Source organism: Pimephales promelas, chromosome 25 (genome assembly GCF_988280905.1).
Source record: "Pimephales promelas chromosome 25, fPimPro1.hap1.1, whole genome shotgun sequence".
Classification (NCBI taxonomy): Eukaryota; Metazoa; Chordata; class Actinopteri; order Cypriniformes; family Leuciscidae; genus Pimephales; species Pimephales promelas.
Window position 1 is genome coordinate 2,064,204 of NC_142793.1, and position 72,089 is coordinate 2,136,292.

Genomic DNA, 72,089 nt, shown 5'->3' on the forward strand with positions numbered 1-72,089 from the left:
AGCCTAATAGGTAGGCTATAATAAGCTGCTATACAATGAGAAATAAAGCAAACAATTCAGTTAAACATAAGTCAGCTCTCTAATAGGCTACACAGTTAAATAGCCTACATGATAAAGTTATAAAACTTCACTTTGCCCTCAGCCAAAACGATTTGCCATGGCACAAACTATAAATTAATATAGTTTAGGGTTGTTTGGTCTCATAAGATAAATAAAAACATGCACTGAAAAGTTATGTATATGGTTAATTATTTGTCAAGATAAGTAATTGTTTTTCATAGATTAAAATAGCTTTTAAATTACGCAAACTGGCAGTAGATCGGTTTTAAACATCTCTTCTTAAACCGCTATTGGTCTCGACTATTTAAATAAAGTTACAGGAATATGACTTGGCCTGAAAAAAATTTCAGTCACAAGAATTTTTTTCACTTTAATCCGTGGCCTCGGGTTAAAGAGACGCTTGCAAGCTTTCTCTCTCCCGAGTCAGTGTCATCGTTTTTAACCCCAACGTTACCCACCAGCCATCATAAATAATGAATAAATTTTTATTAGGCAGCCCTGGTGGGTATGGAATGAGTGCGAGGAGCGACTCTCTGAGGAGGGTCGCAGCGCTGCCAGTTCGGTTGTTCCCGCTGGTGGCCACAGAATTATATGTACATACTGTATATGTTTTTCCGATATAAAGATAATGGGAAAATAATGCTATAAATATGTCTGTTCTTCTGGACGCTCCACTTTCAAGAAAACTATGAAATAATCCATTCAGCGGTGTTCCAGAGGTTTCTTCCTCACCAATGTTCCTGAGACTGCTGGACGAGAGCAGTCTCGGCCTATGAAGCTCCTCGCAGCACAAGGTGCAGAAAAGAACAGTCTAGCCAGTTAGAGATATGCAAGATCTGAGGACTGTTTTATCTCTAAAAAAGCTTGGACAAAGGAGAAGCCCTGACGCTGAGGCGGTCAGGCTTCTAAAGGTGGTCCCCTCTGGGGTAGGGACGGTTTTGAGAAATCGGTTCTCCTCAGTGCCCTTTGGGATGCGACTCTCTGAGGAGGGTCGCAGCACTGACGGTTCGGTTTCACTGCCGGTTCGCCGTTTCAGGGCACCAAGGTTTCAGTGTCCCCAAACGAGCCTTAAAAAAGAGAAGTCAGTTAGGTTTCCCTGCCGGTTCGCCGTTTCAGGGCGCCGAGGTGCCTGCTTTATCCAACGGTCCTCCGAGGAGGGTCGTAGGAACTAAGCTAGTTAAGAGATAGGCAAGATCTGAGGACTGTCATCATCTCTAATAAAGCTTAGACAAGAAGTCCTGTCGCAAAAAATGAGGCTATCAGGCTTCTGAGGGCTCCTCCGGGGCAGGGACAATTTTGAGAAATCGTTTCTCCTCGGCAACCTCTGGGGTGCGACTCTCTGAGGAGGGTCGCAGCGCTGCCAGTTCGGTTGTTTCCTGCCGGTTCGCCGTTTAGGACACCGAGGTGTCGGCGTCCCCATACGATCTTCCGAGGAGGGTCGTAGAGCGGTCAGTTAGGTTGCTCCCTGTCGGTTCGCCGCTTCAGGGCACCGAAATGACTGTTCAAGCAAATCCAGAGGCCAGGCTTGAGAGACTGGTTCCCCTAGTAGAATTTCTGGCAGCGTAAAAACTACTGCCACACATTTCTCAGTGGGTCCTGCACACTATAGAAAAGGGTTTCAGAATTCAGTTCGGTTCTTGTCCGCCCAGATTTCTAGGCGTCCTCCTCGTAGTGGTGGACCCGAGCAGGCTTTGGTTATGGAGCAGGAAGTATTGACACTTCTGTAAAAGGAGCTGTAGAAGGGATTCCTCCTCCCAGCAGACAGCCATTACTTCATTGTTTCTGAAAGAGGATGAGGTGTTGCGTCCTACTCTGGACCTGTGTCAATTAAACAGCAGGATTCAGAATCTTAAGTTCAATATGCTTAAATATGATTGTGTCACAGATTCAGTCCGAGGACTGGTTTCTCTCAATAAACTTAAGGGACGCTTACTTATCTTTCCATCCTCATCACAGGAGGTTCCTGAGGTTTGCTTTCGGGGGCGAAGCATACCAATATCGGGTTCTCCTATTCAGCCAAGGTTCTCACCCCACACCTTTGTTTTCAATTTGCGTGGATGCAGCTCTGGCTCCTCTGAACTCCAGGGCATTTGCGTATTATACTATCAATGATTGATTGATCCTAGCTCAATCTGAGCATGTGGCAGTTCGGCATTGAGATGTTGTTCTGTCTCATTTTAAGATGTTGGGGGTTGTTGCTCAACGCCAAGAAGAGTGTGCTCTGAGGACCACTTTTCTAGGTGTAGCCTTTTACAGCAGTAAATGGGGTATATATCATGGCAGCTGCGTCCAACGTAATTACTTTTGGCCTTCTGTACATGAGACCCATGCAGTGATGGCTCAGGACCAAGGGGTTTTCTCTGAGGAGAAAAACGTTTTTCGCATGATCATGGTCACGCGGCTTTGCCTTCGTGCTTCGGTCTTGACTTCGTGCTTCGGACTGGTACTTCTATCAGGAGAGATCCTCTAATTACTAGTTTTTCTCGGTGGTACATGAGGTTGAAACCTGCACTGCACTCAGAGCACCGGCTTGGGATTTGGCCATTGTACTTGAGGGTCTGGCTTTGGCTCCCTTTGAGCTCATTGAAGAGGTTTCAGAAAAATTCCTCACTTTGAAAACATTTCTCCTTGTTGTTTCATTAACCGGAGATTAGGAGATTTGCATGCCCTGTCGGTTGCTCCTTTATGCCTGGAATCTGCACCGGGTATGGTGAAAGCATTTCTATACCCTAGACCGGGTTATACTCCTTAGGTCCCAGTTTATTTTTGGGGGCCTTATAGTGCTGCAGGCCTTTTATCCTCCACCTTTTAATACCCCAGATCAGGAACGATTGAACCTGTTATATCCAGTTCGGGCATTAGATGCCTACGTTCACAGAGCTGCCCTGTGGCGTAAGTCTGAACAATTATTTGTCTGCTTTGGGTCACTCAAGAAAGAGTCCCCTGCATCTTAACAGGTTATGAGAAATGGATAGTCGAGGCTGTATCATTAGCTTATGAAGCGGCTGAACAGTATGGCTGTTCGGGCCCAAGAAGTATGGCGGCCCCTACGGCCTTTATTCCGAGTGTTTCCCTTCTTGATATTTGTAATGCGGCAGGATGTCCTCTCTGCATACATTTGTCAGATTTTATGACCTTGGCCTCTCCACTCCTGGGGCTAGGTTGCTTGCTTCTTAGTGTGCGCAAGGACTTCACACAGAACGGGCATTTCTCAGCATGGCGTAGTGGGTATGGGGTTCCCATCGCGTTTGACAACGCAGCTCGAAGTTCCCTTGAAAGGGAACGTCTCAGGTTACGTATGTAACCCTGGTTCGAGAGGGAACGAGAGCTGCGTTCGCCTGCCATACTTCCTGCATGCCCTGATCGACTTGCTTCAGGCCTTTCACAGAAGCTGTTGCGGTCTGATCTCAAGGGTGCTTTATAGTTTCCTGGTCGATGACGTCACCTGACGTCCTACTCTCTCATTGGACTGATTGTACAGACGCTTCACGACGCAATCACGCAGAGCGTTCCCATCGGGTTTGACAACGCAGCTCTCGTTCCCTCTCAGGGAACCAGGGTTACATACGTAACCTGAGACGTTCCTCATAGTTTTTTTTTTGTTTGTTTGTTTTTTTCTAATCAGTTATGTACATTAGGGTTTTATGTTACATTTAATGTTGTTCAATTAATGTTTATTGCATTTTTTTAATTTCATGTATGTTACCATGATGGTGTTTAATGTTTGTGTGAATCACACTGTGCAGCTTCTTTATATAAGTATTGCCTTTTAATGGAAGTCTACTTCTGATGAGCTGTGATTGCTCATGTAACTTTCATAACTGCTGTGATGATTGATGGTTGTCAGTGTATTACAAAACAGATATCAATTTTTCAAAAGGTTGGTATATCAAGATTTTATCAGAAAATGCAATACGGTTTATTACTGTAAATTTTAAGTTAAGTTTGTAAAACCATTAACGTTCCTACCGTATTTTTAACTGTAAAGTTCTGGCAACGCAGCTGTAAAAATTACGGTTTTATAATTTAATGGATTTTGTTTTAATGCATTAATTTTTTTAAGTGATTTTTTTTTTATTTTGATTAATTGTTATGAATGTTATGAAATAACTTATTAAACATGAAAGTACAGTGCAATCATAAATTTATCCTAACATTTTTCCTCATATAGAACTTTTAGGCAAAAGGCATTCTTTAAAACTGAGTCTAGAACTCTACGGTTCTACACAGAACCCAATGAAAACTTTTCTTCTGAGAGTGTAACAATTAAACAAAGATTTGCTGAAATTAGGCAAATATCAGTCACATCTTCTTTAAAAGAGGCAAACATAAATAAAAAAAAAATTTCCATTAGCCAGAATATTATAATATCATAATAAATCATAATGAGCTCAGTTACTCATCCCCTGGCTACTCCTCAATCACAAGTCAAAAAGTTACATTTTACGTAATTGAATTAAACACATCATCAAACAATACAAAACAAATTCACTGTATTTCATTGGCTGTCTGTGTTCAAGAACCAGCACACGAGAAAAGCCTCTTCTGGTGATCACGACGTTTGATTAAAAGCAAATCTTTAATTATATGCTAATGTATGTATAAGAGTGGGATTGATTTGGGAGTGGACGGGATGTGATGTAAATGGGAAAGGAGAGGGAAATGTGACCTATTGAAGAGACACTCGATCCTGTGTCACTTTAGGAGCAGAGCTCATCACTTAGTGCCGTGTGATAACCTCATACAACCATCTCTTTAATTTAGAGTCAGCGCTAGACGTGTCCTGAGCACACACACACACACACACGTCAGGACCGACAGGCTTTACAAACAGAAAACCCTTTTAGATGTGTCCATACTCATCTATACTTTATACTTTTAAATATCAACCCTTGAAGGTACCGTCTAACCTTACCAATCAAATAAACTGAATTGTTTTTTTAGCATGCAGCAAGAGATACATTCAATACATTCAAGATACAGGTACTACTGTACATGAAATATCAAACATGGACACAGAGTGATGAAGATGAGAAACACCGGATATCATAGTCATTTGAAGATTTTGAACATTTATTTTTGTATTGCCTTTTTCTATTTATATTTGGACTGACTTTAAAATAGACATGACAACAAAATTACACAGAATTATTTATTTAGAACTTCATGATATTTTACTTTGTTTTTTAAACCATATTTTTTTTCTGAAAAACAAAATTATTTTTTCTTTTTTTTTTCTCACCTTGCGGTTTAGGGCTTCCGTAATTAATCTTAATTATTTTGGCAAAGTTTTATATTCATAACACAAATAATAACTCAAAAGAAACCCTCTTATATAACATTTTATAACACTGATATCACAATCTGAAACTCTTTCAAACATCAGATCACAAAAAAACAGCAACTAAAAACTATTTTTCAAATTCAATTTCAAATATAGCACTTTTATATTTTATACATATTTTTTTATTTTATTATTAGTTTGAATTATTATTTCTACATGTTGATTTTAGTTGTTGTTGTTATTCTTTGTTTTATGCACTCTGTAATGTATTACAATGCCTTCTGTTTGTCTTGTATTTTTTGCATTGTATTTGTAATTGAATTAAATAAATAAAAAATAAAATTGACAGTTCAAAAAGGAAAACCAAAAACAGAAACATTTTAGTTAGTTACTAACTAACAACATTAACTAACGTCAGTTAGTTAGTTTGTTTGTTTGTTTGTTTGTTTGTTTGTTTGTGTTTAGTTAGTGAGTGAGTTAGTCATTAGTTGGTGAGTTTGTTCTTTAGTTAGTCATTAGTTAGTTAGTCATTAGTTAGTGAGTTTGTTCTTTAGTTAGTCATTAGTTAGTTAGTTAGTCATTAGTTAGTGAGTTTGTTCATTAGTTAGTCATTATTTAGTTAGTTAGTTAGTTAGTCATTAGTTAGTGAGTTTGTTCTTTAGTTAGTCATTAGTTAGTTAGTTCGTCATTAGTTAGTGAGTTTGTTCATTAGTTAGTCATTATTTAGTTAGTTAGTGAGTGAGTGTGGTAGATAGTCATTAGTTAGTGAGTGAGTGAGTGTGGTAGATAGACATTAGTTTGTGAGTTTGTTCATTATTTAGTCTTTAGTTAGCTACAGTAGTTTGTCTTTAGTTACTGAGTGAATTAGTGAGTGAGTTAGTCATTAGTTAGTGAGTTTGTTCGTTATTTAGTCAGTCATTATTTAGTTAGTTAGTTAGTCATTAGTTAGTGAGTTTTTTTCATTAGTTAGTCATTATTTAGTTAGTTAGTTAGTCGTTATTTAGTTAGTGAGTGAGTGTGGTAGATAGTCATTAGTTAGTGAGTGTTCGTTATTTAGTCATTATTTATTTAGTTAGTTAGTTAGTTAGTCATTAGTTAGTGAGTGTGTTAGTCATTAGTTAGTGAGTGAATTAGTGACCGAGTGAGTGAGTTAGTCATTAGTTTTTCATTAGTTAGTCATTAGTTAGTGAGTTTGTTAGTTAGTTAGTCAGTCATTATTTAGTTAGTTAGTTAGTCATTAGTTAGTGAGTTTTTTCTTTAGTTAGTCATTATTTAGTTAGTTAGTTAGTCGTTATTTAGTTAGTGAGTGAGTGTGGTAGATAGTCATTAGTTAGTGAGTGTTCGTTATTTAGTCATTATTTACAGTAGTTAGTTAGTTAGTTAGTCATTAGTTAGTGAGTGTGTTAGTCATTAGTTAGTGAGTGAATTAGTGAGCGAGTGAGTGAGTTAGTCATTAGTTTTTCATTAGTTAGTTATTAGTTAGTTAGTTTTTAGTTAGCGAGTGAGTGTGTTAGTTAGTCATAAGTGAGTGAGTGAGTGAGTGAGTGAGTGAGTGAGTGAGTGAGTGAGTGAGTTAGTTAGTTAGGTATCTAGCTCAAACATCAGATAACAGACATAGGCCTACCTAAATATAAAAGTTCCACAATTGATTGATTGATTTGTTTGTATTTCAGTGTCTAGCACAAACATCAGATGACAGATATACTTAAATTTAAAAGGACAAAAAGCTAATGAAGATATTCAGCACACTATCAGTCTCATGCCTGGATTCGTCTCATTCAGACGGGGCATGCAGAAATAAACTGTAAAATATTCAATCTGCTGGAAATGTCTTGCAGTAACTGATGATAAAGCCTGCATTCATCCTCTCTCATTACAGCACTCATGCAAGAGTGAAATGGAGTGAGTTATCTGAGGGTTTCTGCAACGTTAGCTTAACGCTAGTGTGTGCTGATGTGAACTGACAGCTCACACACCCCTCACACGAGTGTGATTTCACCAGCATTATTGGGAACGACGGACAGATTAAATGTGCAATTCCCTCGGAGGAATGGGGAATCCATCTGCTTCTCTGCTTAATTGATATGCTAATAGTTTGCACTAATTAATGGAATCCTTAAGTAACAAGATATCTTCATTCTTGATTGCCAGCTATGGATTAAGACAACATTTATGATAGGAGATTGATTGTTGTTGTGTTTACGGAGATATTATGGAGCTTGTCGGAAAACTGGAAGTTTGTTGTAGGCTATTTGTATATGCTAATGCAACCCTCTCTGTACGACATAGATCTCAATCCTTCTGAGTTTTTGGGACACCCAGACAGCATCATTACCTCTGTAGAGTGTGTTTCAGAGATGGTGGGAACACTAATTCTCTTTTGTGTTTACTTCCTCTTGTTCTCGAGGAGACTCTGAATTACACGCGGTCTTTGATCTGTGCTCTAATTAGTTCCTTTCCCCTAAAGTATTTCTTAATGTATTTTCATTAATAACAAAACAAAAAAAGAAGCATGTTTGCCTTATGCCTTTTGTCAGCATTTTTCCGAAAGTGAAGTTCTCAAAAATACATTGTAATACAGTCAAATGGTAACTTATGTAAAACCGACCGACCCCCTTTCATCTGTTTTACTAGAGCCAAACTAATTCCTAGTGCTCATATTCCCCAAAAAAAAGTCAATTTTTTATAATCATTTTGTCATTCTTTGCCTGCATTCTGATTATGTAGTAATTATGAAAATAAAGCATGTCAGTGATTTTTACCACAGTTTGGGGTTGAAGCCTCCTTAGCTGTGAAATAAAGCACAAGAGTGGCAACAACAGCAATATAACGAAAGACAGCGGTCACAGTTATGTTTGGACTTTAGTTAGTTTATCTTCAGTCACATGTCTCCTTTGCTCTAGTTTCAATCAATATGGTTACTGATTATGAGTGTTCAGCTGTGTGTCATTACCCTCGTTTGCCTTTCTATGGGTGCTTTCACACTGGTAGTTTATTTCGGAACGGAAAATATCTAATGTGAACGCTGTGATTCGGTTCCGGGTGTCTCGCAATACATGACAAAATAATAACAACATAATTGACCTATGGCTAAGCCACGCCCCCTCCACTCACTCGGACAAACAAATAGTTAACATTAGGGGACAGGTCACTGTAAGAGACATTTCACAGGAGGCAATTGGTGATTTTTGGAGACAGAAAGATTACATATCATCTAAAAGTCACCTAAAAGGCCTTATGCATTGGAGGGTTATATTAATAATTTTATTGTTGAGTAGGTCGATGGAAAGCTTCAGCTTCAACAGGTCACAGTGTAAACGTGATAAACCGCATATCGTTGCCAGCAGCGTTTACAGTATTTGCATGAATCATTACAGATATTATTTATTTACAGATATGAAGCTATATGACATGATGTACAACACAGCTAGAACGTTGTCTAATGTTATGCTAACGTTACGTTAGAGATGTTAAACATAACGTTCAAATACGTTGTTGACTTAACTTAGAAAAGATGTAGACACCCTTGTTTAATTTATCCATGGTAGACCACAACACCATCTCGGTTGAGATGTGGCTTGGGAAAGGGTAAGAAATACACACCATTTTCCAGACTCTCGGGATACCTAGAGTCGGAGTTGTATGTACCCCATGCACACCGCTTGACCATTATAAACTTAAAATGACATAAAAAACATATAAAAACTGACTATCTGCAATGCATTTCAATGGGCGTTGAAGCAGAGAATGTCCGAGTGTATTGGGTTAGCTATGCGCACTGTGACTGGCTCATCGCATTTGGGGGCGTGGATTAGCCATAGGTCAATTGTTTGGGTAAGCTGTGCAGCACTATGTGTACAAAAATAGATACCAGGTGTGTGTATTGTCTTTTGTAAAATGGCTTACAGGTGCACACTGTGTAATTTATAATCATCCTTTACGACTGTTGCTTGTCAGACTGTACGAACATGATCATCGCTGTACGCCATGTCACACTGAAAGATCTCAGTTGTCAATAATGTCAGACTGTACAACAATTTGACGGTGGCCGTAGCAGAAGTCACACTGCAGGACTGAGAGTCAAATCTTCTTACACTTCTAGAATTTCGTCTGAGGTAAAAATTTGATTGCAACGGGCATTAATCGGCAGTCGGTGAACATGTCAAACTAACGATCAAAGACTTCAGATTTTAAAGTTGGATCAGAGAAACCTTAGGATTCTTAAAATGTGTCCAAGACGGACAAATCAAGGCCAAAATCGCACAGTGTGCATCCGGCTTTAAACTTTGATGTGAAACTTGTCCGACGTCGTTCACGTTGTGAGCATAGATAAGCAATTTGAATCACAATTTTCAACAGGAGAACAACTACAGACAAACAATCAAAAATCCTATAGACTGCATTCATAGAGATGGCTTGCTCGGCTCTCGAGGCTTGGGGAGTGAGGTTTACTCCACAGCTCAAACCAGCTGGCCTCCGTTACACTCACTTCCGTCCGGGTCACGGCACCAATGCTCATCCGACTCCAAGCAGGGCTTCAGTTGGGTACAGCCAGCATGGGAGACAGCGCACTAACAAGGACACTAAAGATGTCAGCATCTCGCGTCAGTCACTAGTGTACCTCTCGAGACCAGAGGAGTGAGGTTTACCTGCACCGCTTGCACGAGCTTCCCGTCGTTACACAAGTCAGAGTTTCCGACCCTGTTCCTGGAGGCACGCCAACAGGACTCATTTTGGAGGTCTCCCTTATCTGACCCATTCATCTGAGGTCTTGGAGTCTGTTATATGGGACTCATGACTTGAATCAGGTGTGTTTAATTAGAACAAGTTTGAAAATGTGTAGTGTTGGTGTGCCTTCAGGAACAGGGTTGGGAAACACTGACATATGTAGTGCACCTCATTACTTCAAGCGTGAAACACTGAAGATTACATTATTCGATAAGAATCATGCTTCATGCTTGTCTAGTTAATAATGCACATGCATTTTGGAGCAAAACAAACTCTCTTTTAGCTGAAAGGTGTGACTAGATCCGCCTTATTCATTTCCTCCAACATGTCCTCTCTCTGGTCTCACTCACAAATGAAGAATATCTGAAATTTTGTTTACTTACTATCACTTCACTTTTCTTTTTTGATTTTAATGAGGCATGGATGTATTTAGCATAATTTGAATTAAAACGTTCTGTTTTCCATTCTTGGAGCATTTCTTTAAAGCAAAGTGTCACAGAAACAAGAGAAGGGAAGCTCTAAATGTAGACGGAGCCGAATATGAGAGAGCCTTCATTCTGACAGTGATGCTCGATGCGAAACCCTGTCATTAGAGCTCTTCAATTAGATCACTGTCTCTCTCCCATGCGAGTGTTCAGCGCTGCACTGGAGAGCACTGGAGGTTCAGGATCTGTGGTGAAGTGATGTGCTGGTGAGAGGTGGGATTGGGGGGGGGCATTTGCAGAACATGACAGCAGCGGTTCGAGATAAGCCCCGCTGTCAGCCGGTTCAGGCACCGAACCCCAGATTTCCAGCACCCCCCTACTGATAACAATTAGATGTAATTGGACAGTCCGGTGAAGCTGAGCAATTTGACTACAGGCGTGGGGTTGAGGCTCTTAAGGCCGCCGCAGAGAGCGATGACAGATGATTGGACGAAGATGACGATTAGTTAGACACCCTGGTGAAGGGTCCACTCTCACTTTCACATAGGAGATTTACCATCAAAGCCTGTCACTGATTTGAGTATCCTGGCACTGCAAAGCACACACCTGGCTCTCCCTCCTTATTTCACAACTACCAGCATTCTGACATTCAGGAGCTATAATGCTATTACTTTTTCTCTAACTTGAAACCATTCGTGACCCAAAGATGTCGTGAAGTCTGCTTAAATATGTAATCCTGTGCATTTGTCTTTGCTTTCAGTCAAATGTGGCCTCTGGTTGGTTTGTTTCAAGGCACTGTCATTGAAGAAGTTGTTGAGATGCTGAATGGGAAATACCCTTTCAGTCGCGCGGGAGCAGCCATGCTGATCTGATCCACTTTAGGGGGTTGTTTGGTTCTTTTGGCTCGTACAATTATTTTGGTGCGCTTAATATTCACACTTTGTATTTGTTAATACATATTTTGTGATGGACTTACCGAACATATGAAACAATGCTGTGTTTTGGGCTAAATGCGCTCATTGTTTACGTGTGTTATGTGTATGTATTAGGGGTGGGACAGTGTGTTCTGTGTATACATCACAGGGTACCTGAAGATACGATTCGATACATGAATGATAATATCACGATATATTGCTAGACATTCTTAATATATCTGTTTAAATTGGAAGATAAAATGCCTGTGAAAAGGTTGCAGGTTTTCTCTCTTTGTTAAAGTTTATTAAACTCTTACAAAACGTCTGTAAATAAAATTCATTTTATGCTTATATTTTTTAAAAGCTTTTCTTTGTACGTAAACGGACACATTTGCCCGCTAATCGACTTTTGTTTACCGGCTTCCTTAAAATAATCCTGGGAATAGTGTTGTCAAAGGTACTGACTTGGGTATTTTAAAAATGTGACGATACCAGCATTTCCCTTTAGCATTTTGAGCGCTGTTATGTGGATTCTTATGCTACGTTCACACCGGATGTGAATAGGGCGTCAAATTCGCGTCTAGTTTGACTCTTGACCACTTTGTGTTAATTCAGGCTTCACAAGAGTGAAACTGACGTGCGTAAAATCAAAAGTTTGAAGCGAAATTTACGCGCGACTCACGTGTCAGAATCGAAATCTGTTGGCGGCCATCTTTTTTTATGTTATTTTAGCATTCATCGAGAGAGTCACCGCTCTGTATTTACTCTGGAGAGCAGAACAGCGGTGTGAGGATCATTTGTGTCCACCGGATCCTTCGGAGGCGAATCGTTTGGCGAGTTTCACCATTTTCTCGCTCCAGGAGCTGCGCTGGATGTCACGCGCCCAAGTTTCATGACATGTTGTCCCGCATCGGAGCGAGGATCACCCTTGCCCTCATCCATCTCATCTAATTTATTTTTGTTTTGATAGATAGAGCCAGCCTTCAAAAGTTATTAACCTGTCACAATTCTGACTTTATATCTCACAATTCTGACTTTATATCTCCCAATTCTGACTTTATATCTCACAATTCTGACTTTATATCTCACAATTCTGACTTTATATCTCACAATTCTGACTTTATATCTCACAATTCTGACTTTATATCTCGCAATTCTGACTTTATATCTCACAATTCTGACTTTATATCTCACAATTCTGACTTTATATCTCGCAATTCTGACTTTATATCTCGCAATTCTGGCTATCACGCAATTCTGACTTTATATCTCGCAATTCTGACTTTATATCACACAATTCTGACTTTATATCTCAGAATTCTGACTTTATATCTCGCAATTCTGACTTTATATCACGCAATTCTGACTTTATATCTCACAATTCTGACTTTATATCTCGCAATTCTGACTTTATATCTCGCAATTCTGACTTTATATCTCGCAATTCTGACTTTATATCTCGCAATTCTGACTTTATATCTCGCAATTCTGACTTTATATCACGCAATTCTGACTTTATATCTCACAGTTCTGACTTTATATCTCACAATTCTGACTTTATATCACACAATTCTGACTTTATATCACACAATTCTGACTTTATATCTCACAATTCTGACTTTATATCTCGCAATTCTGACTTTATATCTCACAATTCTGACTTTATATCACACAATTCTGACTTTATATCTCACAATTCTGACTTTATATCTCGCAATTCTGACTTTATATCACGCAATTCTGACTTTATATCTCACAATTCTGACTTTATATCTCGCAATTCTGACTTTATATCTCGCAATTCTGACTTTATATCTCGCAATTCTGACTTTATATCACACAATTCTGACTTTATATCTCGCAATTCTGACTTTATATCACGCAATTCTGACTTTATATCTCACAGTTCTGACTTTATATCTCACAATTCTGACTTTATATCACACAATTCTGACTTTATATCTCGCAATTCTGACTTTATATCTCGCAATTCTGACTTTATATCACGCAATTCTGACTTTATATCTCACAGTTCTGACTTTATATCTCACAATTCTGACTTTATATCACACAATTCTGACTTTATATCTCGCAATTCTGACTTTATATCACGCAATTCTGACTTTATATCTCACAGTTCTGACTTTATATCTCGCAATAAAGTCATAATTCACGCAATTCTGACTTTATATCTCGCAATTCTGACTTTATATCTCGCAATTCTGACTTCATATCTCGCAATTCTGACTTTATATCTCGCAATTCTGACTTTATATCTCGCAATTCTGACTTAATATCTCGCAATTCTGACTTTATATCACACAATTCTGACTTTATATCTCGCAATTCTGACTTTATATCACGCAATTCTGACTTTATATCTCACAGTTCTGACTTTATATCTCACAATTCTGACTTTATATCTCGCAATTCTGACTTTATATCTCACAATTCTGACTTTATATCTCGCAATTCTGACTTTATATCACACAATTCTGACTTTATATCTCGCAATTCTGACTTTAGATCTCGCAATTCTGACTTTATATCTCACAATTCTGACTTTATATCTCGCAATTCTGACTTTATATCACACAATTCTGACTTTAGATCTCGCAATTCTGACTTTATATCTCGCAATAAAGTCATAATTCACGCAATTCTGACTTTATATCTCGCAATTCTGACTTTATATCTCGCAATTCTGACTTCATATCTCGCAATTCTGACTTTATATCTCGCAATTCTGACTTTATATCTCGCAATTCTGACTTAATATCTCGCAATTCTGACTTTATATCACACAATTCTGACTTTATATCTCGCAATTCTGACTTTATATCACGCAATTCTGACTTTATATCTCACAGTTCTGACTTTATATCTCACAATTCTGACTTTATATCACACAATTCTGACTTTATATCACGCAATTCTGACTTTATATCTCACAGTTCTGACTTTATATCTCACAATTCTGACTTTATATCTCGCAATTCTGACTTTATATCTCACAATTCTGACTTTATATCTCGCAATTCTGACTTTATATCACACAATTCTGACTTTATATCTCGCAATTCTGACTTTAGATCTCGCAATTCTGACTTTATATCTCACAATTCTGACTTTATATCTCGCAATTCTGACTTTATATCACACAATTCTGACTTTAGATCTCGCAATTCTGACTTTATATCTCGCAATAAAGTCATAATTCACGCAATTCTGACTTTATATCTCGCAATTCTGACTTTATATCTCGCAATTCTGACTTCATATCTCGCAATTCTGACTTTATATCTCGCAATTCTGACTTTATATCTCGCAATTCTGACTTAATATCTCGCAATTCTGACTTTATATCACACAATTCTGACTTTATATCTCGCAATTCTGACTTTATATCACGCAATTCTGACTTTATATCTCACAGTTCTGACTTTATATCTCACAATTCTGACTTTATATCTCGCAATTCTGACTTTATATCTCACAATTCTGACTTTATATCTCGCAATTCTGACTTTATATCACACAATTCTGACTTTATATCTCGCAATTCTGACTTTAGATCTCGCAATTCTGACTTTATATCTCACAATTCTGACTTTATATCTCGCAATTCTGACTTTATATCACACAATTCTGACTTTAGATCTCGCAATTCTGACTTTATATCTCGCAATAAAGTCATAATTCACGCAATTCTGACTTTATATCTCGCAATTCTGACTTTATATCTCGCAATTCTGACTTCATATCTCGCAATTCTGACTTTATATCTCGCAATTCTGACTTTATATCTCGCAATTCTGACTTAATATCTCGCAATTCTGACTTTATATCACACAATTCTGACTTTATATCTCGCAATTCTGACTTTATATCACGCAATTCTGACTTTATATCTCACAGTTCTGACTTTATATCTCACAATTCTGACTTTATATCTCGCAATTCTGACTTTATATCTCACAATTCTGACTTTATATCTCGCAATTCTGACTTTATATCACACAATTCTGACTTTATATCTCGCAATTCTGACTTTAGATCTCGCAATTCTGACTTTATATCTCACAATTCTGACTTTATATCTCGCAATTCTGACTTTATATCACACAATTCTGACTTTAGATCTCGCAATTCTGACTTTATATCTCGCAATAAAGTCATAATTCACGCAATTCTGACTTTATATCTCGCAATTCTGACTTTATATCTCGCAATTCTGACTTCATATCTCGCAATTCTGACTTTATATCTCGCAATTCTGACTTTATATCTCGCAATTCTGACTTAATATCTCGCAATTCTGACTTTATATCTCGCAATTCTGACTTTATATCTCGCAATTCTGACTTCATATCTCGCAATTCTGACTTTATATCTCGCAATTCTGACTTAATATCTCGCAATTCTGACTTCATATCTCGCAATTCTGACTTTATATCTCACAATTCTGACTTTATATCACACAATTCTGACTTTATATCTCGCAATTCTGACTTTATATCTCGCAATTCTGACTTTATATCACGCAATTCTGACTTCATATCTCGCAATTCTGACTTTATATCTCACAATTCTGACTTTATATCACACAATTCTGACTTTATATCTCGCAATTCTGACTTTATATCTCACAATTCTGACTTTATATCACACAATTCTGACTTTATATCACGCAATTCTGACTTTATATCACACAATTCTGACTTTATATCTCGCAATTCTGACTTCATATCTCGCAATTCTGACTTTATATCTCACAATTCTGACTTTATATCACACAATTCTGACTTTATATCTCGCAATTCTGACTTTATATCTCGCAATTCTGACTTTATATCTCGCAATTCTGACTTTATATCACACAATTCTGACTTTATATCACGCAATTCTGACTTTATATCTCACAATTCTGACTTTATATCACGCAATTCTGACTTTATATCACACAATTCTGACTTCATATCTCGCAATTCTGACTTAATATCTCGCAATTCTGACTTCATATCTCGCAATTCTGACTTTATATCTCACAATTCTGACTTTATATCACACAATTCTGACTTTATATCTCGCAATTCTGACTTTATATCACGCAATTCTGTCTTTACATCTCACATTCTGACTTTATATCTCGCAATTCTGACTTTATATCACACAATTCTGACTTTAGATCTCGCAATTCTGACTTTATATCTCGCAATAAAGTCATAATTCACGCAATTCTGACTTTATATCTCGCAATTCTGACTTTATATCTCGCAATTCTGACTTCATATCTCGCAATTCTGACTTTATATCTCGCAATTCTGACTTTATATCTCGCAATTCTGACTTAATATCTCGCAATTCTGACTTTATATCTCGCAATTCTGACTTTATATCTCGCAATTCTGACTTCATATCTCGCAATTCTGACTTTATATCTCGCAATTCTGACTTAATATCTCGCAATTCTGACTTCATATCTCGCAATTCTGACTTTATATCTCACAATTCTGACTTTATATCACACAATTCTGACTTTATATCTCGCAATTCTGACTTTATATCTCGCAATTCTGACTTTATATCTCACAATTCTGACTTTATATCACGCAATTCTGACTTTATATCACACAATTCTGACTTTATATCTCGCAATTCTGACTTCATATCTCGCAATTCTGACTTAATATCTCGCAATTCTGACTTCATATCTCGCAATTCTGACTTTATATCTCACAATTCTGACTTTATATCACACAATTCTGACTTTATATCTCGCAATTCTGACTTTATATCACGCAATTCTGTCTTTACATCTCACATTCTGACTTTATATCATGCAATTCTGACTTTATAGCTCACAATTGAGATAAAACGTCACAATTTACATATTTATTTATTTATTTTTTATTCAGTGGTGGAAACAAGCTTCCATACTAAATAAAACAACTTTTGTGTAAAAAAAAAACTCAAAGATTTGCTTTGGGGATTTGAAGCACCATCTCAGAAACATTTGTAAATATTTTAGATTTTTGCAAATTTGTATGAATTTGCATGGCCTCATTTGTTGCATTGAATTCCTTTACCCTTTCACACAACACTACCTATGACTTTGTAACTTCGTAATGTCTTTAACTACATATAATGTCTTAGAAAATATTGAGATGAAAACAGAAGGTCTGGAAAAGTGTAAATTGTGGTCCAAATGAGCGACACGGACTATAACCATGGGCTCTTCAACACGGTTTCCTATTGCTATTTGGAAAATACGAAGTTTGTGAAAAGCATAAACTATTGTAGAGAATTCAATCCAGGTATGTCTTTTTCTGACTTCATTCCATACAGTCTAAAACTAGACACAAGCGCTCGTCAGTCAAAGCGTTCAGCGGTGGAGGGTTAGAAGAGATATTCTTTAAGGCCGTGTGCGTCTCAGCCCTTCCCTCTCACACTCACAAATCCAAAACAGTCTGGACGTACACAGCGAGCTCTCTGCGTTACACACATCTGTAGCATTTTATGAATAAGAATTGCAGTCATTCTGTATACATGTTTGTGAATAAAATACCCTCATAAAGTTGCCATATTAAATGTGTAGTCGAGTCAGATTAGGTTAGTTGTCTATGTAGTGGGGGTGAAATGAATGGGTGGGGGGGTGTTTTATTTTTCAGTGTAACGACCCCTACACACACCTAAATCAGTGCTGTGGGAATAGGGCGATAATATTAGCCTAACTGCAGGGGATTAAATATAGTGATGTGACTCTGTGCTTGCCCGGGAAAAACGGATTTGTATTGTACTGATGACAGCTCATTAAAGCCAGTGAGAAACCTATTGAACAGTGCTCCATAACACTAAATTATATTTAATCTAATTACACTCGGCCATAGAGCTCTCTCCCTCTCCCCCTCTCTCTCTCTCGGCCATAATCACTGGATGTTTTATTCAATGAGAAACTCTACGCCCATTCCTTTGCTGCACATGTAATTAAAGATGCTAATTTTACATAAAGACTTTTTGTACAGCATTATTCATTAACGTAAAAAAATGAAAGAAAACTGTAAATAAATGAATACTTCTAATTGAAGACATTCAGTTAAATACACTTGCAAGTATTTGGACATTTAAAGTCCACTTGAAACAGCTTTGCAACACAATTAACTTCTGGAATGTGCCTTAAATAAAGTGTAACCGACTATTATTACGTTAATGTTAACCAACATTAAATCAGTATTGGTTGAAAAGGATGCATAAACTTAAAAAATAAAATAAAATAAAAACTAAATAATAGAAGACATTTCCAGATAATATTTTAATAATTTATTTAGGCTGTAGAGGAAAATAATGGCAATTGCAAGCCAATTTTGTAGTTTCAGAAACAACTTGTCGTTATGTTTTCATGCTTCATATTTTCATCAGGCTGCATTACATAATTATCTTTATATTTTAGAAAGGGTTTTTCTCACAAGGGGGTCATCTAATAAAAAAGCACGAACCCCCCTGAGGCACAATAACAATTTTGTAGAATATAAATATGGTCAATATTTGATACACTTGGGCCACATCTAAAATATCTGAATATCATCCCATTAGAAAACCAAACGGCAAAACAAAAACAAATCTGCACATTTTTTTTGATAGTTTAGAAGTGATAAAAAATATAGGAGATAAAAAAATAGGCTTTTTTAACATTTTGAAACTTTGTGTTTAAATTATGTCCTCCGTTAACATAATAACACCTGTTTACTCTTGTGAAAAATGATCAAAACTCGGGCTGATTAAAAACACTGAGCAGTTAGTTTTACAGATGAACCTTCCTTTGATATTTAACTGAAGCAATGACATTTAGACGTTTTATTGAGGATTAAGTGGGCTTTTTGAGGAGGGGTCACTGAATAAAAGAGCGGTTAGGTGCTTCGGGAATGAAAGCGAACTTATCTGATCTTCTCTGAACTACAGAAATGACGTGTTTCGCAATGACAGTAATGTGGTAATCGCTGCTTGTAAATCACTGACACACGGGCCTCTGGGCAAACGCGTGCCTGCGATACTGTACGCCACATGTTCAAGTTTACACACGTTTAATATTCACCTCATGGGAAAATCTCACCAAGAACAGTCCGGGTCATGTTTCACCCCAAAATCAAAAACAACAAACACATTTTGCATTAAGAAAACCAAGGATCATTAGGTATATTTACCCTCCAAAATCCCACTGTTAAAAAATTAGTAATCACAACATTTTTTTCTTTTGTCAAATCAACTTAAATATTTTTTTTTTAGTTCAGATAACATATAATTTTGAGTTTCTGATGGTTAAATCAATATCTTCATTGGATTAACTCACTTTTTCCAGTTCAATGTACTTAAAATTTGAAGGCAACCAGGTTACTTACTTTAAGTTAAACCAACAATATTTTTTACAGTGTATTTTTACCTTTAGAAAATCCCTTGAAAATACTTACAAAATAAACACTTTTTTTCTATCCCAAGCAAGTTCTCGACAGGTTGTGTGACATTCACGCTGTACGCCGAAGATGCAAACATGTTCGGCTGTGATACACACAACATTTAGCTGAAGCATTGTGTCTCACTTGTATATCGGCTAAATGTGCTTTCTTTTATTATTTATTTTAGCCGTAACTGAGGCCTGAGTGTGTTTGTCATTAGTCTCATGGCGTGAGCTAGTCTAGAGGCACAGATGGGACATGAATTCAAAATTTATGATCTGTGTGTAGTATCCTCCTTCAACGCGCTTATCTACAGGAAACGCTACAAGCACTTTTGTTGTTATTTCTGACAGAGTCAAACCGAGCAGTTGCCCGTGTCACCAGGGGGTTGAGCGCTACCAAAAAACAGGGCTCTAATGAAGCACCTTTCTGCATGGCTGTTCGTGTGTGTGTGTGTGTGCTGAAGAGCGTGTCTGAGAGAAATAAAGTGAAGTTTGCTTCCTCACACACACTCCCCAGGTGCATCTGCAGACGTCCCCCGGCCCCGTGTCATTTCCAGCGCGAGCGAGCGTGTGTGTGTGTGTGTGTGTGTGTTCAAGAGACACTCGCTACCAGACGCTCCTTGATGTTTCCTTCCAGTCAATAAATTAAACTCCGGCCCTTATTTTGCCGGGCGACAGCGAGTGTTCCCATCGCTGAAGACCTGTTACAACACCTCAGCCCTGCGTTTTTAACTTTAATAATCTCCAGCTGTCAGGGACAACCTTCCCTGCCACTTCTGGTTAAAACTTGTCTCCTAGGCATGAAATAATTAAAGGTGCCAGGTAGAAGCCGAAGCGCAGCAGCAGGTGGAGGAGAGCAGAGGCCGAGTCAGGGACTTTATTAGATAAATAGCCCTTGAAATGGAAAGTGTGAACAAAGATAGAAGTGCGATTTTCCAGGGCCCGCACCTTGTCCTTCTCACTGAGGGTCCCTAGGTAGTGCTAAAGGGGACAGATTGGAAGACCTTGTCTGTCAATTGCTCTGACAAGGGAAAAACATCCAGCACCCTGTTTCCTCAAATGCGGCCTACGCTGAGGTTGTGGATAAGGGTTTGGAGAGCCGCCGAAAAACTACTAGTGTATTGCACAATTTTGGTGTTTGGACAAAGAAACTTTGACGTGTTGAGGCGACTGGGTTGGTATTAAAACCAACAGGTAAAAGGGCGGATGGACGCTTTAAGCCAAGTTCACACTACATGATTTTAAGCCCGATTTATGCCCGATTTGCAAATCGTTGAGTCGCCGACAGGTCAGGGTGTTATCGCGTGCAAATCGCGGGAGATTAGCGGACGATGAACGCTTGCCAATCTGTTAGTATGAAAGAGCCAACAACACAGCGAAGACGCTCGCAGACGCCTCGCCGAGCCCAGAAAAATAGCCTGCTAGATATCCAGAGCAGTTGCGCGACTCAAACTCAGTGATGTCATGAGTACAGCCAATCATAGCAACGCATGGGTTGAGGACACCAAGTAAATCTTAGTTTTTCTCTCTTTTTTCGCATTTTTTCCCTCAGAGCAGATCGTCGAGCAAACAGTGTGCAGCACTAGTTTCTGTCTGACGTCCATATTCACGTGGTGTGTTCTTTTCTTCGCTGGGTATTGGCGCAATATTTATTTATTTATTGCGTGTTTTTTTCGTGACAAAACGTGGTTTGTTGACAAGATAGAATCGTTGGGTGACAGAGTTGTTGTCAACTTGTTATTTATTTGATTATTTTCAGGATTTAGACCGTAACATAGTACTGAAACAGCTCTTATTGAGTCACAAATGATTTGCTCTCATCATCCGATCGCGGTTGTATCTCTATGTAGTGCGTTGTCAACTCGTGTAGTGAGTCACCTCCTGTTGTGGATCAATCACGTTGTGTTGTGTGGTGTGAACAGCTAAACAACTTGAACACTCATGATTTCACTGAGAGCAAGTCATGTAGTGTGAACCGCACAGTTCAGCCCGACGTTTTAAAATCATGTAGTGTGAACAAGGCATTAGGGCAGGGGTTCTTATTTAACACACCTGAGGATCTGAATCAGGTGTGTTAAATAAGGGAGACATACACAATACGCAGAGCAGTGGGTCGTGAGGACTGGAGTTGAGAACCCCTGCTTTAGGGTGTTCAGATTGAGTTATTAGTCATTCACAGATGCTTGGATCCAATGTGAATTGCAATACCCTGGAGCGTAAGTGTCTTGGTCAAGGGTACAGGACTAGCAGGTTTGAACCGAGCATCGTGATGTTATGGTGGTCACCGGACACCGGATAGCAAGAAGATCCCTGGTTTGAGTAACGGCTGAGCCAGGAGGCCTTTCTCGATGGAGTTTGCAAATTCTCTCCTAGTTGGTTTGGGTTTCCTCCAGGTGTTCTGGGTTCTCAACATGCAAAAGAGGGGAACTGGAGACACTAACATTGACTACGTTTACGTGCAGCCTATAACCCATTCAAAACCAGGATATTAGCAATAACCCGGGGGAACGGCTATGTAAACACCGGCAAAAACCCGAATATGCTCATATCCCGGATTTTAAAAACCGGGATATTATGGGTACGTCATGTAAACGCGTATCGGCATATCCCCATAGTGATTTGTGTTCTGCGCATGTTATATTTGCAAGGAATCTTGGTCTTTTGAGTAGAGACACTTCTCGGTGCATACAAAAACCCGCGTGCAGTATACCGGAAGTAAACATGGCGAGACGCAGCACAGCATACTTTTGGAGCGAGGTCAGTAACGTTACCAGCATCAAAGCACAAACAAAGGCGTTCGCTATCTGCCAAACTATCCATAATGGTGACTTAGATTGATGTTTGTTTTTTGTTTTTTTTGGGGGGGGGGGGTTGTATGTTTTACTCATTTTAAATGTTTAACTTTTAAAGAATTCATTTGATTAATTATTACTCAATTCTGAATTAATAATATTGCATGTAATCTGTTGCCACAATTTTTTCTAGCGCATTCATTTTCACAGTGTAGGTTTAGGGGTGGAACTTCATGGTGTTTTCTATTGTACGTTTTCATACGATAGATTATATTCTCATGAGGTGGGACCGAAAAGGTATGGCAACGCTGTTTACCGTCGCCATCCGCCAAGTTCATTAGATGTGCATATGAATTCATTTCATAAATAGGCCACAACTCGTAATTGGAATAAACCCTCGTCTTCAACAACCCATTCACGATAGCACGGCAATCCGCCGCTAATTTACTCCGCGCCGTCAAGGTGGACAAGCCAACGATTGTTTTGACATTAGGGCTCCAGTACTCTTAAATAATGCTGTGACATTATTACTTAGGCTCCTCCATGAAAGCCCTCAACAAACAACACACCGACTTTCTCATTCAATTTCCTCAAGCATTCTTGATTTATTCGTTGACACTCTTTCTTTCTCTCTCTCTCTAAATATTTACCACCCCCTAACCAAATTTACTGTTTAATTTGCAGCGTGCACTTCTTTATTGATTGGCAGAGCGGCTGATTACCGGAGCAGCCCGGCCCTTTTCCCCGCACGCTTCATTCTTCAAGCAGCGGGGCCTTCTCGGAGAATAACAATCCTGTCAAATTAACCACGGGCACCTAAATTATTCAAATACTGTAAATCCTCTTTCTATACCGCGCTGCCTGCTCATAATTTGTCTTTTCATTGTTGCCAATTTACTGGCAATACCATCAATTAATGATGCCAACTCGCTCTAAATGGCGCAGAGGAAAAAGTGTCAACACGCGCTGGCTCGCAGGAGAGGAGTTGGCAGACTGTGGAATATCTCTGGCTGATTTAACGTTGGCTTTCATTCATTACTTTGACACACACACTCTCTCTCCTCCGTCTGCGCTGGAAAAGTCCCATAATTACATTAGCTTTGTGTTTTACTGCGCCTTTTGCGTGGCTCAGCGTGGAGCTTATGCTATGTGCTCAAAATTACCCATGAGCACCTCTGAGGTTCACTTTTATTTGGGAAAATTATACTGGTATTGGATTAAACGGGTTGACTTGTGACTTGGTATACGATTTAACACAGTTTTACATGCATTTCCAGGCTAAATCAATGACTGATAGTGCGATTATTCATGGTTATATATACTAAAAATATACTTTTTTTTTAATCAAATCTTCATTTAGATTTAAAATGTAGATCTTTACTCTCATTCACTGCTCTCCCTCACACACACACACGCTATATATTGTGTATATATACATATAGTATCATATTTAGCAATTATTATACATTATACAGTCTTCATCAAAAACCAAATCCACATTTCAGTTTCACGTGTTCTGTAATTTTTCTGTCAAGAAATGTTCTCTTACATTGAAGAAAGTGTATTAATTGTTCAAACATAGAAATCGTGTGTGTGGGCGTGTGTGTGTTCATGATGGAGGTTTGGTGAAGAAACTTTTACTTGTCAATAAAAATGTCAGTGCTATCTCGCACGAGGAATCCCATATGAAGAACTGGATTTACCGTTTATAATCCCTCATCAAACAGACAATATTGTTATATCCTAATCCCTCACAATCGTGAGATTAGCGGCTTCCACCTGCTGGAGCGGCCCGTGATTGGCTGATGGCTGATCTCTCCTCTACACGACCTCTAACACTCTATTAGCGCTACTATTCGGGACTATCAGGCGTTTATGCAGAATGTGCTTAACTTTAATGAATGTTATTGTCATATTTTCACAACAACGATAAGATTAAGAATTGAGATCCTGTGATGAAGGATTGTGCGTGGGGTGTTCATTAAGCATTCAAAATATCTGCATGCGCCTTGTTTTGTAGATTAGTTTTGATAATTTGGCTTTTCTTGTAACGTTGGGTTTTTCTATAGTTTTCTTCATCGCATGTTTCGTATTTCATCTCAAACATGGTCTTCACTTAAACTTCTTGCTAAACAAATACACTACGTTTTGACAAAACTTTATTAGGGACAAAATTGTTGTTTGTGAGGGACCTTAACAGTCAAAAGTTATGCAAAATTGGCAAATTTATGCAAATATACAGTGTAAAAAATATTGTTGGTTTAACTTAAATTAAGTAACCCGATTGCCTTAAAATTTTAAGTTCATTGAAATTGAAAAATTGAGTTAATACAATGAAGGAGAATGATTTAATCACCAGAAACTCAAAATATTATGTTCTCTCAACTTACATAAATTATTTAAGTTGATTTGACAAAAGAAACAAATGTTGTGATTACAAATCACGAAAACATATTTTTATTGTGCAATGACACCACAAGAGTAGTGAATGTTATTTAAATTAAATTAATTTAATTTAATGTACATATATTCACTTATCAATCTTTATTTTGTTTCAATTTCTGGAAGCTTCTTCTGTCACCAAGACAAATTCTTTAATAAATCTCATTCTGATTCTGATTCATACAATGATTTTAGCACAATAAATATTGAAATGGTTTGTTTATTTCATTGTTTGTCATTAGTGTGATTAGTTATATATTTTTTTGTGTTGGATTTTTACATTATAAGAATTTTACATCTGGGTATGTTTTACTTTATACTAAAACAATATAATTTACACATAAATGCATTAAAAAATGAAAAAAAAAATACCGTAATAAAAATCAATCACTGGGACATAAAAGTGTCTAAAGTTGAGAAACTCTATTATGGGCACAATCTCAAATGCATCAACTTTGAAAATTGATTATTTATTTAAGATTAAAAATACATAATTACAGTTGTGCCACGAAGATATACAGAGTTAAAATGCAAATGTTATTGTGGGATTTCTGTAATTATAGTTTTTGTCCTCAAAGGACAGAGAGCCTTAATGTGAAAGAAAAGAAACAATGGCAAAACCCTAGAGATACATATTCATAATTCAAAACATTTTAATACTCCTTTCATTGCATTCTTGATAAATAATCTTCTTAATAAAAGCGCAAGTATACGCACATGCACACAAACAACAGACATTTTGCACAAATAAAATTAAAAAGCTACACTGTAATCTGTAAAATTCCCTAAAATTGGCTTAATCTAAATTAACTTTAACATATTATTCAATCTGAATCATTATTCGTACAAACAAAGACATGTTTTAGTGTTAGATCAGGTAGAAATGGTTTCTCCACAGGTTCACTTGTACGACAAAAGAGGAGCAGGACAACACTGTGCTTCACCAAAATCATCTTTTATTTCATTTTGCCAATGACTCTGATGGCTCCGTCCTAATAGTTGATCTGTAAAGCTCTTCTTGCAGATAGCAATCGTAATCAGCTTTAAATGTGAGCATCTTTGAGCAGTGAATATGTTTGTCTTGGTGGAGAAGCTTAACTCCGTCTATCTGCTTGACTTTCTGAGTGTGTCTGTTCTGCAGAGACCTGATACTGAGACAGAAGGAGTCCAAAACTGCTGACATATTTCCTTTGCTAGCAGGGATATTTTTTTCTTAATAAATGCTGCACGCAAATAGATAAGAGCTCAGTGGGATGCAAAGGAACATGTTTGATAAATATAAAATAGAAACAGAGATGCATCTTTATGAGTGGTTTGGTTTTATTCATGAAATAATTTCACTTTAATACAAACCAAGATATTCCATCAGTCTAAATTAGGGCTGTCAGCGTTAATGCGTTTATGCATGCGATTAATTTAAAATAATTTAACGCAAATACGAGCTCTGTCACGTTGCTTCTGAAGAGCGAGAGCCCTCATGCATTAAACCTCAAAACGTCCCTACGTTTCTCAGCTGGAAAAGCTATAGCGTTTAGATAGTAAAACAAAAAAACATGGTTAATATTAAACCATGGTGACCACAAGTTAATCATGGTTTGTCGTTGCACTGTACAAACACTGTAGACTGATTTCTGAAAAGTTTTGTTCTGTTTATGGGTGCTTTGTGCATACATCTACATTATGAATTATATGGACTAAAGCTTTTGGTTATTTGGTGTCCGTTTGGAGTTTCCAAGAGTCCTTTTTTGTAAAGCCCAAAATTTACCTTTAATACAGTTGTGTGATAATCACCCTTCAGTCTGATTGTTTACTTTGCTGGATATAGCAAATGATGGCAAAATGATTGGGTTAAAGGCACACTATGCAAGATTTGTACCTTAAAGGGATAGTTCACTTTGAAATTAATTTTTGATATGTTTTATCAAGGGCATCCAAGATGTAGGTGTCTTTGTTTCCAAAGTATTTTCAATTTTGATATTTTTCGGTCAAACCGTTCTTGTCTGTCAGTCATATAATGCAGGTCTATGGTCACCACCTCAAAGAGCATGCACAGAGAAGTCCAGATTAAACATGACTTCATGACTCGTAAATGTAAGTACACATTGATGGCCTAAGACACGAAACGAGCGGTTTGTGTGAGAAAACTGATAGTATTTATATCGTTTTTACCTCTTGTAACCACAGCCATGTCCAACTGATCTGGCACGGGTGCTTCAGTCTCCGGCGCTTCGGTCAAGTGATTGCTTGCGCGTGTACGTCACTCATTGTTTACACAGAGATTTCGGAAGTTTTACCTTTCACTGTGAAGATCTAAACATATTTAGATATACAGGGAATCGCAATGGAAGACGATTACGATATATCTAAATATGTTTAGTATATTTAGATATATCGAATATCGAACCGAGGGAGGACCCCCTAAACCTCCATTTATATGCACTGAAAAAAGTGAACAAGGCATGTCATTACTCTAAAGAAATTTTTATACTTGATGCAACACAAAACAATTAATTTTCTATCTAGCCATCAGTTTAATGTAAAATGTTTCGTTGATTTAAATTAAAAGTAAGTATTGTTAGTGTAAAGTAAATGGATTTCTTTAAATTAAAGTAAAAATATTGGTTTCCGTTGTCACGTGACTTCTGACGTCATCCGTGCCGTGGTCGTGCGTGAGACGTTCAGCTTTCCGCCATCTTGTTAAACCGCATGGAAGAACTCAGCGTGGGAAAACGGGAAGCAAGAAAATTGGTAAGTAATTGTAAACATATGTTTGGGCGTGTTATAAACATAATATATCAGGGCTTGACATTAACACCCGCCATTCGCGTGTGGGTTTCAGCTGTGGTGTGTAACAAAGTAATGTTACTCCCTCTATCATTTTGGTGGGTTGAGTCTTCTCAAAAGGCATCTCTTATACGATAATCGCGTTGCGCATTAGAACAAACACACGCGATTCTTTTGAGTTTATGAATACAATTTCTAATAATCAAAAGTTGTTCAGATTAGTCATCGCGTAAGATTAGTTCAGAGCGCGCGCGCGCACGCGCGCGCTCTCTCACTGAAATCTGCACGCAAACCAGAGATGTACGTGCGATGTAATTAGCCTACATCATAGATTCATTAAGTTAATCATACAGTGATTGACAGGTTTTGTTCTATTTCAGCAGCGAATAGTTTCACAGAAATATCACATCAGAACCATTAGTGCATTGGATGGCCAGCTCTGTTTCAACAAGAGGAGGTAAAAGCATTTATTTGTAATGAAATTTTTTTAAATGTGACTAATCCTGAATTTACCATAGTTTTTATAATTGAATTTTGGTATGTAGTATTTTTGAAAATGTCTTGGATGCCCTAATTATAACTTTTGTTGTTTAATGCTTTGTGTGTCTATGTATTTTTACAACTAATTCTGAAAGTAAAATCACTTTTTTCTGTTTCTCTTTCTTGTAGATTAATGCCGAATTTTTTCTTATCACGACCTTACCTTTGCAATCAAGATTTATGGCCTCTTTGGACAGACAGAGCTCTCAGCTTCTCCAGGTGATCAGGAGCGAAGGTGGACTCCTTCGTGAAAAAACTAAGGATACTATAAAAGTTATGGATCAGATATTGGTTGCATGAGAACAAAATTGCTTGTGGCAATCAATTTAGTAGTGTTTTGGTCTAATAAAAACAATACATTTTGTAGAGTCCGGACATAGACGTCAGAAGAGAGTGCCTGCTGAAGTGCCTGATCATGTACCTTGGTGAAGATGCAAGCTGTCTGATCAAAGAATACCAGGTAATGTAGACAAATTGCTGAAATTTTGTCCAACCATGTTTGCCTTAAAGGGTTCGTTCACCCAAAAATGAAAATTAAGTCATTAATTACTCACCCCCATGCTGTACCAACCCCGTAAGACCTTCGCAACACAAATGAACATATTTTTGATCAAATTTGAGAGCTGTCTCACTACCACATTGGCTTCCTAAGGGACTGGCTCTTGACGGCCCAGAAAGTCAAAGAAGAAAATGTTTAAATATCCCAGGTGACTACGGTGGCTCAACTATAAGTTTATCAAGCGACGAGAATACTTTGTGTGCGAAAAAACAAACAAAAATAACGACTTTATTCGACTATTTCTTTTCTTCCTTGTTGGCCTGAAACGAGACTTCCTTAGATTTCCACGACGCATGCGCGAGAATTGCGATCTCCTTCAACTACTTCATTTCAGTTCTCGCGCAATTTAATTTAGTTTAATTTAATTTAGTAAGATTGGTAGTGACATATCGCTCAAAAGTAATTGTTATCATTTACACATCGGCCTGTGTGACTTTCTACCACAGAATACAAAAGAATGTATTTTGAAGAAGGAGTAGTTCACTTTAAAAAAAAGTTTTGCTGATAATTTCCTCACCCCCATGTCATCCAAGATGTCCGTGTCTTTCTTTCTTCAGTCGAAAAGAAATTAAGGTTTTTGATGAAAACATTCCAGGATTTTTCTCCATATAATGGACTTCAATAAACCCCAAATGGTTCAAGGTCCAAATGAGTTTCAATTTTCTGTTCTGTGATACGCGTTCGTGACGTCACGTAATACACAATTATGTTGAAACGAACGTGCATCACAGAACAGAGCAAGGCGAGCATTTGTGCTTATAAAACTTATTATTTTTTAAATGCCCGATTGTTTTGCTAGATAAGACCCTTATTCATCATCTGGTGTCGTTTAAAGCCCTTTGAACAGTTTGCACTGAAACTTAAACTTTGTTATTTATTTATTAAAAGAGCGATCGTTTCGCTTGATCGCATCGTCTGGAATCATTTAAAGCCCTTTGAACAGTTTGTAGTTTGCACTGAAACTGTCATTTGGACCTTGAACCGTTTGGTTCCCAATGAAGTCCATTATATGGAGAAAATCCTGTAATGTTTTCATCAAAAACCTTAATTTCTTTTCGACTGAAGAAAGAAAGACATGGACATCTTGGATGACATGGGGGTGAGTAAATTATCAGCAAAAGGTTTTTTTTAAGTGGACTAATCCTTTAAGAGCCCCCCATTCACTTGCATTGGTTTTGTGTCCATACAATAACAGTGAATGGGGGCTGTGCTGTTCTGTCACCAACGCTGTTCAAAATTCTGCAGAGTACAGTAATTCATACTGGTTTGAAATGACAAGAGAAATTTAAACGATGACAGAATTTTTATTTTGAATTACTTAGGGATGGGCAATGATTAATCGCGATTAATTGTTAGCAAAATAAAAGTTTGTGTTTACATAATATATGTGTATGTAGTGTGTATAATTAATTTGTATATATAAATACACACACACACACACACACACATGCATGTATATATTTAAGAAATATTTGCATGTATATACTTTATATATATTTATACATAATTAATATTATATATAAATATAAATATTTGACATGTTAATAACACATTTTTCTTAAATATATACATGCATGTGTGGGTATTTATATATACAAATTAATTATACACACTACACACACATATATTATGTAAACACAAACTTTTATTTTGCTAACGATTAATCGCGATAAATCGTTGCCCATCCCTTGAATTACTCCTTTAATAGGGGTTGGTTCACCCCAAAATGCATTTTGAACACTGTTGAGTGGATTGATAAATGCCTCTGATTGGCCATTGTGGTACTGCACTCAACAAATATGTCTGTGATTGTCTACAATGGTCAGCAACTGGGAGCCTTTGAAAGTGTTTAAAAGCATTTTCAAAGCTAAAGAGAGTGTAAAAGTACATCGTCACCCAAAAATGAAAATTGTCATCACTTACTCTACTCTTGTAATAAACTCTACAAATTTTATTGAAGATATTTTAATTAAAGTTAACAACAGATGTTTGGGCTCTACATTGACCTTAGTAGTACAGCTAACTAAATTTTGGGGCTGGGGGGTTTTTTCTTCTTCCACAGTCCCTCAATTGCTCTCTGTTTTTGTATGTTTTTAGGATGACCAGAGGGAGGAAGCGGAGAGAGAATTTGAAAAGACCACTATGGCATTTTTTGTGATCCGTGAAAGTGATGCTCTTAGTCGTGTGCTGGACATTTCCATTGCCATTGAAGTACTGAAGGAGTTGCCCACTGTTGCCTGTGCCTGTGCCATGATGTTTGGACTCGTTTATGCACTGAACCTAAAATATCCTGAAGGACTCAAATATACTTTTGAGGCCTTTCAGATAATAATCATGGACATAGAGAGTAAGCAGATGAGCCGAAGGGTGCAGAACCTCTCTTCAAAGCTGCAGGGGTAAATTTGTTTCCTTTGACCCAGCTACAATTTTCTGCTGAAGTTTGATGTTTACATTGTTAGACATTGTGTATGAGGATACTGTACACGTAAAAGAAAAAGTTATGACAAAATAAATTGTCAAAAGTTTGATGCTTGAAGTCATTTTTCTTAAATGATAAAATTACACATTCTGAAAGTAAATAAATTTCTTTATAATACATTAATATTTTAAATTGTATTTTTTTGGATATTTGGTTAGATATGTAAAGTACAATAATTAAGTCAATACAACTTAAGAAAACATTAAGACAAAGTATAATTTGATATTTCATTCAACTTAAAAACTTTATTTGATTCAAAGATTAATTTTTACTTTAGCTAAGTAATGGATGGTTAATTCTCTTCAAAGTAAAAATTTTAAGTTGATAGAAAGTAAATCAATTAGATGTAACCAGTTGACGCAATTTTTTTACTTTGATCTAATGAGACACTTTTTTCAGTGTGACTGACAGATAAGAACGGTTTGACCGAAAATTTTCAAAATTGAAAATACTGTGGAAACAAAGACACCTACATCTTGAGGTAAGCTAAAACATATCAAAAATTAATTTCAAAGTGAATTATCCCTTTAATATAACAGCTTCAAAGTTGTTTTGGTGGTAAACAAACTCATAGTAGGGCGAATCATCCTGCTAGTAAAGCTTGGGGGGGGGCGCTGCTGGAAAAACCAGCAGAGCAAGTTTGAGAGGAGGGAACTTGTTCTGTGGCAGGATTCACTCTCCATTTTTGTAGGCCCACTATGGCCAATGGGTGGAATGAAGCTGCTCTCAGTACAGCATTCTGTCAAGGTCTCAATCCCTCTCTTCAGCTGTAACTGGCCATCTATGGTGATGCCATGGGGCTATAAAATTTAATCCAAGCTCAAAAGTGATTTATTCCAATCACTCATCATTGCCTCCAGCACTGGAACCTATGCAAATTGATTCTTACCATCTGTTCCAATCTGAACGCCAATGACGCATCAATAACAATCTCTTTTTATACTGTGGAGCTGAAGGTCATCTAATCTCAAATTCTCCCATTTGTCCTGCTTGTCCCGCGGTGAGTACCATTCAACTACCACCAATAATTTACTCTCCTTCAAAAACTACAGTATAAGTGAATACCACTTGATGTTAGACTACAGCGCAGGGCCTCATTGACTCAGGCTCAGAAAGCAAATTTCATCCAGAGAGAACTCTTCCAATGTCTCCACATCAAGGAAATCCCCTGCCAAAAGGATTTGAATATCCACACAATCCAGGGAAAGCCTCTGGGACGAAGAGTGATAACCCAATACACACCCACTCTCACTCTAAAAGTTGACATATTACATCAAGAACAGATTTCATTTCTAGTGATGTAGGGCTCAACAGCTGACATTCATCATCCATGGATGCTGATCCACTCACCTCAAATCAACTGGTCGACAGGCGAGATCTTAACTTGGAGTCCACATCGCTTCAAGAACTGCCTCCAACTTTCTCAACCAACTGCAACTGCCAAAGCAGTTTTCTCCATGACCATCGAGAGTCCCACACGAGAATCCCAACCAGAGATTCCCATAGAATATAGGGAAATCTAGGCTGTGTTCAGTAAGCAAGCTGCAACCAAACTTCCTCAAACCACCTCATCAGTTATGGGACTGTGCCATCGAATTGCTTCCTGGGGCCAACTTAACTAAGGGTAAAATCTATCCTCTATTGTTCCCAGAGCAGCAGGCCATCGGGGAGTACTTTGGGGAAGCTATCCGTCAGGACTTCATCTGTCCCTCTCTCTCCCTTGCCACTTCTAGCTTCTTCGTGGTCAAAAAGGACAGAGTCTTGCGGCCCTGTATGGACAACTGTGCCCTCAAACCTCAGATTGTCAATTACTGCTATCCGCTTCCCCTGGACCCTTACCACTCCTGAATAGCTGGGGGCCCCATGCTTGTGTACCAAGTTGGACCTGTGTAGCATCTACAACTTCATCCGGATACAGAGGGATGAAGAATGGAAGACTCCTTTCATTACACCATCAGGCCACCAAGGTTATGCCGTACAGGCTGTCCAACTCCCCCTCCGTATTCTAGGGATTTATGAATGAGGTTTTACAGGAGTTTCTCCACCTCCTCATCATAATCTGCAATTCATACAAGAAAGAATTGACCTTGTAGGCTAATCATACATCATAGCTTTCCATCTCCTCTCACTAAATTGCCATAGTTGTGATACCAACTACATGTTCAACTACCAATTTCACCTGTTCGCACACATAAGTTTATGCATAATTTATATTTTTGTAGTCTTAGTTATTGCCTTGATAATAGAAAATATGAGCTAGGCATGTATGACAGTTGCCAAAGTGAGATATGAGCTACAAAATGACCTGCCATGAGCTATAGGAGACTCTTGTATGCACATATAGGGCTTATATGTGGATATAAAGAAGCAATACAGGAGACCTGTATGGCCTGTAAATGCACATATATGCAATTCAATTTGCCTATATGTGCCATTCCCACAATAACCACGGCTGGTTGGGCCATTTCGGTACCACTAACAGGACCAATTCACTCTTCTCACAGATTTTGCAAAGCAAGGCAGAAGTTTAACTAGAAAGCCATACTTGCACTTTCGAATAGATGTGTGCGAGTGCCTCAACCCACAGGGGATATTGTGTCAGTGAATAAAACAGCGAGCAGTGAGTGTTCTCTGTGTAAGTGAAGAGATCCTCCTCAACCCTACCGAATACACTCCAAATCATATTGACAGTCAAAGGGTGTAATCTACACTCTCCGTGGATCACCCCACTCCTCGATACCAAGTCTGCACCACAATTGAGATGTCCAGGAACATGTACTGCCCCAATGGTTTGGTGCCGATCTGCCGAAAGAAGAGGGTCTTTCGCTAGCCACAAGCTCACACCACCTTGGTGATTTATAAAGACTACCACTGTTGTGTTATCTGTCCTGATGAGAACGTGACAGTGGAGGGTGTCACGGAGCTCTATGCAGTTTATGTGCCACGATCCTGTCATGACGGGGCCTCTGACCCTTCAAGCCATGACAATGACTCGGCCACTGCTGTTTTAATCTCACAGCCAGTTCATGCTCTCGCCAGCAGCAGAAGATATGTGTGGTCTCGCCATATGATGTGCTAAAGAGGAGCAGGAGTGCGTAGGAGGGGGTGCTTTGTCAGGATTTGGCTGATAGCCTTTGATTGCTTTTCTGGAAGGAAGCCTGCAGCGGGGGTTGTGAGACACGTGGGCATTGAGCCGGGGCACCTTTCTCCTCGTCTCGAAACATGGAGATGGCCACATGGAGCCTGAGAGTCTGGAGGCACATATCTCCACAGTGGGGGCGTGACCCAGGCAGAATACACACGTCTCATGGCCATCAGAAGGTCCAATTGGCTCTGTGCAGGAGAGGAAATTGTGGGAGGTCTTTCTTATCCGAAGGGTCACCGGAAAACAGCAGGGGATTAGAAGGCGTTGTCCACTGCAGCGTGTAGATCATGATGAGTAAGTCTTGCTTGTGAATAGATATCATGCAGAAGGTTGGCTGAAGGAAAATATTCTGAATGAATTACGTTCAAGCGCTGCCTTATATGGTGGGGGAAGCCCCCTAATATTTTGCATGTTTGAACGCCATTGGCCAGTGTTAATGGCGTGATTCAAGGAAGGGATTTGCCCATAAGCATTATCAAATGCAATGTCAAAATGAACCGAATCGAAAGGGACAGACAACACATTCCAAAGGATAGCATGTTAAAGTGTGATCACTTATTTCCAACATGGCCCTTGGTGTTAGAACATTTAACACATAACAAAGACCTATTGCATGACAAAGACAAAAACTTTTATTTATTTTTTTGTTCAAAAGCATTCTAAAATCAAAGAATCATAAATCTCATAAAATAATCAGTCAACTCTAATTACAAAAAAAGATCTGCTTCTCTATTCCATAAAAATGCCTTAACCTGATGTCTCAAATCCCCTCTGGTATTTACAATTTTGAGGGAAAGCGGCAGATCATTCCAGACTGTTATACTTGAATAGAAAAAAGAACTTCTAGCTGCATTGTTGACTCTGGGCACTTTACAAGAAGACTAGGACACTGGCCCTAGTATTGTGATTATGCTGTTTATGACCCATTTTTATATGGGAGTGTAAATATTTGGGAGCAGAGCCATTTATGACTTTATACATATGATTCAACTTGAAGTGCTCCACTCTAACATGTACTGGCAGCAGTCCAACCTTTTTTAAGTTGAACTGATAATCCACAGTGCCAAGCAAAACATGCATAATTGAAATGACATTGAATCAGTGATACAACCAGTAATTTCTTGATAAAAAAAATCCAAATTCCTTGTTCTGCGATATAGGAATTTCAGTTTACCAGCAGACTTGGATAATATTTTGTCAGCAATAGATTTACAGGTTAATGACTACTCTAATGTTAACCCCACTTTTCTGAGACACTTTTTCAGTGCCATTACATGTGACCTTAAGTACATTTACTTCCGTTTTGTTCCAAATAAAATGGACTCAGTTTTTCCCAGATGTATTGAAAGCCTGTTGTCTATTTAATTAATTACCTAGAGTCTTCTCAATCTCAGTGATTTCACCCCAGAGATCAGTAATGCATCAGCATATAAAAGCAGCTTACATTTCACCGCAGCTGGCATGTCGTTGGTATAAACTAAAAATAAAAGGGGGCCACAGATTGAACCTTGGGGCACCCCACACGTACTATCCTGAGGATCTGATATGGGCCCCTCAACATCACAAACTTGAGTTCTTCCAAGAGGTGAACAATTTCACAGCAGTGTTTCTGGAGCCACTAATTTGTAACTTTGATAGTAGTATTGCATGGTTTACAGTATCAAAGGCAAAATTAAGAAGAATCATGTCCACACACTGTCCTTCATCAAAGCTTTGTCAAATATAATCAAATAAATGAATAAGACAGGTTTCAGTAGAAAAGTACATAGAGTAGATTTTGTCTGACAAGGTACTCTTCCACCTTCCACCTGGCAGTCAGAATTGATTCAGGCCTATAATTACTGATCTATAATTATCTGATCTGCTATTTTTCTTAAAAAGGGGAACTACCCAGGCCCTTTTCATGTCGCTTGAAAAGATACCCTGACAAATGTATTATGTGGGTGAGTACCCTAGAAATTACGTTGGCACTATCGCTCAGAAATCTGGCCAGAATAAAGTCCTGTCCAGTGGCTTTGTTAATTGGCAATGCAGATAGACACACTCTCACCCTCTCCTCTGAGACAGGGCCAATCTCAAAAGCATCAGGAGTGACACGTTTGTTTTTATAAAAGGAGTTCACAAACGGTGGGCCATATCTACCTGACGCACGCAACTTATCAACCAGGGGTGCGTTTCCCGTACAACGACGTAGTTCACTGTTTCACTACCATAGTACGATGCATCGTTGGAAAAATCAACTAGCTAGTCACGACTGTTTCCCGAAACAAACTGTCGCAAAATATCGTTCAAACACGTTGGTTTCGCACGTGGTGGAGTAATAACTACTTTTAATGACTGTATTAGATCCAATTAACGCTAGATTTGTTTTATATAAATTAGAGACATGTCATCTGAGGACTATTTCTAATTGTTCTCAGTTGTTTTGCTTTATTAGCAGACTCAATATTTGGCTCGTTCTTACATAGTAGAGCACGTTCGCACATGCGCACTCATCAAACACGTTACTTCAAATCTTTTGACAAAGACGTAAATGACATTTGTATGTATGCTGAATAAAAGACTCGGTTGTACTGAATGTCAGCTTGCTTATTTCGCTCAAGATAAGGATTTATTACCTCCAAATGGGATGCGATATAGAGACGATGCCTCTAACCACAGGTCGAGAGCTGTCGTTCAAACCACATAACTCTGCGATGCTGTTTGCAAATGTTCGTTGGAACGATGGTTTCGGGAAACACCGACTCTTTGAACTATGCTGATAACGACGGAACTTGCGACCATAGTTGGCTAACGATGCTTTCGGGAAACGCACCCCAGACTGGCAGCAACTGCTATTTGTCAACGATCATCTTATCCTCAATGACTAATACATTATTACCAGACTTTTATTTTGATTTTCCTTTACCGCCCATATCAGTCAGAACTTTCCATAGCTTTTTTAGGCTGATCGCTGTAATAGCATCAGCATAAAATTCAGACAGTTTTCTGCACCTTGTAACTAGCCTGATTCCGACAATATATGTATTTATCATAATCACAAGACAAAATTGACCTCTTAAACTTTCTGAACCATTTATCACGTTGTCTAATAAGATCCAGAATGTCAAAAGTCATCCAAATTACACTTCTATTCTTAATTCTGACACCTTGCAGTGAGTTGAAAGAGGTTCCGTTTCAAGGGAACTTCGAGCTGCGTTGTTAAACGCGATGGGAACGCTCTGCGTGATTGCGTCGTGAAGCGTCTGTACAATCAGTCCAATGAGAGAGTAGGACGTCAGGTGACGTCATCGACCAGGAAACTATAAAGCACCCTTGAGATCAGACCGCGACAGCTTCTGTAGTCTTTAGTATGCGATCTCTGTACTCTGTCCTTGTCTATTTATTGTTGTTTGTCAAAGCCAAGAAAAGAAATATATATCACTATCTATATTTATGGCAAGCAAGATTATAGACGGTGTGTGGTTCCCTGCCCTCGTTACATCACAGGTGGGGACACACATCAGCTATTTGTTTGGGAGTGGAGCATGCCAGCGGTCAGTTCTCGAGGGAGCTGACTGTGGGCATTGCGAGAAGCTGTCCGCGAGGACGCTCCGCTCCCGCCGGGCGTTCTCCGAGGAGGACGGTTCGGTTCGCGGTCCCCGCGCGGGTCTCTCTGTTGCCGAGGCACGGAGACGACTCGCATTTCGGGGTTCGCAAACGGATCTGACAGCGCGGGTTGGGACGAGCTCAGCTCTATCGTATGCCAGATCTGGACTGCGATTTCCAGTTCCGAGGAATTGGTATCGTTAGTGTTTTGTTTTAAAAAGAAACAGTACAAACAAATAAAAATGTTAAGAGAAAGGCATATGTTTGACTTTTAAATGAATGAATAAATAAGTCCGCTCATATCTGCTGAATAAAGAGGAGCTTTAAAAAGGAGGTTTTATTTATATGCTTTTGCCAGTTAAAATTTTACTGGCTAGCTGAACATTATGAGATTGAAAAATAAATAAGAGTTTTTAGATTAAATTTACCTTAAATTAAAAACTAGAAAACTCTGTTTCTCAGCCTCCTCGTCGGGGTTTATATTTTATGTGTTTAATCCCCATATTATAGCAATGTTTGGGTATTTCAGTGCCTCGGGTTAAGAGACGCTTGCAAGCTTTCTCTCTCCCGAGTCCATGTCATCGTTTTTAACCCCGACGTTACCCACCAGCCATCATAAATAATGAATACATTTTTATTAGGCAGCCCTGGTGGGTATGGAATGTGTGTGAGGAGCGACTCTCTGAGGAGGGTCGCAGCGCTGCCAGTTCGGTTGTTCCCGCTGGTGGCCACAGAATTATATGCATATATGTTTTTCCGATATAAAGATAATGGGAAAAAAAAAAATATGTCTGTTCTTCTGGACGCTCCGCTTTCAAGAAAACTATGAAATAATCCATTCAGCGGTGTTCCAGAGGTTTCTTCCTCACCAATGTTCCTGAGACTGCTGGACGAGAGCAGTCTCGGCCTATTAAGCTCCTCGCAGCACAAGGTGCAAACAGAACAGTCTATAGCCAGTTAGAGATATGCAAGATCTGAGGACTGTTTTATCTCTAAAAAAGCTTGGACAAAGGAGAATCCCTGACGCTGAGGCGGTCAGGCTTCTAAGGGTGGTCCCCTCTGGGGTAGGGACTGTTTTGAGAAATCGTTTCTCCTCAGTGCCCTTTGGGATGCGACTCTCTGAGGAGGGTCGCAGCACTGACGGTTCGGTTTCACTGCCGGTTCGCCGTTTCAGGGCACCAAGGTCTCAGTGTCCCCAAACGAGCCTTAAAAAAAGAGCAGTCAATTTGGTTTCCCTGGCGGTTCGCCGTTTCAGGGCGCCGAGGTGCCTGCTTTATCCAACGGTCCTCCGAGGAGGGTCGTAGGAACTAAGCTAGTTAAGAGATAGGCAGATCTGAGGACTGTCATCATCTCTAATAAAGCCTAGACAAGAAAATGAGGCTATCAGGCTTCTGAGGGCTCCTCCGGGGCAGGGACAATTTTGAGAAATCGTTTCTCCTCGGCAACCTCTGGGGTGCGACTCTCTGAGGAGGGTCGCAGCGCTGCCAGTTCGGTTGTTTCCTGCCGGTTCGCCGTTCAGGACACCGAGGTGTCAGCGTACCCATACGATCCTCCGAGGAGGGTCGTAGAGCGGTCAGTTCGGTTGTTCCCTGTCGGTTCGCCGCTTCAGGGCACCGAAATGATTGTTTAAGCAAATCCAGAGGCCTGTCTTGAGAGACTGGTTCCCCTAGTAGAATTTCTGGCAGCGTGAAAACTACTGCCACACATTTCTCAGTGGGTCCTGCACACTATAGAAAAGGGTTTCAGAATTCAGTTCGGTTCTTGTCCGCCCAGATTTCTAGGCGTCCTCCTCGTAGTGGTGGACCCGAGCAGGCTTTGGTTATGGAGCAGGAAGTATTGACACTTCTGTAAAAGGAGCTGTAGAAGGGATTCCTCCTCCCAGCAGACAGCCATTACTTCATTGTTTCTGAAAGAGGATGAGGTGTTGCGTCCTACTCTGGACCTGTGTCAATTAAACAGCAGGATTCAGAATCTTAAGTTCAATATGCTTAAATATGATTGTGTCACAGATTCAGTCCGAGGACTGGTTTCTCTCAATAAACTTAAGGGACGCTTACTTATCTTTCCATCCTCATCACAGGAGGTTCCTGAGGTTTTGCTTTCGGGGGCGAAGCATACCAATATCGGGTTGTCCTATTCAGCCAAGGTTCACACCCCACACTTTTGTTTTCAATATGCGTGGATGCAGCTCTGGCTCCTCTGGACTCCAGGGCATTTGTGTATTATACTATCAATGATTGATTGATCCTAGCTCAATCTGAGCATGTGGCAGTTCGGCATTGAGATGTCGTTCTGTCTCATTTTAAGATGTTGGGGGTTGTTGCTCAACGCCAAGAAGAGTGGCTCTGAGGACCACTTTTCTAGGTGTAGCCTTTTACAGCAGTAAATGGGGTATATATCATGGCAGCTGCGTCCAATGTAATTACTTTTGGCCTTCTGTACATGAGACCCATGCAGTGATGGCTCAGGACCAAGGGGTTTTCTCTGAGGAGAAAAACGTTTTTCGCATGATCAAGGTCACGTGCTTATGCGTGCTTCGGTCTTGAGGAAGAACCTTGGTTCCTCGCCCAGGCCCATTGTTGGGGGCTTCTTGTCGACGCATAATGTTATCGACGGATGCTTCCCTCACAAGTTGGGGGGTATATCTAGGCCAGTTACTCACTGTCAAACATTTTTTAGACTGGTGTCTCTCATGGCAGCTGTGTCCAACGTAGTTACTTTTGGCCTTTTGTACATGAGACCCATGCAGTGATGGCTCAGGACCAAGGGGTTTTCTCCGAGGAGAAAAACGTTTCACATGATCAAGGTCACGCGGCTTTGCCTTCGTGCTTCGTCATGTCGAAGAGCCTTGGTCCCTCACCCAAGCCCAGTTTTTGGGGCTTCTTGTTGACACATAATGCTATCGACGGATGCTTCCCTGACAAGATGGGGGTGATCATGAGTGGTTGCTCGGCGGATGGTACTTGGCAGGACCATCTACCTTTTAGCACATAATTGGCTAAAAGTGATGGCGGTATTCCCAAAAATCTCAATACTTCCTGCCAGACCCTAGAGGTCACTATGTGTTTGTCCTTTCGGATAAAACGCTGATGGTCTCGTATATCGGAGCAGATATCCTGTTGAGGCCCAGGGAATGGAGACTCACCCCCGAGGTGGTGGAGTTTCTTAGGGAGAACTAAAGTCAGTCGACATTTCACATCGTTGGTACAACCCATTGCTATATTTGGTTCTCCCTCACACATCCAGCTCTGCTTGGACTGGATGTGATGTATTAGGTGTGGTTAACACTACACCGGTACGCATTTCCCGATGCTCCTGGGAGTTCACCCTCATTTGGAGTTTGGATACTGTGGCTTGGCCTCTGAGGGGGCCCGGCTCATAAAATCCCGTCTCTCGACTGAGGTCGTTGAGACCATTCTCCAATCCAGAGCTCCTTCCACGAGAGAAACTATATGCATTGAAATGGAAATTATTCTCCATCTGGTGTGGCGAACATCACCAAGATCCTGTTAACTGCCCTGTTGGTACAGTTCTTGATTTCTTGCAAGACCGTTTCTCTGCTGGATTATCTCCTTCTACCTTAAAGGTTTACGTGGCGGCTATATCGGCCTACCACACCCCTCTGGGGGGTACTTCTATCGGGAGAGATCCTCTAATTACTAGTTTTTCTCTGTGGTACATGAGGTTGAAACCTGCACTGCACTCAGAGCACCGGCTTGGGATTTGGCCATTGTACTTGAGGGTCTGGCTTTGGCTCCCTTTGAGCCCATTGAAGAGGTTTCAGAAAAATTCCTCACTTTGAGAACATTTCTCCTTGTGGTTTCATTTACCGGAGATTAGGAGATTTGCATGCCCTGTCGGTTGCTCCTTTATGCCTGGAATCTGCACCGGGTATGGTGAAAGCATTTCTATACCCTAGACCGGGTTATACTCCTTAGGTCCCAGTTAATTTTTGGGGGCCTTATAGTGCTGCAGGCCTTTTATCCTCCACCTTTTAATACCCCAGATCAGGAACGACTGAACCTGTTATGTCCAGTTCGGGCATTAGATGCCTACGTTCACAGAGCTGCCCTGTGGACAACGTAACTTTGAACAATTATTTGTCTGCTTTGGGTCACTCAAGAAAGAGTCCCTGCATCTAAACAGGTTATGAGAAATGGATAGTCGAGGCTATATCATTAGCTTATGAAGCGGCTGAACAGTATGGCTGTTCGGGCCCAAGAAGTGTGGCGGCCTCTACGGCCTTTATTCCGAGTGTTTCACTTCTCGATATTTGTAATGCGGCAGGATGTCCTCTCTGCATGCATGTGTCAGATTTTATGACCTTGGCCTCTCCACTCCTGGGGCTAGGTTGCTTGCTTCTTAGTGTATGCAAGGAAGGACTTCACACAGAACGGGCATTTCTCAGCATGGCGTAGTGGGTATGGGGTTCCCATCGCGTTTAACAACGCAGCTTGAAGTTCCCTTGAAAGGGAACGTCTCAGGTTAGGTATGTAACCCTGGTTCGAGAGGGAACGAGAGCTGCGTTCGCCTGCCATACTTCCTGCATGCCCTGATCGACTTGCTTCAGGCCTTTCACAGAAGCTGTTGCGGTCTGATCTCAAGGGTGCTTTATAGTTTCCTGGTCGATGACGTCACCTGACGTCCTACTCTCTCATTGGACTGATTGTACAGACGCTTCACGACGCAATCACACAGAGCGTTCCCATCGCGTTTAACAACGCAGCTCTCGTTCCCTCTCAGGGAACAACGGTTACATACGTAACCTGAGACGTTCTTTCAAGATACTACTATGAGGCTGTGGTACATTTGTGTTAAAATCACCCATAATGATACATTTGTTCGCATATAAAGGCTACTCTTACAACAAACCATTTCAAAGAGCTCATAAAAATCTGTTTGCTTAGTCTGTAACAAACGCAAATGATAATGGGCTTACTTTTAGGAAGCAGCAGTTCAATCCATGCAGTCTTCAAACCCTCCACCGTTATTTCAAAATAAAAGTCTCACATCACAAAAAGATAGTATTACGTTTGTTGTTTCTTTAACTGCACACTCCGCAATCCACTCGAAACAGCTTCTCAACCCACCAGTGGTTATGTTATCCATATTCATTTTAATCTCTGAACTTCTACGATACATCAATAATTGTCCTTTTTTCGGCTATTGTAATTTCGCCCAAAGTAGTTAACATTTGAGACAAAATTGATACCAAAGTGGAACATATCTGAGCCTGCATTATGTTAATAAAGAGCAACATAACATGAGCAATTCAGTTTAATATTGTTCCATTGGAAATCCTTATGTGGTTTACTAAGAGTTATGTTTTTAATTTGATGAAAGTGCAAAATAATTTGATGACCATCACCTGAATTCAGCTACTTAGAGCAGTTTGTGAACGTTGAAGTTAATTGTGAGTGAGAAATAAGCTGTTTTAATATGTCCCGGGGCTCTGGGAAGGTTTTGCAGTGATGGACTGTCTGTCTGCTGGGATTATAGAGGTGGACTCGCACCCTCAGGCCATCACGGAGACATTACAAGTCCAGCAATGCTGAACACAATAATGTCATGATGATTTCAAGCGCTAAGCAGTCAAAACGTGTGTAATATGAAAAATGACAGAGATTGCAACTTTAAAAGTAACAATAAATATAAACATAACACAGTTATAGGACACAGGGGCTAGTGTGATTTTATTTATTAAATATGAATTCAATTTCACAGGCGTAAATACACAGGTTAACTGAATGGGATACAATGAGAAAATGAAATAAACACAGTAGCCACCGTAATTTAAAGAAGATCTAAATAAAAGTCTCAAAGAAGAAACTGTGATGTGCTGGCTTCACTTTTTTTTAAAAAAATAATAAAAATATGGGGTAAGTTGTCACACTGGGAGCATATGGTTTATTTACTTTGGTTTGAGAAAAATATATTTGTCTGAAAAATTAAATAGTGTAAAACAATTATGAAAGGAAGACATATAACTGACAATAAATACTTGTAATACAACAAAAAAGCCAGCACATCACAGTTTCTTCTTTGAGACTTTTATTAAATTACGGCGGCTACTGTGTTTATTTCATTTTCTCATTGTATCCCATTCAGTTAACCTGTGTTTGTTTTGGGTCCATTCCTATACCCCAAGTGGTAACACCTGGTCTCGGGGGAGAGGGGAGATATCTTGAAAAGACATCACCCTTGGAGGAGAACTGGAATCTCCTAAGTTCCCAATCTTTCTCCTATTTCCAATAACTGTAATGAAATTAAGACCATTTTACCAATCGCACTGAGACACTTAAAATGATACCAAACATGAAAAGGGAAAACCTTAGATTCACAAGCAAAAGAACAATAAACACCTTTCACCCAAATCTTTACTGGGGCATCTCCCACAACAGAAGAACAGGTGTTGTTTTCTTGTTCTGCCTGTTCTGCTGCTGCAGGAATGAAACAATTTTACCTCTCGCGCCAGAAGTATTTATTTTGCCCTTGCATAACACAGCTGGAGGCAGGAGGTTTGTGAGATTTGCATGCCTGAATGAGCCCTGGAGGAGAAGATATCGGGTTGGGCCAGTTGTGTGGTGCCCTCTGTCCCTTTGATCTCTTTTACAGATTAGTGAGTTTTTATTGTTTTACTGCAGTTTCGAATTCCTAAATTCAGTCTTAGGAAAGTCCTTCCTACAATGTTTTAAATGGTCCACAGAAGCCAGTATGTGCCATGGTTCTAGTTGCTCACAGTCTTTTAATTGTTTTAAACCACCATTTGCTTGTAATTAGGCACAGAGGTATTTTTTATTTTTTTCCCCAGAATTATAATTTTATTTTTATAAAGTCCAGCTAATACATCGGCTGACTAATATAACTGGTTACTGGCCAAAAATACACTCTTTTGTTTACAGTGGTCATATAACAGTGATTTCACAAAACGGATACCTCAGCGTTTCGTGTTTCAGATTGTTATGAAGAAGTTATGTATAATGTACATTTGATTACTGTTGTTATTTGAACCAAAAAATATCAGCCAGCATATTTTAGTTCTTGCTTCGGGGGCTGCCGAGGGCGACGAGACTGTCCCCAATACCTGGGAGGAGGAGCACGACTAGCCACGCTTTTCTTTTGAGCCTCCCTTCTAACAGGACCGAGGCGGGTCTGGGGGGCCGAAGGAGTGCGGCAAGGGAGGCACTGCCCGAAGGCTTCTTTTCACCTCCTGGAACCTGGAGATAACGTGGTCATGGCATCTCCGAATAGGCCAGTGGGTGAAACCGGGGCATCAAGGAGGAAAACTTTGTCCTTGATGTCTGAAAGGTTGAGCCAAAGGTGTCTGTCTGCGGTGACCAAGGCAGACATAGACCAGACAATAGCACGGGTTGTTTGCTTGGTCACGCGGAGAGAAAGATCTGTGGCTCTGCGAAGCTCAGAGAAGGCTTGTTCGTCGAGCGCAGCACCCACACACAGGTCGTCCAGGCGTTTTTTTGGCGTGGCCAGTCCAACTGGAGTCTAACGAGTAACCTCATCGAGCAATTCCTCCACTGATTTTTTATCGCCGATGGAAAGCTCGGAGGCGGGAAGAGAATCGCGGTCCCCCTCATGAACCGAAGAGGTGCTGGAACGCGCTTCGAGATCATGTGAAGGACCAGCTGGGTTTTGGGAGAGAGCGAGAGAAAGGGACAAACCTGTCTCTTGCTCCTCAGCCAAATACATGCGAGAGCCCCACGAACTAAGCATGGATGCTGACTCCCGGAAGCGAGCGAGGCCAGCGTGAAGCACTTTGCCAGAAAGCAAATCGCAGTGCTCGCACCCGCGATACCCAGTTTCTCTGGGTAACTCTATGTGTTTAAGACAATGAGTTTATGTTAATGTATTTGGTATGTTATTTTATTTTTATTTTTTTGCTTTAAATCAGTTTTTATCTATTTTTTATGCACATTTTTTGTTTCTCACAGAGAGAGAGAGAGTGATGTAAGTTCTGCAGAGGCGCTCAAAGATTGTTCATGTGTTTGAACATGCATTAAAAAAGAAGACAAAGACAACTATTTCTGAGGAGGAGCTTGTCCCCAGACCTCCATAAGGGCACACTGTTTTGATGTACCTGTGCTTCAGACAGTACTGTAATGAGCTGAAAACACCCCTGAAAGTGTGTTGGCTGTTTTATTGAGGATGCATTGTAGAGATTTCAATTCTGTTGTCACCATGTGCAAACTGATATTAATAAAATAAATTGACCATGCTGGGTTTTGAACATACTTAGTTACCAAAGTTCAGCTCTTCCGGTCAATGATTTAGTATCTCTTCAGCACCTGCAATCAAAATTAGCTAGCGCCACTGCTGCTTGTGGAAATGTAAACGTTCGAGTTTGGGAGGTTTTTTAGTCGTCTGTTGTGCAATAATTTTGACAGAGAGCAGAAGATCAGCCAGAATTTCTGGAAGTACAGGTCTGTTCACAGGAGGAGTCGTTCGCTCAGTGAGTATATAAGATTGAGCTCATCCTTCAGTGCATCATTGTGTCTGCTGAGGTTGCAGTAAATCTTACTTTAATTGATAATTCCTGTATTGTAAAAAGATATTATTTGCAACTGATAAGACTTTAATATTTACTGGGGACACGAATAAGTGTGAGAAGATTTTATGCATCAGATATAACGTTTTGAACAAGGTGAATCTTCATTTTTAACCTCTTTCTGAGATTGTTTAGTCTATTAAATGTAATGTATTGTGTGTGTGTGTGTGTAAGTAAACACATTTTGTCTCCTGCAGGTTTCAGCAAAAAGGGAAGACTGAAAATGGTAAGACATGCCGAGATTTGAAAATATGTCTCACAAATATACATTTCCTTGCTGAACAGTTTTATAGTATTACAAAAAAAACAACATTATTATTATTAGATTTCAAATGATGTTCATAATTGTTGCATTGTATTTGCTTGAAACAGTCTGACAACTTGTTGATTAACCCCTTGCTGAACTCAAATAGGGGTGACATTTATATATCTAACATTTGTAGATATCACCGATGTGAAAGTCAAAACTTTCGAATGTATTTTGAATAGTTAACTGACAAATATGAAACCCCATGTAACCACCTATTTCATAGTTTGATTCATGCTGCTTCATACAGCTTACCACTGTAAACGCACTCGCCTCTCACGCCGGAGAACGTGGTTCGAGCCCCGTTTGGAGCGGTCTTTTCTTGTTTATCAGGTGTTGTTTTCGCTAAGGATAACCAATAAGCATTAACATAAAATGTATGTGTGACTTGTTTTGTGATATTAGCTTGTAGGAAATATACACTTTGATTTGATTAAATGGAAGCAAAGTGTAGCAAAGATGAGCAACAGACTGAGGTGCAGCAGCAGCTGTGCGAGAATCAGGCATGGAAACTGGTAACAATTAATAAGTCACTTTACTTTAGAGAAAGTTATAAGTGAAACATTGTTTATCTCAATGATCCTAATGAAAGGATTTTGACAGATTAATTATTCTCATAGAGATGATGAGAATTATATTGGTGCCATAGTGTGTCAATGAACTTAGACTAAAGTCATTCATGTATTGCTTTAACTTAGGATCTTATACATCATTTTGACTATTTATGTCAAAAAATATAAATTATATTAGGGCAATCCCACTGATCTGCTCTTCCCAATACATTTTCTTCAATGGTATTGGTCTACAATTTGACATATGTAGCACTTGATGAATTATTGATATAAATAGCCAACAACACCTGATCACATTTTCTCTCGGATTTTCATGCCATAACGAATGTGTTTTATAATCAGCCAGAGAAAATCTTTTTGTAAATCTCACTGTTATTTTTACAGTGTAGTAATAGCTCAAGCCCTAGCTGTGCTAATCCTGCTGCCACCGACCAAAGCACTGTAGGCTTGCTACGGGCCGTAGATTAGCTTTACCTGCCTATCCACTATTCAGTCTGTGAGGGGGGGCCCATACCTACCTTCGCCTTGGGCCCCCAATTTGCTAAATCCGCCACTGTGTGTACAATCTGAAGGAAAGTTGGATGACTTATTTTGTTCAACAATGTGCTCTGTGTCTGTCGTTTTGTCTCTGTAGGCGCTAGTTGCTGGTTTTGGTCCACTGGAAGCTTATATTGGTGCTGAAGAGGGTGTTGCTCTACAGTCTGACAATGGCCGGTTCCTCAGCTGTATTGAGCGCGCAAATATTTATAACATAGAAGCTGCCAAGAGCACCAAAGACCCTTGGTGCAAATTCATAGTGGAGAAAGTCAATGATTCGAAAGTCCGGCTCAAAGACCAGAGGGGTGTTTACCTCAGTCGATTTGACAGGTGTGGTGTCAACCATATCGAGGCAGCCAAGGCCAAGCCTGATGAATGCTGTGAGTTCAGTGTCTTCACCAGGAATGGGAAAGTCATATTTAGAGCCAACAATGGACGGTTCTTAAGTCGATATGATCGGGGTGAACAGAACATCGAAGCTGTTAAAGAAGGTGTTGATGAATGTTGTGAATTTACACTGAGTATCGGGGATATCATCAGCCCCAGGTTTGAAATTGTCAATATAGATTTTGGAAAAATCCCAGACCTGAGCGACAAGCCATCTGTGGTGAAAAGTGATTGCTACATTAATGAAAGCAGCGTGAATCAATCCCACACCTTCAAATTAAACTGGACGGACACGGTCACCAACACCACGACTTGGACCCACGCATGGGGGGTGTCCTGTACTGTGTCTTCTGATTTTATATTTGTAAGTGTCGAAGGCACCATCTCATACTCAGGACAGTATGGCACCAGCTCCTCAAAGGAGAAATCCATCTCCATGTCAGAGGAAACTACCATCACAATTCCTCCCAAAACCAAGATCACAGCGAAACTGATGGTCAACAAGGATGAAAATGTTGAGATTCCCTTCACAGCTACAATCAAGAAGACCAAGGCCAATGGAGAGGTTGAGATGTTAACTGAGAACGGCACCTGGAAGGGTGTGGCTTATGAAAATGTAAGGCTTAAAATTGAGGAAGCCAATGTGTAAGAACAGATTCATAAGTTCAAAGCAAAACAACCCATGTGTATGGAGTGAATTAACAAATATAATCATATAAAATACATATTTTATCAAAGGGATTCAAATATATTGTACTGTTAATAATGTCCATGACTTATGAATTGAATAACTATATATTGCGATTAATGGGAATCTTTTATTTCTGCTAACATAAACTGAAACTGTATCATTGTCTTTCCCATCTGTGTGGGTGTTTATTTGAATTATTCTTACAAATAAAGATATTTTTGGTATCATACCTTGTTGTTTCTCCTCGTTCTTAAAGGTCTATAATGGTATACCTAGACAAATGCATATGTATTGAGGTGTTTATATGATACATAATTGGGTCACTGGACAGACTTTCTGAACATTGTCAAGTCACTCATGCAGAGTAATTGTTGTGACCCCCAGATGGGCATTATCAGTGATTGCACCCCACTCACACAACCAACCACCACATTCATTTATATTATTTACAAGTAGCATAATAACCCAGATATGAGATTTATGCACATTCATATTCAACTTAAACATATTTAGTTACAGATTGGGTTTAGCTTCAGATTTTGATATTCGATTACTTAAGAGGTTGTCCGCAAACACAAATAATAGTCATGCACATTAAAACGACATTAATATGAATTTAATTATTTACACCTTATTTTCTCCAATAAATCATTATATATATATATTGAGAGCTGAACCTGAACCTTGGTTAGATGAATATTGTTGCATTTTAATGAAAATCTATAAATGATAAAATTCAATTATTATCAAAGATAATCATTAATTATTCAAATTAATGGAACATTGATTAGACTTAACACTAGCTTATTGATCCTTCAAATTCAACAATCATCAAAGATAATTGTCAATAATCAAAATGAATAGAATATTAATTGGGAATAATGTCGCCAGGGCAGCACCCTGGAGTCAGGGACTAATAACCAGACAGTATAACAGTCTCAATATTCGATTGTTCTCTTAGCAAAATCGATGTCCTAGAGCATCAACATTCTAAAAGAAAACAATAAAAAGGCTTGAATCCTTTGACACATGTGTATGCAAAACAAACCAAAACACTTGTCTTTTAAATATAACAAAGTTTATTGATGCAGTAATATCAGTTAATAATTAATACAGTGCAGTCAATACACTTTTGACGATGTGTGTGTGTGTTTCTGTTGTTTTAGTCTCAATGAGATGTAACATGTGGCTCTCTCAGTATGTGGTCAGATCAGGTTCTGGAGTTCAGCCAGCCTCATTGCTCTGCATTATTGCTTTCTGCTGAACCGCAGCCAGAAACACTCACAACCTGCCTGATATTAGTTATCAATATTTTACAGGCCCATATGAGAGCTAAAAGCTTATAAATGAAGCCGTACAGAAACCTGACCCCAATTGGAAGACCCAGTGTTGAGCGAGACACCATCTTTGGGCACTGTTGAGACGCTCAACTCATGTACGAAGCAAAAAACACTGTCTAGGTAGGCAGGTCACTCGTTTTTTGACACACAGTCTCTGTCATGTTGTGTGACAGTCAAATCTGATGACTTACAGTATTTCACAGTGCGTTGTCTGTAGTTGTCAAGGTGCATTTCCTAGATGGCTTCTAGACGGCTCATTTCTTATGGCCACCACAAGTCTGTCCTTGTTTAGAGTTTTTTAAATTCCTTATACTACTGGGGCCGGTTGCACCAACTGTGCTTAAGTTACAACTTAGCCTAGTTTTGACGTAATTGGGCACTAAGTTACAACTTAAATATATCCAACTAAATATTTTTCCGTTGCACCATTAAACTTAGTTTAAACGTAATTTTACGTTTCCAACTAAATATTTACGGCACCCCCGATCAGGAGTAGCGGTTGGAATAAAATATCAGATCAATGAACTGCATCAATATAAGCTCTTCTTTTACCTGACAAACTTTAATTCTTTACTGACATACACTCGCTTACATTTTAAGAGAGAGAACATTATGTGAAAATATTACTTTGTTAGCAGCTCTTTAGCACGAACCCGTTCTAAACAGCGCCACTGTGTGCATCGGTACATGTTGTGCATGTCAAATATCCGTCATAATCAATAAACATAATTTCTTGTTTTTTTTTGCATGAATATTTATTCATTGATGCTTATTAATTTTATTTCAAATACAGTTTCTGAATGTTATTCATATATAAAATCACTTACGTTATTCATGATCAAGTATCGTATTAAATGGAAACTTATTTTTACAGAGGCAAAAGAAGTTAGAATGAAGGATGAACTGAAATTCACGGCATTTCCACACAACTTCTGCTCACGCATTTGAAGGCTGCTATTGGTTCATCGAGGCTAAACGTCATATTATGCGACTACGCGTTACTTTATGGAGAGTTTACGACTTACTAGCTACGTTCTACCTTACGAACAAATGGTGCAACGGAATAAAGTAAAGAGTTAGTTACAAACTAGCTAGTAGTTACTAAGCCTCTAGTGTGGACTTTACGCTACAATTTAAGAAAGAACTTACGAACGGCTGGTGCAACCCTACCCTGGGCTGTAATACTGGAATCTGATTGGATGACGGACATCACGTGTATATTTGTTTTCAGGGAAACGCAGTGATAAAGTAGTTCCAGCAGGTCTTGACCGCATCACAGCTCCATATCACTGCGCCACATGATTTCAGTTATTTCAAACGCCTTTACAGCCGACAACAGCCAAAGACCACAACCCACAACACTGGCCAAGAAAATACATAAAGTAAACAATATCTTTCTTTCTAACAACATTAATAACTGCATTAGTCTGCTATCAGTGGCTCAAGTCTCAATGCAACAGAGGCTTGGGATGAGATGTGTAAGAAATTAGTCTAATACACCAGAGCGTTTTAAAGGGATACTCCACTTTTTTTGGAAATAGAGTTAAACAGTTGAGTTTTACCGTTTTCGAATCCATTCAGACGATTTTCTGATATTTAGAAGAATATCAGTAACCAGACAGTTTCTGGTCTCATTGACTTCCATATATATATTTTTTTTCCTACTTTGGAAGTCAATGAGACCAGAAACTGTCTGGTTACTGATATTCTTCTAAATATCAGAAAATCGGCTGAATTTATTCGATAACGGTAAAACTCAAGTGTTTAACTCTGGGGGAGTTGTAAAATGTGCAGTGTTGTAGTACTTGAGACTCGGACTCGGTCTCGAGAACTCGAGTGAGGTGGTCTCGACTACAACACTGAAAATGAGCCTATTTCCAAAAAAAGTGGAGTATCCCTTTAAGGACAAAAACCTGACAAACATCTTGAAATGCATCATCTGAACAATGTTTTGAGGTGTGGTGACCACAGTAAGCTGAATAATTGACCCGAGGTGTATCGTTCACACTGCTTCATGGCTGTATTATCACCTTGGGTGTGCATTATTTTTTTAATAACGCAGTGGCATGTCATCAATTAGTATGAGCAGTAGCAATGCTAGCATTAGCAAGCACTTCTGAATACTAAAACCTGTCCATAAATCACTCGCAACCCTTAGATTTCAAGCCGTTTCCAACCACTTTTGGTATTCCAGACATCCGTCGGTCGAACAATTAAGACATCCACGATGATTTAGATCTTGTCCTTGAAGTTTGGTGAAAACGCCCATTGACAGATGGTTTTAAACCAGCGTCAAACTGTTTAATGACACGCACAGCACATCCCGCTCCCACCGTCGCCCACTTCACGTTCCTCTGATGCCGTTACGCGGCGGAGTCGAGCGCCACTGTTTGATTGTCACATTTACAGGCTCCAGTCACCAGGGTGTTGTGAAAAAGCACTGGTAATCTTGTCGTAAAAATCATTGACTTGCTTTTTTATTTGCCGCTGTAAACCTTGCACAGGGTGAATTAAAGAGTCCATATGCTCTGTTATATTTAATGCTATGTAAACACCGCTGCATCTCCATTTAAATGATGAGAACCAGTCGTATCATGCAGAACATTTCACTCCTCATATTGGATTTTGATTTGTGTTTGACAGTAAAATCAAAACGTAGTTATACTGAGTTAAACGCAGGAGTCTATCATATGTAGTGACTACAGCGATTACTTCTGCAGTTTCTACTTTTATTTCACACCAATTTGGGGATTTCAAAAGATATGTCAAGGTCATGCTCATTAGGCAATGTCCTATTTGTCTTTACATTTCATTAATTTGACTGAACAAAAAAAAAAAAGAATAAGCCACCCGGCTAAAAGTGATCATGAAAAATACACCAGCATCCGGCTGACCTATATAATCCATTATGTTGCTCGCTATTATAAAAAGTGTCCTGGCTCCTGTATGTGTTCGGCTCTAGCATTCATCAGTGAATTTCCTTTGGGCTCTTTTCAATATGAGACTCTCAAATACTTGTTTTCTTACGATTGACACAGTGGCCCCAAAATGTACACTTAAGCCACACTTGCATGACAAAATATCAAATCAAGTGGCGTTTATTAACATTTGACAGCTGCGAGCTATTTGTTGAAAGATAGCAAACAGACATTGAATCAACGTAGAAACATGACATCGAAACAACGTTGATCTGACATTGTTTTGCTCATCGAATTAACGTTGAACCAACGTCAGACGCGTCATTCTTTCAAAACTAACGGAAAATCAACTTGAAATCAACGTTGTTTCAACGTTATGAAAGCAAACCAATTTTCGCTTTGAAGAATGCCGCAATGTCGGACGTTGGTTCAACGTTAATTCGATGAGCAAAATCAACGTTGTTTCGATGTCATGAGAGACGTCGTTTCCACGTTGATTCAATGTCAGTTTGCTGTCTGGGTTAAGCCACACTTACGTGACAAAATATCAAATCAAGTGGCGGTTTATTAACATTTGACAGCTGCGAGCTAGCTAACTGCGTTGTTGATTAGCTTAGCAACATGCTAACACATTTAAATATGTATTTCTGTGTTTATCTGGGGTGAAATTGGTCTTTATATTAGCAGTTCTGAACAGTGGATGAATACTGTGGGATATAAAAAAGGGTTAACGCTTTATGCCTAAAATGACTAAAATACGAGGATGACGTTTGCAAGTTATGGAGCTTGTAAGTTACATAAGTTTGGCGTTCTTTAAAACAGACCTTACACTGAAATACCTACAATCCTCAGCAGATCGTGTCACCTCTAATGGTGTCAGCTGACGGAGAGATTGATGGCGTTAACATTAAGCAAAGTTTCCCCTCTGGTTTGCCCTTTATTCCAAGAAAACACACATATGTTCACGGTGGCTCCAACATGCATCCGCAGTCTGAGGCACATGCTATGAATAGGGCCAAGTGACAGTGAAATATGGCTCTGCTGTGGACTCTCTCATTTCTAATGAGAATATAGCGCTCGTGTCCTCTCCTCATTCTCAATGAGTTAATTTAACTGAGTCAGGGACGGCGCTGCACCTTTATTCACTCTCGGTTCGCCTTAACATTCAGCATAAAGTGATGTGTTTTGATCCATGATTTACAGGCTGTGTGTTTTCGTAAACTCACTGCTGTCGTGTTCGTTCATGGGAATTTTAGTTGACTAATACATAAATAATATGTGGGACACACTGTATACCGGTATATATCCTCTATAAGGTAACTATTACTGTTTTTTACTCTATTTTACTCTATTTTACAGACTGTATTATCTATATCTAGCGGTAACAAAACAAGAGTATTGATAGAGGTAGAGGTACTGGTAGTGTTAACTCTTTGAAGTCCGCACCAGACAAGAAAATGATTTTGTTTTTTCATTTCTCGTATCTTCTTATGTCGCTAGTAACCACACTCAATGCATTTTTTTTTTCCAACACATCCCATAATTTTTAAATATCGGCCTCTACCAAATGGCTGAGATGTCACTTAACGGTAATAAATTCATACACATATTTTGCCATGCTTTTTCATTGCCCATCATAATTCATGATCAAAACCTTTTCTAGTCTTGACAAAACACATTGTCAGAAAGTCTCAAGGTCTCATATTTTGTAACAGAAGTGATATTTGGATCGAATTTCTTAATTTGTTACAGCAGAATGCATTTTTGGTATTACGCCTAAAAAAAATCTCATGAGAACTTCATTTTTTGTGATATCAACTTTAAATTTGGAACACAACATGGTTACACTGTAAAAACAAATGTGCTTTATCTAATCCCAAAAAAAATGTGGCAACAGATTATAAGCAATATTATTAATTACATTTAACAAATTAGAATTGACTTGAGTAATAATTAATCAAATTAATTCCTTAAAAGTTAACCATTTAAAATGAGTAAAGCTTACAACAACAAACAAACAAACAAACAAACAAAAAACGTACATTTAAGTCACCATTATGGTGATCAGTGTTTGTTTTAGGTTTGCTTGCTTGTTATCATCAGGTGTCTTCAATGTTGGCAATATAAAATAGAGTTCTTAATTAATCTTTGATGTCTGTCTGTTATTCAGGCTATGTTTACACAGAAACGATTCTGAAGAGAAAACGCAAAAGTGGTGTTGCGTCATCACTTTTTATTCTGCGCTTAGACGAACGTTTTGTGTGGGAAATCCGCATGCAAATGGTGGCGCAAAAGTGTGTGAAGTTCAATGTAGTATGCACTTCAGGCGGTTAGGAGTGCATACTACAACACCAAGCAAACTTTTGCGTTTTGACCGTTTACACGGGAACGCGACGGTGGAGCGTTTTTAAGATTTCCACTGTGGAGGGTGGTTTCACCTTTTTGCGTTTTTAAGCCTCAAAAACGCCGTGTAAACGAAAGGCACATCCGATAAAATATTTTTACGTTTTCACCCGCGAGTGTTCTCGTGTAAACAGGGCCTCAGATATTTTTGTTACATTTTTGGGTGTAAACTTGTACTCATTTTAAATGATTAACTTTTAAGGAATTAATTTGATTAATTATTACTCAATTCTAATTTGTTAAATTTAATTAATAATATTAATCTAATTTTATTGATTAGATAAAGTGTATTAATTTTTACAGTGTAGATATATGGCTTTGACTTTATAGTAATTTTATAGGAAAAAAATATTTCATAAAATATATATTTTATATAAAAGACAAAAAAAATTTGTGAACTATATTTGATTTAATGTAAATTTAAAACTTCCATAACTTTTTCACACTTTTATTTTTTTTAAGTGCTTTTACTTCAGCAATAATCTGCTGAGTGTTTCCTTTAAAACAAGTCTAAACTAAGGTCTTTATTCCAAAGCACACTTTACATATATTACAACCAAGTTTTAATAGTGCATTGTAATGTCCATTCTCAAAAAGGCGGGTGACAGTTACCGTTATGTGCCAAATCAACCATTTGGTTGAACAAGTTTTTGAAAAATTATTAAAAATATACTGTTTTTTCATAGCACCAAGTAACATCATTTAGTAAAGTTAAGGCTCTTACAGTGTAATATGTAAAAAAAATTATGCTTAGCTTGCAAAATTTCAGCAAAAGCAGTTCACATGGCTGGGGTGATTTATTTGTTTCTGACGTCCATGTTAGAAAAAGTGTTGTGACAAGTGCTGTTGATTTACAGGTGGATTTTTTTGGGGCATAATATACCTCAACCAGATGATAGAGATGGCTCAATCAGTTTGAGTTAAGTTAGGTACTCTCAGTAAAATATAGTGACTCAAAATGTGCTCAACCGTGTAGAGTTAGAGACAGTGATACAGATAGCGGTATTGCTTGAGTTAGGTTGAAGCTAGTGGTATACACAGGTACTGGTGAAACTAACGGTACAGTTAAATGGTAAAGGAAGAGGTATTGGTATGGATAGTGGGAGAGTTAAAAGCATTGGTAAAGTTAGAAGTAAAAGCAGATGTTTTTGGAGAGATAGAAGTAGACGTAGAGGTAATGGATATTGGATATAGTGGTATTGGCAGAGTTAGAAGTAGATGTATTGGTAGATATACTGTAGTGGTAAAGGTATTGATCATGTTAAAGGCCAGACTGATCTCATGAAATGGTGTGTGTATGACACGCCAATTCGTATTTCCATTTTTGGCGTGCTATCAACACGCGTAATCGCTTTCCGGCGTGTTTATGAACGCCGTTGACTGAACGATACTATGTATATAATTATATGACTTACCTCAACCCCGTCCCTAAACCTACCCGTCACTGAGGTTAATAGCATTTATAAGTCTTCCCCTACCATCCTAGGGAAAAAAATATCGCTCCCCAGATCTACATTTGCTACGTTTCGCTCAGACATTTAACGGCGTAGACATACACGCATACACGCGAATAGCTCAAAATGCGTATAGAAAACGCGATTTGAAAGTGGCGCGTATGTTTACGCAAAAGTCATGATGTCATATTGTAAAAGGAGATTTTAAACTACAGTTAGAGGCAAAAGTAGAGGTCCTACTGGTAGAAGAAAGGTGGTAGAAGCAGAGGTATTGGTGGTAAAGAGGTAAAGACCGCAAACATGGCGATAAGAAATCATAGATTCAACTATTTTGTTCCTCTAGTGTGTGGATCGGTGTGATCAGGAAATCACAACAGACACTAACAGATTTCACTCACAAAAAACAGAGTCCCACCTGCGAACACGGGAAATCTCACAAAATCTCTCGCAACCAAACGTGACTTTAGCCACTTAACTGTCACCGTCCCACAGGTCGGACGCTTGCCATTATATTTTTAAAACAATAATATCTTAGAAAAGACCTTAAGTAATATTGACAAACTATATATCATTTGAAAGCTTACAATCTCTAGTTTCCATATTCGGTGACTGATTTTCTAAATAATTTACACAGGAGCAGTAATTTATCAATTTGCAACAAGAATATTTTCATACTCATAAAGCGTGTTCAGACCTTTATTTTATGAAAAATCATGAAAAAAAGTTAGAAACCTCAGTTTGATTTCATGCCAAGAGTTCAAAAGATAGCATCCATTCAATTATTTTAGAAAAAAAGGTCTGAAAATGTTTTACATATTACGAAAAAAATAGGTTCACCATTTGTGTTATGGCAATAAGCTATAACGCGCATGCGTGTTCTTTGTATGTGATTCCTAGAGGTTGAATTCATATCAAAATCTGCCAAACTTCCCATACTACTTCTGAATAGGATTTCTACTTCATAAATTGTGTGAAATTTGTGAAAATCATGGTTCATATCACTCAAAACACATATGGAAATGGAGGCGCCCTTATATGGGCAGTAATGGAGTCTGGTTGCGCGTTTGGTACTGCGCCCAAACTAAATCTCACTGAAAGCTCTTTTTTTTTAATCTCAACCTAAAATCTGAAACACAACTTGTTCAGATTTTTGGCTTTGATTTTTCTGCAGTTTTAGAGTAGCCCAGGTTTTGAAAATATATATTTTATATAAAATATAAATAATTGTTTTTTTTTACATTGTACATTTCTATAAACTCTATAACTTTTTTTCTGTTTCACTTTCTCAATTTATTTCACTTCGAGAAAAATCTGCCAAATGTCTTCTTTAAAACAAGACCAATCTTACGTCTATATTCCAAAGCATTCTTGAATTACAACCATATAAGTTTGAAATGAGCATTTCCATGTCTATTCAAAAAAGGGGGGGTAACAGTTAAGAGGTTAAAGTTAACAAACATGGCGGACGACGGGCAAGAAGAAATTGCGCTTACCGTGTATGGACTGCTTTTTACAGAACGATGTTTGTGAACATGGACTTATAGGCTCGTCTGTGTCTCCTCACACTCGCCTGGTACTGTCCTATTAACCAGAGATACGGGGACCACTGTGTGTTTGGGGACCATCCGTCCCATCGGACAGCACACCAAATCAATCTGATTATTTGTAAGTGTGAACCACCTGAAACTTTACTCCATTTTCACCGCTGCCGTTCCGCGTCCGTCTTTGGCTCACGGCCACATTTGATTTGTGTTTTCCGTGGAAAATGCAAATAGGCTTTTCATGCATAGTGCTAATATGCAAATCACACAGTTCACTTCCATCAAATAATGTTAAAACCAAAAGTCTATAAAAGTAGGTAATTTAATGAAATGTTCAAGAATGCAAATCCAAGGCTGTTTCTGTGCCAGCATTAAGCTGCGTTACGTGGGGCCCGTTTATCTTAATGGCTGATCTGAGTGCAGCGGCTGAGGGCGTCTCAGCCTAATCAAAGCTTTGCTTCCTGTACCGTGGCTTTCTGCAGTGACCAACTCAGAGTTAACACTCCAGTGCACCCAAATATGACCGCTTCACCATTGATATGTGCAGTTAATTACATTCAAATGGCTATTAAAGAAGCTGCTCGCTCTTCCTCGTTGGGCTTCTATCACAATGCCGGCAGCCGTCTGAATAGTCTCTGGATTACAGGCCCTGTGTTCGGGAAAAGAGATGAAAATTCATCGGAGTTTAATGCAGACGAACTTTTAGAGACAATGACTTCAAGCAGTTAATGGCTGCATAACTTGAGTAATGTTGGTTTTGATTTATGGCTTTATGGATTAAGACAAGGTATCATGTTCTTCAGAAAGGTTTTCAGGATCTGTGTGTCTTTAAATGATCTCTTCTGGTCATACACGTGTTTTGAATACGCATATGCTATTTAACTCTTTCAGAGATCTGCAACGAAATTACTGAAATGATGATGAAGCAATTAGCTCATTTTATATTATTGATAGATTTATATTTGGTTTTTGGTTGTATAATGTTATTGGCCAAACCAATTATTGTCTGTTTTGAGGTATGATCTAAATGAGAGAGAAATACATTTTCTTCAGGTGCGATTATATGTAGTATAGTCATTGGCTGAATATCTGATTTTCTCTCTCTTATTTATTTTTTATTTGGTTCTCTTGAGAGTGGGGTTAGAGCTAAATTGCAAAGTGGGTGTATAATTACATCATTTAAATGGACATTATTTTAGCCTGAGTTAAACAAGTCAGTGGAGCAGAAAATTGTCCGGTTTCCTCCAAATACGGCAAACACACATGCACACACATGCACACACACACACACACACACACACAAGAAATTATTTGTAATGTAATGTACTAGTCTTTGAGGGATGAGTTTGAAATGTCCTGACCTTCGGCGGATGGACACCTCTCACTCTCTATGAATCTTTGCTTACTTTGAAACCGCTAAACAGCAAGAAAGAAAGAACCCTCTAATATCCATTCATTTATAGTCATGAATCCACTGAGAAATGGAAATGATTCATAATTTGTTATAATTTGTGCTCCTCAAGGGTGTATGAGTCCATCATATAACCCACAGAAGGACACAACGTAAAGGAGTCACCACACAACAAACTGCTGAAAGACGTTATACAGCTACAATGATTATTTAAAATACTTTCAATCAATTAATTCTACAACAAGAGAAGAATATATCTGCACAAAAAAACATTAAGACGTAATTGATGATGCCAAGATTAATTTGAACAGATAAATGTACACTAAATACTCATAATAATAAAACATTGTATGTATATAACATTATGTCTTGCAGCATTTGATTGAATTTTGAATATTGAATAAAATATATTTTGGACCCAAGATATGAGCGAGACAATTCTGGAAAGGTGTCGTTTTGCGTGTCTTTGCACATATGACATGTACTTACTGTAGTAATAACTGTAAATTATGCATAATTATATGTTACTGTAAAAAAATAAGCGTGATAATAAGCGTACGGTAAAAGACTGTAAAAATGCTACAGTGCAAAACTGTTAATTGGTTAACAGAAAGTTTTTGTACTGTGATATAATTTTACTGTAAAATACCGTTAAATTTACAGTTTTTGAAAGTGAAAAAGAACAACTAAGTGTATAATTTACAGTGAAAAACCGTAAATTGACATTCCCACAATTCCCTGCGTGACACTTCACATTTGATGTATTTTTTTTGTTTCCTCATAATTTTCTTCTTTTTTTTTTCTAGTTAGTTATGTACATTAGGGTTTTATGTTCATATTAATGTTGTTTAATTAATTTTTATTGCATTTTTTAAATTTGTTTACCTGTGTTACCATGCTGGTGTTTAATGTTTGTGTGAATGACACTCTGCAGCTTCTTTATATTAATAGTAACCTTACTGTAATCCTTACTGTAATGATTGATGGTTGTTATCAGTGTATTACAGTAGTACAAAACAGAAATCAATTTTTCAAAAGTTTGGTATAGATTTTAGAAAATTGAATTCAGATTATTACTGTAAAGGTGATTACAGTTTTAATGTATTTTTACAGAATTGTTCTGGCAACCAAAGTTGCCAGCATTATTCCGTAAAAAATACGTGATTTTTACAGTGTATATAGTAAGTACATGTTAATTAAGGTTACAGTTAAAAAGTATATCTACATTACTACATCTACTACACAAAACACGCGTGCTGCTATTGAGGTAATGTTAGAGACAGCAGGTTGGTGGTATGGACATGCAAGTCCAATTAGTACAATGTAAAAACATGAATGTACTCAAGTCTCAAATGATGAATTGAGATGTTAGTGCGTAGACGCTTGATATAAAGACTGTGATTTTCTTTTAAGATATGTATCTTCAGTACAGGTGTTGAGCAGAAACATTTGTCCAAAGACCTTCACGCTCCTCAGTCCAACACACACTCGACAGATTCGCAGGCATTGAGAGCGAGAGTCGAAGCGACCAGAGCTCCATTCAAACTCACACTCAGACCAATCAACACAAGGTGACTTTCTGCTAATCCATACGAGTATCAGGCAAGGATCTGCGCTCCACACTTTGATCAGGTTTCCAATACAATGTGCACCTGGATTGGCTTTGTTGGGACTGTCTTGAGGAGACGTCCGTGGTCTAAATGACAGCAGACAAGCGCTATGACAAGCATCTCAGACTCGCTGTCCCTTTAACAGCTCAGACAGAACAACTCTCGGCGAGATACGGGATGTATCCATCAAAGCTCGCAGGAGCTGGCGAACGGTGTCTTGACCTTGAGTGGCTCGCATTGATTTCCGGTTCTGACACACAGATGAAGGGAGGCAAGCGTACGGTGGATGTGGAGGCGGGGGTTCTCACATGGCCGCCAGCCTGTAGGTGTGATTGGGAACAGATTTCCCAAATTCCAATACGGCGCCACCTGCCTGAAATGATGGATCGCTCTCTGGTATCCCATCAATCCTCACCTGCAGGAGAGACGGTGACACCTGTGAGAAATTTATCATCATATACGACACCGCCGCAACCGGCCAATCACATGCAAGCTCTGTAGAGTAAGCCCCGCCCCTTGAGGAGGCCAGGAGGATTCTTTTAAAACCAGATTTATAAGGTGGTGTGACATTGTGTGTGTGTGTTGACGTGTGTATATGTGTATCAATAGCAATAGAATCAATTTCCCATATGCCCACAAAAGATAATAAAAGAGTGACTTACACTCAAAAAAATTACTCTTTGAATGAACATAAAAAAATCATGGAAAGGACTTGCTTTATTTCAGCATTATGTAATTCTGTTATTCCAATTTAATGTAGCCTACTTGCGTTGGGTCAACTTAATTTATTAAGGTTGATTCAACTTATTTACTGTGGTTGGGCACAGCTTAATCTAATAGTGTCAGCTAGTTTGCAATGTTTTAGACCAACTGATATGATTCAGGTATTCTAATTCATACATCCATTCATCTAATGCAATATAGATTATTTTAGCGTCACACTAATCAATTTTTAGACTATGGCCACCTATTTATCTTAAATAAGAAGATTTACATGCTTCATCAGCCAAAGCGTTCGCTGTGAGTCTTCATACTAACCAAATGCTCCACTCTTCTCCACAATGGTAACCCACTGTAATTTAAATAGTTCTAATCATTTCAAAGTAATAGAACATTAAACACAACTACGCACTATCAAGTCTTCCCGTTTTCTCATTTTCTCAAAAACACATAAAATAACACTTAATTTCATATTTTAAGATATACAAAGCATGCTGGGAACTTACAAGCACCGCCCAGTTTCAGTTAATGCAACACATTTATGTAATCCAACACAAACGGATTAAGTAAACTTAAATTTTACATATATTTAAGCTGATTGAACACAATCAAATTAAGCATGGACAAAATGTATAGCAATCGTGTTGCTTAAGCTCATTTTAATTAAGCAATTTGAACGAGCAGCAATTTTTTTTCAGTGTACTCTTTCATTTTGTCATTTTCATTAAAATTTATGTCTGTAAAAATGTTATTTAGATTTTTAAAAAAATATCATATGAATAATTATATGATGCATAATTATACTGTAATTAACCCTCTGGGGTTGTTCGGCCCAAATGGACCCGAAGAATTTAAATAAATTTTTTTTTAAAAATCACAGCTTCCTCGGAATGGTCCGAAATTTGGTGACTTTGTTGATATTTGGTATTTGAAGACCCAAAAAAATTGGGGACAGGATGTGAGTAGTCTAAGTGGTTGTAAAAAAAATAGTCACACTTGGGGTGTTCGGGTCCAAATGGACCCGCATGGAAAATGAATGGGAAATTGGCAAAAATGTGAAAATACTGAGTTTTTTGTGCGTACAATCTACAAATCAGCAACGATCTTGAAAAAAAGCACACAACAGTGAAGGGGTGAATCTATAAAACATCAAGAGTGCAAAACAGACACATCCAGACACACATACACATACACAAACACACTTTTATACACAAACACACCAAAAAATTCAGATTATACATGTGTTTTGCATTTTTAAAATGCTCAGTTTGTCCACCAGATGGCATCCATCTCATTTCAAAAATTGCTTTTATGAGGCCTAGGCTTGACTCTAAAATGAAATTTCAGAATGAAATACAAAAAAATATATATATATATTTAAAAAAAAATATTTTTTCTATTATGTTCATTGGGGGGAAATTTTGTCATAATTATTGCATTAATACTATTTATAATTTTTTTTTTTTTGAGAAAAAAGAAAAAATATTATAAAAAACGAGTAAAAAAAATCATAATTTTTCTTTTTTTAAATATGAATCCCGCCCTTTGGGTCCATTTGGACCCGAACACCCCGAGTGTGACTCTGAAACGAACAACCCCAGAGGGTTAATAGTATGCATTCATGTACTCCCTTTATACTAAAAAAAAGTCTAAAAAGTGAGAGCTAATCAATTTCCCATACACTGTAAAAATCAATATGCTTTATCTAATCAATAGAATTGTGGCAACAGATTACAAGCAATATTATTAATTCAATTTAACAAATTAGAATTGAGTAATAATTAATCATATTATTCCTTAAAAGTTAACCATTTAAAAAAATAAACAAAAATATCTGAATAACAGACAGATGTCAAAGATTAATTAAGAACTCTTTATTTTATATTGCCAACATTGAAGACACCTGATGATGATAACAAGCAAGCAAACCTAAAACAAACACCGATCACCATAATGGTGATTTAAACGTATGTTTTTTGGTTGTTGTTGTAAGTTTTACTCATTTTATATGGTTAACTTTTAAGACATTAATTTCATTAACTATTACTCAATTCTAATTTGTTAAATTTAATTAATCATTTTGCTTGTAATCTGTTGCCACAATTTTTTTTTTTTTTATTAGATAAAGCATATTCATTTTTACAGAAAGGGACATTTCCCCCCAAAAAGGACAATTACTAATACATGTTGTCATCTTCAATATAAAAAAAATGTATGTCTGTTATTTAAAAATATGAATAATTATATGATGTCTAATTAATTGAATGCATTTAAAATGCATTCCCTAAAAATAAAATGAAAGTGAATGAACTAATCCATGATCTCGTCTCTTTTAGAGAAGAACCTTCTGTGTTCACGACTCATGCATTCATCTACGATTGGCCAACTGCAAAAAATAGCATTCTTCAACAGGCTTCAACGTGCAACCTTGCCTAATTGTTTCTCAAGTAAAGAATTGAGTTTGTGACCATTTCCTCATCTTCCGTGAGCACAAGCTCTCCGGGTAAAGCCTTCTCCCTTCAGTCCGTGCCAACACAGCCGATCCACAACGCTGTATTGAGCCTTCAGCTTTTCTCCGCTTCTGTAAGACTCGGTGGCGACTGCTGTTGTAATCCTCCTCCACCTCATTTCATTAGCCAAGAGGACTAAAGTGATTAACAACACACAGGCCAATCTGAAGAGGCAGGAAAACACACACAAAATACCTAAAAATACAAGGTGCTTTGAACACACACTCCACTGTGCCTCGCTTTCACTCTCTCGAATCCCAGGATTAGGTGCCATCAGAGAGTGAAAGTATTACAAATCGATTTTCATAATGAACTATTGTTCTCCGACGAGTCAAAGAAATAAATAAGAGGAGTGATAAACTTTACAGTTGGAGATGGCGGATAATCAGCTAAAAAGGGAAAATCCTGATTCATCTACCTCTGATTAGCACTTAGCGTGAGGATTTCAAAGTTTGTCCCAGACTCTGTAAGTAGCTCTACTGATGCGGGGAAAAGCCTGGCGTTCTCGTTTTGGCAGGTTAGTTTTTAATATTACTGATCTGAATAATAGTGGATTCTGAATGCTTTTTACCACAGAGCCAATTGAGTTTAATGTAGTCAATCAAAGATTAGCACGAGGCTTTTCTTTTTGCCCCTACATTTGTGCATAGTGGGTATTTCCGTAATAAAGCTTAAATACATCCGTTTGCTGTAGGAGCTAATAAATCAACTCAGGAATTCTCCAGTCTTTAGCCTTTGTATAAATAAAGAAACACATGTTTTTGTTTTAGAATGAACCTGTGCTTATACTTTCAACAGTAAAAGATTGTTTTGTGTACGTACTCATGTGTGTGGAAGGCCAAGGAGAAGAAGTGGCTACCATATTTCTTCATGAGAGCAAACACTTCCAGCTGAATCCAGCTCTGGAATGAGCTGTCAAGGGAAATGAGGACGAATAGTCCGAGACACAAATCCTTCAACCATCAACCTACTCGCTAACCCGGAAGCTAGCAGTATAGCCTTCACTTTACACCGGAGATATGGACTTCTACCTGTTCTTACTGTACCTTTCCAGACACGATTCATACCATGACATTTGTACGGAAAACCAGAGCCCGTCTAACGGAGAGCCTTGGCACTTCCTATTAGCCCTATTGTGTATCATCCTGGTTGCAGTTCCATTAGAATTCCACTGGGGGTGATCGCAGGCGAGTGCAGAATGAATGGGAGTCTATGGGGCTAAACAGCTAAATGTGTCTCTTTCACCTGCTTGTCGTTAAATTAACATAGACTTTATTGTTGATTCCGCAAGTTCAATATTGATTATAGGCCAAAAGTCGAATGATCGAGTACTTAAGTCCTTTTGATGTCTTACAGGTTAGGCTGTTGTTGGCTGGAACACGCTAGCATTCTGCTATTGTGTGACGTCATCACAGTTTTGAACGGATTTTTAGAACAGATAAGTGAACTTAAAAATGCAATTTTCAGCTGAGTGTATTTTCTTAGCCCTCCCTTTTGAATGCAACTTTAAAATGACTTGACAAAAAATTACATCCTGAGAAAAGTGGATTTCTGGGGGTGAAACCCCATTGACTCCCATTCATTCTGCACTCGACCGCCCCCGCGTGGACAGAGGCGTGTTACTGCAGCAAGTCCAGAACCCGGAAGTAACCAGCCAGTGCCAATTCTCTTCAATTAGACATTCTCTGGGAAAACCCAACTCAACCATCAGTATGGTGTAAGTATCCAACTGAATTAGCCACCAATTCACCAAAATGTGCAATAGTTAGAATTGTTAGAAAGTGTTTTTGGTGGTTTGCAGCATTCGGAGGGTTTGGAGAGTTGAAGATCGCATGCTAACCATTTCTACCTCTATTTTACATAAACAGTATAAGAAGTGGACAGAGCATCTCATTGGAACTCCATTGAGACAAGTGAAGCCATTTTTTAGCACTTCCGTTCCTGACGCGCAGACTGACTCAAACAGAGCTTGACGACGTAGATGTGACGTGAGCTAGCCGTCTGTCTTCTAGTGGTTGTGGCATGAGAAATCTGAATCACTCCCTTCCCAAACTCGCAGAGGCGGAGAGTGTGAGTAGGAGCTGTCCATGAGCTAAGAGAAGGAGACACTTTTGCTAGGTATTCTGATTAATTATTTTGTCATTTTGCCTCCACGTTTCCCTGATTGCCCGCGATCTTCTCCTCCTGTCCATACGGTAATCTCTCAACTGTGCGACAGAGAGTCGCGTAGTTTTGACGCAATCGTTAGCCTACTTTCACTAAAACTGCTTCTACGGTGCCATAACATAAGCTACAAGGTAATGGAGCATTTTATACATTGTTGTGTTTCTTTAGAAATAAATAAAGGAAAAATGGGGTCTTCAAACGCCTCAGATGTAAAGTTATTCGCTGTCAAAGTGACGCCAAAATGAATGGGAGTCAATGGAAATGCTAATGCAAGTGAAGTTCTGCTACAAGAATGCGGGACCCGGCCGGCTTCAACTTCCGGTGGATGGATTACCCCCTCACTAAAACCACAACACAACATAAAACACAGCTTTCACTAACTGTCGCATGCCATAACATATATAAGCTAGCGACTAAAACTGCCTCCGCTGAGATTATTCCACAGATCTTCATTCTGTCAGCTTTTATGGCGGCCCTCATTGACAGAGGAGTAATTTGAACTCCATGTCCCAGGGGTCCACTCCTTTACTTCCTGCTCCAGGAATAAGCAGCGTATCGATTAGTTATCAGCCAGTAATTGGGCCACGATCTCTCTCTCTCTCTCTCTGAGACGTGTGATGGCCATGAAGAGCAACGGATATCCCCACTGATGCTGATAAATATCCTGCTGAACAAAATATCCTCCCCAAACAGTTGTTACATCCGACGTATGACTCCTGTTCTATCTCCCGTCACATCTGTTCACATATCCCAGTTTCAAAACATTGGGCCGTGGTGGCTAACAGCTAGACTGGTCTTTTTTGGCCATTTGTTTTTCACAAGGAAATATTAAAGGACTGGTATAGGACAAAATAGTACAATTCAAACCTGGTACTGTACCTGGCCACGGCTCTGACACACACACACACACACACACATAACAGCATGTGAAATGAGTCTATAATAGGAGACTAGAAGTCTGTGAGAAATGGCACAAGCATTAAAAATGTTAAGACTGATTTATACTTAATGTTTATTTATCCAGAGTAGGGATTTAGACATGTTGAGAGCCCGAAGAGGAAATGAGGCAGATAAAACGAGCACATGCATGTGTGAACTCTTCCCAGAGTAATCTCTGCCGTGAACCAACCAGACGCAACATGCCAAAAGAGCCATTTACCTCGCAGACAAACGCCGCTCTGAAGCCGCCACTGCGCCTCGACTCTTCTCCGCTCAATATTGCCATCATCAAACATTCAGCGGCTTTAACCAACCGGTTCATCATTTACACATCACCGCAGCGGTCGCATTACCCACTGACGGTCGGGATCTGCGAGCGACGCTGCGAGCGAGTCCGTGTGAAATAAGATCATGTGATTCTTTGAAAATCAATGGCCGTTTTCTTATTTGACAATAATCACTGCTTGTTTGGGAAATTTCATTGTGTGTACTTTCTACCGGCCAACTCAAGTTTAATACAGTAAGTAAACATGGCACTTAATTAATTCTAAAAACACAGACTCTTCAATGTGTTTTGCAGAAACAAAATGCGTCTTATCAAACCCAATTCGCAATGCTTTGGGTTCTAGAATTGGCTACATGGCGAGTGAAGACAATTCTTCAAACATCAGGTTCTTCAAAATCAATGAATGGGTTTCTCCGGCTTTGCTTTGAAGCACTGCTAACCTAGTCTTAGCCTCAGGCTAACACAATGCATTCAATCAATGTCTGATGCAGTGGAAACTTGGACACTGTGTCCAAAATCGAATACTTTCTTCTATATAGTAAGCAAAACAGTAGTATGTTAGAATACACTGTACTCGAAAAACAGCAATCGAGAGATGCTTATGTACGGTGATCTTTAAATGGGAGGATACAAAAGCTGTGTTTAGTTTAAGTTACGGGACTTCAGCAATGATGAGCAACCAAACGCTGGATTCAAGAAGGTTTGAGAAGATAACGGCTTTGTTTGAGGTTCAATTTGAACACAAGATGATGTGTTTACTGACGGGATAGGGATATCGCCACATTTATAGCCCTCTAAACATGACGTCGAACAAAACTAACCTGTGAATGGTGAGTTTACATGTCAGTCAGACGGCCTCGTCCTGATAAAATGGCTGGTCCTTGGCCAATGGCAGCGGCTAAAGAGACCAGACCTAATGTCGTCAGGCAAAGGCTAGGCGAGAATACCTCTAACCATACTTTTTTTGGGAAAAAAATTAATAGGAAGATCCAACATCCGGTTTCTTTCTTTCTTTCTTTCTTTCTTTCTTTCTTTCTTTCTTTCTTTCTTTCTTTCAATGAATCAGATCTTAGGGTTTGAGTTGAGTTTGAGGCTATGTTTACACGGAAAGGATTCTGAAGAGAAAACGCAAAAGTGCCGTTTCGTTATCACTTTTTATTCTGCGTTTAGACAAGCGTTTTTGGGGGGAAATCCGTGTGCATGTGACGGAAAAGAGAGTCAAATTCGATGTAGTATGCACTCCAGGCGGCTAGGTGGCGATGTGAAGCACTGCCACACAACAACACCAAGTCCGTGTGCCTGCGTACAACCTTCACCGTTAAGCCAACCCGATCTCACGACCAAGTCGTACGAATTCGACGAATGATTAAAAAGTGGCTAATTCGTAACAATTCATACAACCTCACTCGTACGAATTAATACGATTTTGCTAAATCGTACATATTTTACGAATTGGCCAATTCGTATGAATTCGTACGAATGACCTACCCCTTACCCTGCCCCTAAACCTAACCATCACGTGGGTTTAGACAAATCGTACGAATTAGTACGAGTGAGGTCGTACGAATTAGACACTTTTTAATCATGCGTCTAATTCGTACGAATTGGTCGTGAGATAGTGTTGGTCAAGCAGACTTTTGCGTCTTTACCGGCGGTGGAGCGTTTTTAAGATTTCCACTCTGGAGGCTGGTTTCACTTTTTTGCGTTTTTAAGCCCCAAAAACGCTTTCGCCGTGTAAACGAAAGGCACATCCGATAAAATATTTTTACGTTTTCATCCGCGAGCGTTCTCGTGTAAACAGGGCCTAAGAACAACTTGATGTTACTAAGTTTGTTTGACAAGATAATTGTCCCAGGTCCAACAAAATATCCCAAACCCCAAAAGATCCAGAATCCATATTGTCTTTTTCCATGATACCTATTGATGCATTTTTGTATTGCGATACTGTGACGATATATTGTCACACCCATATTTTATAATGAACTAAACTGAAAAACTTTGAGGTCTTTAACTTTCTCCTCCACTATGCCATCAGTCCGCACGCAGAACCCTTTTTACATCCTTCATGCGTTCACAAACCCAACCCACACCCGCTCTCAGGAAGTTGATTTAAATATATACTTCAACAATGCAGATTATACATGCATTTGTCTCCAATTATGCAAGCCCACCATCCTGAAAAGACCCTAAATCATCTCCGCATGTCTTACATAATCCATAAATAATGGCTTTGTGTGTGTTTACACCACGCTGGGTGATATGATTCATATCTGGTATTGTTGCTGCTGTTGTTCACAGTCCTGTCCACGTTTTAAATGACCGCTCAAATGGCCGATGGGGGAGTATTTGAGGACTGACACAAATGCATTTGCGGATTGTATATCTCCCCTGTTTATGTGTCCTGTTACAGTCTCACATGCTAGCAGGTGATAGATGGCCGCCGCGCGACCACACACGCTGAGCTTGGCCATGTGTCTGACGCAGCACTTACAAGAGTCCTTATGAGAATATGGATGAGGTTTTCAGAGGTAAGTGAACTGACAAAGAAACAAGTTTATTGCCGTTTATTGTCCAAATGAACAAGATTACACTAATGGTGGGGAGCTAAGTCTGATTTAAGAGTAAAACGAGTCCCTTCTTTACCTCTTTAGAATAATTTACCTAGTTTGAATAATGGTTATTTCTGTCTTTATGCAAATGTGGCTCGGAGCTGAAAACAAATTCAAAGGTGTAATATTGATTAAAGTTCAAAGGTGCATATGTTTCAAGGTAAAGATCTATCTATCTACTATTGTTGTGATTCAAACTCCACAGGACAACAAAAAAAAAAGTCTTTTTTGAGGAATGGTTTAAAATTTAAGTAATGCGTATATGTGCTTGGTCAGTTGGCTGGTGTGTTGGCTTATGTGAAAATGTAAGTATATTAGGACTGTGTTTGAGTCTAGTTATACACCAGGTTGGGATGCCAGCTTAAACCAGTAAATCCAGCACACCAGTTTAGGTTTCTTGCTATCAATGGAGTAAAAGTGAAGCATATTAAGCTGGGGTTATTTTAACAATTATAAACATACAGGCTTCACTCTTTTTCTATAGTCTATCGATCTCCACCCTGGATGACATTTCTGCTACTTTTGAGGATCTTTGCCAACTCGCAGAGTCATACTGTATCTCAGTATCCAATCTGGACATGGTCCAAACTCCTCCGGCCAATCAGGAGTGGTGGTGTAAGAGGAGCTAAAGGACTAAAGTGGCTGCCACAACACATATTTCCCCATCAAAAAAAAAAAAAAAAAAGTATCCAGAGAGCAGATGCAGAAGTGCCGTAACCCAAGAGCTCCACAGGCTTTGCCTTCAGGGATTCTGTGGTTCACACACACACAAAGGTTGGACGGGACCCAAACATCAGTCATTCATGTTCAGACATCAGTGTATCTGTCCAAACCATCTGTGTGTGTGTGTGTGTGTGTGTGTGAAGGTGTGACTGTGTGTAGTTTGGCTTGTTGAAACTAGAACATACTGTTGCTGCTTTACATGTCAATCAACAT

At 38.8% G+C, this 72,089-nt stretch overlaps 2 protein-coding genes across 3 annotated transcripts; both read left to right on the forward strand.

The window, feature by feature from the left end:
• The first annotated feature begins 27,680 nt into the window (after positions 1-27,680).
• LOC120476113 (uncharacterized) lies at positions 27,681-31,506 on the forward strand. 2 transcript variants are annotated; one of them, XM_089127817.1, is made up of 5 exons: positions 27,681-27,845; positions 28,262-28,338; positions 28,551-28,694; positions 28,789-28,881; positions 31,078-31,506. In XM_089127817.1, exons 3-5 carry the CDS (start codon positions 28,602-28,604, stop codon positions 31,378-31,380), a joined length of 489 nt encoding a protein of 162 aa, XP_088983943.1. In that variant the 5' UTR covers positions 27,681-27,845; positions 28,262-28,338; positions 28,551-28,601; the 3' UTR covers positions 31,381-31,506. The 2 variants fall into 2 exon arrangements, with proteins under 2 accessions (XP_088983943.1, XP_088983944.1); XM_089127818.1 differs by having other exon boundaries at positions 27,696-27,845; positions 28,551-28,640.
• Positions 31,507-46,687: 15,181 nt separating this feature from the next.
• LOC120477550 (aerolysin-like protein) lies at positions 46,688-49,475 on the forward strand. The gene is made up of 3 exons (XM_039669195.2): positions 46,688-46,848; positions 46,950-46,978; positions 48,266-49,475. The coding sequence occupies exons 2-3, from the start codon at positions 46,976-46,978 to the stop codon at positions 49,202-49,204; spliced, it is 942 nt and encodes a 313-aa protein (XP_039525129.2). The 5' UTR covers positions 46,688-46,848; positions 46,950-46,975; the 3' UTR covers positions 49,205-49,475.
• Positions 49,476-72,089: the final 22,614 nt, after the last annotated feature.

Bases quoted from the DNA above. Each gene is read 5' to 3' on its own strand.
- LOC120476113 (XM_089127817.1), top strand. From the start codon at position 28,602: ATGGCCTCTTTGGACAGACAGAGCTCTCAGCTTCTCCAGGTGATCAGG. The intron at 28,695-28,788 runs GTTATGGATCAG...TACATTTTGTAG, and splicing joins AAACTAAGGATACTATAAAA to AGTCCGGACATAGACGTCAG. The intron at 28,882-31,077 runs GTAATGTAGACA...GTATGTTTTTAG, and splicing joins GTCTGATCAAAGAATACCAG to GATGACCAGAGGGAGGAAGC.